General features: G+C 33.7%; 2 protein-coding genes across 2 annotated transcripts; both read right to left on the bottom strand.

Annotated features, from left to right (window-relative positions):
* Positions 1 to 14,778: 14,778 nt before the first annotated feature.
* Positions 14,779 to 30,099, bottom strand: LOC116115881 (GDSL esterase/lipase 1-like). Its single transcript, XM_031402003.1, has 8 exons — positions 30,022 to 30,099; positions 29,896 to 29,925; positions 26,735 to 26,823; positions 17,354 to 17,538; positions 16,871 to 16,986; positions 16,447 to 16,707; positions 16,086 to 16,344; positions 14,779 to 15,065 (listed from the first exon to the last, which is right to left on the bottom strand). The coding sequence occupies exons 1-8, from the start codon at positions 30,097 to 30,099 to the stop codon at positions 14,779 to 14,781; spliced, it is 1,305 nt and encodes a 434-aa protein (XP_031257863.1).
* A 14,000-nt stretch (positions 30,100 to 44,099) lies between these two features.
* Positions 44,100 to 44,858, bottom strand: LOC116115880 (mitogen-activated protein kinase kinase 5-like). Its single transcript, XM_031402002.1, has one exon. It carries the CDS (start codon positions 44,856 to 44,858, stop codon positions 44,100 to 44,102), a length of 759 nt encoding a protein of 252 aa, XP_031257862.1.
* Positions 44,859 to 72,089: the final 27,231 nt, after the last annotated feature.

The following is a 72,089-nucleotide window of genomic DNA, read 5'->3' as shown; positions in this document are numbered from 1 at the left end:
TGACGGTGGCAAACAGTTTAAATAGTTTTTTAAGGCAACTTATTAGTTTATAGTAATTTTGCTTTAGGTATTTCATTTTTTTTCAATATCAAACTGCATGAAATGAACCTTTTAGGTAGGGTGAGCATGGGTAGCCGGTAGAATCAGAACCGGCAGGTAGAATTGGAAATAAGGGGTAGAATCGAAAGCAGAACCGGAATTTACACGAAACTAGCCTTTAAAGGGTCCGGTTCCTACATGTGTAGGAATCAGAATCAAACCCGGAACCTGGAATGGGTACTCGATATGGAACCTGTCTTGGAACTAGGAGTGAAACGAAGTATTAGTAAAGAATGGAGGGTCCATTGTAATTGAAAGTTTTAAATATACCAAGTAATTTAAAACTTAAGCGGAGATGGTTGCCATGTTGATTAAAAGAGTCAATTAAACATAAACATAAATCAATAAACATAAACCAAAAGTAAAACACACAAGAGTTTTACATGGTTCGGCAAAATGCCTACATCCATGGGACCAAGTCCAGAATGAAGTCAATCCACTAGGTTTACTTTACAGTTCAATTACAAAGTCAGAGATTAAGCCTCAGTTGCCAAAATACCCCTGTTTTGCAACGCTTCAATCTCTACCCTCTGGATAAACAACGTATAACCATAATGAGCTTACAAGAACCAACACGGTTAGCCTTGAGCTTCTCTCAAGGACTAGAAATGAAAACGCACTGCAGTGGAGGAAGCTCAACACGCTTCAACATCTCATAGTGAGCAGGGATGTATTTGGGTACTTTGAAGGAGGTATTTTAAAGTTTTACCTAAGCATAGAAACCTGACACAAAACAAAGTAAAAATCAGAGAATTTTCAGTGTATTATTCAGAGAAAATATCAAGCTTGAGAAAAAGTGCAAAGGAGAGGGGTTTATATAGGAAAACAGTCGGCCAATGCATGGGCAGATGGCAAGCATCTCTTTATTGAATTTACCTTTATAAAAATTAAATCTAATATCAAGATGCCACTTATCAAAGAGAATAACAACTTTCTAGCACATTGAATATAAATTTGATAGGTGTTAAAGACCACACAAATATTATAAAAAAGAATAAAATAGTTCATGCATTCTAGAAACTCAATACATGTAACTCAAATAAAACTGGTAGATACGAGGTGATCACCTGACTCAGAGGTGCTCACCTGATACTGCAAGTAACCAACATAAGAGAAGGCGGTCACCTTTAACACGAGGTGGTCATACTGGAAGTTACAATATAAATGATTGTGCAAAGACAAGGTAAGGTGATCATACTAGGATTGAGAGTTACCACTCTAGGTTCATAAGTTGACAAAAACTTACAATAATTTTACATATAAAAAATTTAAAATGGGATGAAGACACATATGGTGTGTGGACTATGGAGGCCTTGACTTGGTTGGTGTTAGTTAATTAATAATAAACTATGGAGTGATATAGATTTACCTCAACCGCTTGAACCCAAAAAAGTTACTGAAACAATACCACCAAAGACAGATTAGGATGAAGCACGTTACAGATGTTGTTCTCTTAAGACGATTCCATGCCTCTGCAGTTGAAATTTCAGTGCAGCAGACTCCCCAGCACGCGTCTTATGGATACAACAGCTCAAACTATCTTTGGACTCTTTTTACGTCTGCATAACGCAAGAAGATAGAACTTCACACTACCTTAGTAATACCCAATAATCAATAATAAACACAGAGAGAACTTTTTGTTTCTACTAAAACTTGTTCTCTTAAGAAGAGAATTTTTTCTCTTATTTATCCCTCTAAAAAAATCAAATATATCCCATAAAAATCTACTAGTGGATAAGAGAATAAAAGTTAACGTTGGTTTTTTCAAGTCTAAAAATACGCTCACGTAGTCTTCATGATTTGAGGAGTAAGAAGTGGTCAAAACAATTTTTCTAATAAAATCTTCTTTATTAAAAAATAAACCAACAATCCCCTACTTATTATTGAATAAAGACAAATTAAAAAAAAAAAAAAAACATTATAGATTAATCGGGTATAAACAGAAATGTTATGAATAACAATGGTGCCAATGGCTTGAACCATTGCTTAGTCCATAAGAAATTATTGCACTAGTGCCAAAGTGATCCGTCTTGAGCCAAGACAACTTGAGGGTACAACAACTACTTAGAACACATAAAATTTTAGGTATCATAGGAGTTCTTTAAGCTAGCACATTTACGGCCATGTGCTTTATCCAATTCATTAATGTCTTAGAGAATTAGCCCAATTCTCAGGGAAAGCGACCTCACTTTCATCATTCATATAGGTAGTTGTCTATCAAGGATTCTCCTGTAATCCAACATCCTACTCTAATGAGCTATAGACACTATTAAGAGATTATACTCAACCTTTCACTACCATTACAGGATCCAATGCACCACACCATAGGGATGGACAAATAAAAAAGTTGTATGCGCATAGTATTCCAAATTACTCTATGATTCGTTTTTCCCTTTGAACCTAGTTTTTGGGATCTCTAGTCACTAGGTTGGGTATCCTCATAGGTAATTTAATCTTTAACAGGCTTAAGTCCCATCCCCCTCAATGTATTCCAAACCTTATCTCTAGATAGAGCTTTGGTTAATGGATCAGCCAAATTTTCATTCAATCTTACATAATTTACATTTATGGTACCATTCATTAGGTAAGATGTCACAGTACTGTGTTTTCTCCTAATGGATCTCTATTTTCCATTATAATATTTATTTCGTGTTCTTCCTATACAGGCAGTGTTGTCACAATGAATTAAAATAGATGGAATTGGTTTTTCCCACATAGGCATCTCAGATAAGAGATCTCTAGGCCTAGCTTCTTCACTAGTAGAAGCAAAAGAGATTAACTCTGCTTCCATAGTCGACTATGAAATAATATGTTGCTTCTTGGATTTCCAAGTTACAGCCCCACCACCCATGGTAAAGATATAACCGATGGTTGATGTTGAATCACCCGATAAAGCGTTCCAGTCAACATCATTATACCCTTCAAGTACAGCGAGATACTACTTATAATTCAAACAATAATTCATAGTCTTTTTCAAATATTTCATCACTCGATTAACAACATTCGAATGACTCAAATTAGGCTTAGAAGTAAATCTACCAAGCATAACCACAACATAAGCAATGTAGGTCTAGTACAATCTGCAGCATATCTAGGACTACAAACAATGCTAGCATATCCATTTTGATCAACAATTTCATATTCATGCTCAGTAGGAAAAAGTCGAATATTAGGGCCTGAAAGATTAGAAGAAAATCAAGAGAAGATGCAAGAAAAACCAATTAGAAATTGAGACTCTGTTTGAAGAGAAAACTTTACTAACTGAATTTGTTACAAAAGTGTACAGTATTCATACACATTATTAAGCCAAAACGCACCGCATTACATAAGTCTGATATTTTGCAAACACACCCCAAATATATTCTATATCCTCTCTTAAACCAAACTACTATACTGCCTTTATTTTTCATATCTTCCCTTAAACCAAACTACTCAAGAATCTTCTCAGCATTCTATACTACCTTTATATTTCACATCTTCCCTTAAACCAAATTGCTCAACAACCCTCACAGCATTCTCACAATGGCAATATTTTTCTGCTTAGAAAACACACAACACATCCACTTAACAATTCAACAGAACAATCAAGCAAAGCTACTGTATCTGCATCTTCAAATCAAGCAAAGCTACTCTGCAAATCTGCTCAACAAGAAAAAATCTGCAGCATAAAATTCTCTGCAAATCTGCTCAATAAGAAAAATTCTGCAGCATAACATACTCACAACTTCAAACCTTACAAAAATTCTATCAACACAATACAACTCCCCTTACAGAAATCCTATCAACACAATTCTGTATCTCCATCTTCAAATCAAGTAAAGCTATTATATCTGCATCTTCAAATCTGCTGAACAAGAATAATTCTGCAGCATATTATATATCAACACAACACATCACAACTCCCTTGCAGACACCTGATTTAGCATAACAAATTCAAACCTTGCAACTTCAAATTTTCCAAAGCAACAATATTTATCATACCTGAAACAAAACAAAAAATTGCAGCAAACCACAACCTCACATTCTAATTACTACAAACCATTTCGAATCACTGCAGGTTACTTTGAACCAGAAATCATTTTTCTCAACTTTCAGTACTGCTGGGCAAAGAAGAGCTGACTTTTAGTTTGTCCCTTAACATTGCAAATCTTGCACTTGCTAGAGCCTTTGTTAAAATATCTGCTATTTGATATTCGGAAGCAATATACTGAACATTCAGCAATTTTTTGGTGACCAGCTCTCGTACAAAATGCACATCAATCTCGATGTATTTTGTGTGGGCATGAAAAACAGGGTTAGATGACAATGCTCTAGCATCATATTGTCACACCAAACCACTAGAGTATTACTTATAGGAACCCCAAGTTCAGTAAACAAATGCTGCACCCATACCAATTCAGTAGCGGCTTGATTGAGTGACCTATACTCCGCCTCAGTAGAAGATAATGACACTACTTTCTGTTTTCTAGAAGACCATTGAATCAAGTTTCCACCAAGAAATAAACTGTAGCCACTGGTTGACCTACAATCAGTCACATCTCCAGCCTAATCTGCATCCAAAAATGCTTCCAAAGTAAAAGGTTTATCTCTTGTAAATAGAATACCATACTCCAAAGTAGGCTTAACATACCTTAGAACTCTTTTACATGCTGTCCAGTGAACTGCTATAGGATGCTGCAAAAACTGACTTAATTTATTGACAGAAAACGCTAGATCTGGTATGGACATAATGAGGTATTGCAGCCCTCCAATAATGCTTCTATAAAGTGTTGGTTGATCAAAAACTTCACCATCTTCCTTACCAAGTTTCAGACTTGTAGCCATAGGTGTTGAGCAAGGTTTACAATCTTGCATACCAGCTTTGTGTAACAAATCCTAGGCATACTTAGTTTGGGTCAGTAATAATCCTAAACTACTTCTCTTAACTTCAAAACCGAGAAAATATTGAACTTCACCAAGAGTTTTTAGTGCAAACTTGTTGTTCAAATCAGTCACCACTTGAGAAATAAGTTGAGAATCATTCCCTGTCACAAGAATATCATCAACGCATACTAAGAGATATAGTACAGTAGACTCCTTCTTGTAAAAAAATAGACTAACATCAGAAATGGAATTAACAAAACCCCAGTCTAGCAAAGCATTTTTCAGCTTTTCAAACCATGCTCTGGGAGCTTGCTTTAGACCATATAAGGCCTTATGAAGTTTGCAAACCAGTCTGGTGTGAGAAGAATCTGCATCAGAAAAACCTTCTAGAGGTGACATAAAAACTTGTTCTGTCAAATCCCTATTCAGAAACGCATTATTAACATCCAACTATTGTATAGGCCAATTATTGTGGACTACTAATGACAATACGATCCTAATCATGGCAGCCTTGATAACAGAGCAGAAAGTGTCAAAATAATCCAAACCTGGAGTTTGTTGGAAGCCTTTAGGAACCAACCTAGCTTTACATTTCTGTAATGTACCATCTGAATTAACTTTGGTCTTAAAAACCCATTTACTTCCAGCTGCATTCATGCCTACTTCATACGGAACCAATTCCCATGTCTTATTTTCCAATGAGGCTTGATACTCACTCACCATGGCATGTTTCCACTCAAGAGTTTGTAAAGCTTCAGTTACAAATTTGGGCTTTGAAAGTATGGTGGATGATTACACTAAAGCTTGATACTTAGATGTAGTAATGTGAATCTTGGACCTAGTAACCATAAGATGAACATTAAGTGCTGAATTAGAGGAGCAAGGTAGCACTACCTCTAGGTTTATGCCAGAACATGGTACTAGATCAGAAGCTGGACATACTGTATCAACACCAGGAAATTCATTCACTGACTCAAACTGAACATTTAAGTGGTCTAAAGAAGAATAGGGCACTGAAGCAGCTGATGGATAATCTGTATTAGAAACAGTAGCTGGATTTGAAGGAATAGTAGAACCCCCGAGAGTGGAATTTGGTGAGTTAGAGTTAGAGTCAGAATTAAGAGTAGCTGAAGGAAGACCAGATTTATCAAGGTTTCTTAAAATATGCTAAGGGATAGCCCAAAGTTGAATTGTGTTGTTCTTAGGTACTGAATTTGGAGTAAGAGCACCAGTATAACCATTCAGCTTAAAATCAATCTTGAAAGGAAATTCAACTTCATTGAATTTCACTTGTTTGACAACATATATTCTACCAGCAGGAGATAGACACAAATAACCCTTGTGAGACAGACTATACCCAGGGAAAACACATTTTTCTGTGTGATAAGATAGCTTATGTTTATTGTAGGGTCTAAGATATGGATAACAACTACAACCAAAGACCTTAAACTCATCATAAATGGGTTCCTAGTTGAATAAAGTATAGTAGGGGGAGACAAACTCAAGAGCTGAAGTAGGTAATATGTTAAGGATGTAGGTAGCTGTACTAAAGGCTGACCACCAAAATTTCAGGGGCATACCAGCATGTGCCAGAATAGACAGGCCATACTCCGTAATAGACCTATGTTTTCTCTCTACTCTCCCATTTTACTGATGTAGATAAGGGCAAGGGTGCCTAAACATGATTCCATTTTGTTGTAAGTAGCCAGAAAAACTCCTAAACTTTCCACCCCAATCTATTTGTAAGCATTTCAATTTCCCATTCAATTGTTTCTCAACAAACAAGTGAAACTGAACAAACACAACACAAGCCTCAGATTTTAGTTTTAGAGGATAAATCCAAGTAAACCTACTAAAATCATCTACAAAAATGACATAATATCTATAGCCTCCCTAGATAGTACAGGTGCTGGGCCCCATAAATCAGAATAAACTAGCTCTAAGGGGGCCTTTGCTCTAGATCTAGATGTTGGAAAATGAAACTATTGTAGTTTCCCATACTGACAGGCTTCACAAAAGGCAGCATTTTTATTACTCACATTATGCTTTACATTTAATTTTTCCAACACAACATAAAGAGTTCTCATATTTGGATGCCCCAATCTGACATGCCATAACAAGGGCAAATCTACACTTGTATCTTTATTAAAATTAAAGCTACAGATGATAGAATTAACAACACTCTCTAATCCTAAACTAGAGGGTTGAATAGCTTCAGAGCTCAAGCCAACACCAGCCATGGGGGGTCCAGCATTGGAATAACACTCTGGTTTTATTGGTAAAGAAGAAACTGCATTGCTGTAGACTTGTACAGAAGGGCTAACATGAGTGGACAGTTCCAGTTAGTAAAGGCCATTCTTCACAGTCCCTTGAAGTAGCACAGTCCCACTATCCTTATCCTTTACCAAGCAAACATCAGTGTGGAACTCTACTATAACAGGATTATCCCTAGTAATCTGTGAGATACTTAACAGGTTCTTTGCAATCTTTGGAACACACAGTATATTCTTAAGTTTGACAACTTTATGAGTATCAAAAGAGGGCACCAAAAGCATACTTGTATGGGTAATGGGAATAGATTCTCCATTCCCAACTTGAACTTTAGAACATCCTGGATAGTTGGCTTTAAACATCAGGTTAGAGCCATCTGCTGTCATGTGATGAGAAGCTCCTGAATCCATATACCAGGATTGATCATTCACTATCTAAGCAGTTGCTATTGCTTGATAATTGTTTCCTGCAGGTACTGATGACTCAAGAGCAGCTTTAGGAAATGCAGCATTTGAGGTATTGCTACTTGTGTTCTAATACTAAGGTGTGCTTTGATATGAAGAGTGAGCAGCAGGTACAGCAGGTGCTATGTAATTCTGAGTTGTATTAATTAGTGCAGGAGCAGAGTGATCATGAAAACCAGTAAAAGAGTTATTGAAAGAGTTATGTTGAGGACAACTTGTAGCTAGTAACCCCTAGATAGACTCATTAGAAACACCAGAAAAATTATCTTGGACAGGAGCTGCTGCATTATAGGGAGACCCTGCTGCACTATATTGAGGAACCTACACTGGTGGACCATAAGAGGTGTGACAAAGCTTTGATACTCTTGATCAAACCTATGGTAACACTGCAAAGCCGAATGCCCAGATTTGCCATATACTTGGCAAATTAACCTTGGCTTAAAGTATCCTCGACCTCTGTCTCTTCCTTTCATCACATTACCATGAAACTAAGTAACACCAGGCACAAAGGGCTATGGAGCAAAGGATTGTGATGGTACAACTGAGTAAAAGGTTCAATTAAATCCACCTCCTTGATAACTTGTATTCACAGAATTGATGCTGGCATCTACAGGATGAGAGATCTTATTCCCATGAACCCCAGGTGAGTAACCATGCTAATATCCTAGTCTCGACATAGAGGAATAGTTTGATACTCCAGATTGTGCCATATGTGAACTATTCTGAATTGCAGTCCTTGTCACATTAGAATTCACTGGCATTCTTATGGGAGAATCTACCGATCCTTGCTTGGAAGCTGTCAGTGCAGATGATAAATGCTCATGAAAATTTGTTAAAGCCCTATTCTGTTGTTCCAGCCTTATCTCGTGCTTGTGAAGCAAAAATTGAGCTTCCTATATACTGGTTGTACTGCTATTTTGTGTTAAACTAGCTACTACAGCATCATATTCTGGTCCAAGACCATCCAAAATATACAAAAGCAATTCCTCATCTCCAAAATTCACTCCACTTGCTTCTAACTCATCACCTAACTCCTTCATCTTTAAGACATACTCATTTATACTCAAAGAGTCCTTTGTTGTGGTTTGTAACATATTTCTTAGGTGTAAAGTCCTGGCCTTTGAAAACGACTGGAAATGTAATTCTGGGTATTCCAAATTTCATACGAACTAACACATTTAGCTACATGTCTGAACATAGACTCATATATGGACGAAAACAACCAGCTAACTAAGAATTGATCTGTGCGTTTCCAATTGAAGTACTTAGGGTTTGATCTTTTAACAAATTCTTCACATGCAGTAGATTTTTCAAGTAAAAACATGGGAGGACATGTATTCTCACCGGTAATAAAGCCATCAAGGTCGTGTGTCGCAAGAGCAGGGAAGACTTGGGACCTCCAGTACCCATAATTCTTCTCCATTAGCTTCACTGAGAGTGTAGGTAGTGTTGTATGAGTAGCTAAATTACCAGCTCCAGAGCTAGCAACTTGCTCAGATTCTGATTTCGCACCAAAATTGGAAAACTTAGGATTAGAATTAGCCATTGACGCTTGTCTATAGCTCTGATACCATGAAAGATTAGAAGAAAATCAAGAATAGATGCAAGAAAAACCAGAGAGAAACTGAGACTCTGTTTGAAGAGAAAACTTTACTAACTGAATTTTGTTACAAAAGTGTACAGTATTCATACACATTATTAAGCCAAAACGCATCGCATTACATAAGTCAGATATTTTACAGACACACCCCCAAGATTACATAAGTCTGATTTTTTGCAAACACACCCCAAATATATTCTATAGGGTCAAAAGGAGTGCTTGCTCCATTACAATCAAAATATCTATATTTCTTCAAAATCTTTTCTATGCAATGAGATTGATCTAGACAAATTTTCTTATCATCTCTAATTATTTTAATACTTAGAATGACATTAGCCTCACCTAAATCTTTCATATCAAATTCATTACTCAACAAGCTTTTTGTTTCTAACACAATATTTTCATTAGAGTCAAAAATCAATAAATCATCAACATACAAACATATAATGACATGCAAATCATTTATGGATTTATAATAAATGCACTTCTCGTGAAACCATTATTCAATACAAAACTATCAAATTTACCATGCCACTGCTTTGGAGCTTGTTTCAAACTATAAAGAGATTTCATTAACTTACACACTTTTTTCTCATTACCAGAGGTTATGAAACCTTTTCGTTGATCCATATAAATTTTTTCATCTAAATCACCATTAAGAAATGCAGTTTTAACATCCATTTGATGGATCACTAGTTTATGTATTGTTGCAATAAAAAACAAAACTCTAATGGATGTTAATCTACTAACTGGGAATAGGTATCAAAAAAGTCAATGTCTTCCCTTTGTTTGAGACCTTTTACTACAAGTCTGGCTTTGTATTCATCAACAGAGCCATCAGGGTTGAGTTTCTTTTTCAAAACCCATTTACAACCAATACTTTTACAGCCAAGAGGTAACTCCACTAATTTCCATGTATTATTGGAAATTAAAGAACCCATCTCATTGTTAATGGCTTCTCTCCAAAGGTCAGAGTCGGGAGCTGCTAGGGCCTCTTCTACCATAGTAGGATCACTCTCAATATTATAAATATAATAATTAGGCCCATAGCCTTTCTCTACTCTTGCCCTTTTACTTCTCCATGGTTCAACACTAATGTCAAGATCGTTGACATTCTTTGGTATAGATATACCAGTATCATAAGTTATTGGTCCCCCACTATTTCTTAATTTATAAGGAAATTTATCCTCATAAAATTCAGCATCCACAGACTCACTAATCACATTATTTTTCAGGTCAAAAAATTTGTAGGCTTTGCTAGTTAAAGCATAACCTACATAAACACATTCAATTGCACGAGAGCCTAATTTATGACATCAAACAATCTAACATAAGCAAACCAACCCTAAACTTTAAGGTAATTCAAACTAGGTTTCCTTTTCTTCCACAATTTAATAGGAGTAGTATTATTAGCCTTATGAGGTATTCTATTTAAATAATAGCAAGCAGTTAAAATTGTTTTACCCCAAAAATTAACAGGAGCACCAGAACTAATTAACATCACATTTGTCAATTCAATTAAAGTTCTAGTTTTACGTTCAACTACTCCATTAGATTCTGGTGAGTAAGGTGTAACTTCATGAATTATGCACATAGATTCAATATAAGAGTCAAAACTAGTGGAATTATACTCTTTACCATTATCACTCCTTAGTCTTTTTATCTTCCTTTCAAATTGATTTTCAACTTCATTCACATATGTTTAAAAGCATCACTTTTATTTTTAATCAAATAAACATATGTAAATTTGGAGAGATCGTCAATGAAAGTAATAAAGTATCTTTTGCCACCACCAGTTAAAATTCCTTCCATTTCACAAATATCTGAATTTATTAATCTAATAACTCAGAATTTCTCTCAATAGATCGATGTGGTCTTTTAGTTATTTTAGCCATACTACAAGATTCACACTTATCAAAAATCTCACTTTGCAATTTAGGAATTAATCCTAATCTACTCATGTTTGTGACTTATATACCATTAATATTACAAAGTCTGGCATGCCAAGCATTCGTAGCATATAAACAGAAGAAGTAGTTGCATTGATTTCAACATTAAGTCTAAACATACCATCAAGGGCATACCCTTTTCCAACAAAAGTACCATTTTTGGTAATAACATACTGATCAGACTCAATAACCTGCCTAAAGCCAGCTTTATTCAACAGAGAACCAGAAACTAAATTTTTTTCTCATATCAGAAGTATGCAAGACATCTTTTAGCAACAAAGTGCGACCAGATGTGAAGTGCAGCTCTACTTCGCCAGTACCCATAACTCTAGCAGTATGTGAATCGCCAAGTAACACTATTCTTTCATTCTCCTGTGGGACATACACTTTGAACCAGTCTCGATCAAAGCACGCATGCTTAGAAGCACCAGTATCTGCCCACCATCCCTCTGAACCACTAACAGAATTTACCTCTGTTAACACAGCCACAAAAGGCTCTTTCGTCACGTTGGCCTTATCAATAGAACCACGTTTCCGAAATCTACAATTACGAGCTGAATGCCCAGCAATGCCGCACACAAAGTAAGCACCAAGTTTATGATTCTGTGGTTTAGAGGGGTTATCTCTATTCATTTGGCCACTTTGAGTCGGGTTAGACTTTTGTTTCATATTTTGTCGATGTGGTTTTCAAACAGCTTGATTCTTCTGAAAATTCCTCTTATTAGACTTAAACTTAGGAGTAGAAGTTGTGCGTACCTTGGAAATATCACTTTCGTTCGTCTCATCCTTCTTGTCAGATAACCTTGCTTCCTACTCAATTCGAAGTTTGGTTATAAGACTTTCCAAAGAAAATTCCTTAGTCTTGTGTTGTAGTGTACCTTTGAATTCTTTCCATGAAGGAGGGAGTCTATCAATAATAGCTGCCACCTGAAATTGCTCACTAATATCCATACCATCAACATAATTTCATGCACAATCAATTGAAGATCATGAGTTTGGATCACGACTGATTTATCGTCTACCATCTGAAATTTAAAATACCTTGATACAATATATTTTTTACTACCAGCATCTTCTAAATCATATTTCTTTTGCAGAGCTTCCCAAATAGATTTAGCAAAAGTAAAAGTTCGACTATAATAATCATATAAATCATTAGTATCATTAGTCAAACAATTGAGAATATAATTTTTGCACAAGTAATCATTATCTTTCCATTTTACCATCATCAGCAAAGCTTGTGGACGCAGGAGTCACGGTGGTAGTTTCAATGTCTGATGCACTAGCAACAATTGGTGTAAGCTTTGCTTTTGGTTTCTCCCCTTCCAACACATAAGCAACTTTCATCAATGTTAAATAAAAGACCATTTTTAATTTCCAACGTTTGAAGTTTGCTCCAGAAAACTTAAAAGGTTTATTTTGATCATTGGATGTGGTCATGTTTGCAGAAGAATTCTCCATAGCAATCTCGAAATCGTCTTAAATTATTAGTTAAATAATAATAAACTATGGAGTGATATAAATTTACCTCAACGGCTTGAACCCAAAAAAGTTACAGAAATAATACCACCAAAGACAGATTAGGATGAGACATGTTATAGATATCGCTCTCTTAAGACGATTGTGTGCTTCTGCGGTTGAAATTTCAGTGCAACAGACTCCCCGACATGCATTTTATAGATACAAGAGCCCAAATTATCTTTGTACTCTTTTGACGTCTACACAATGCAAGAAGATAGAACTTCACACTACTTTGTTAATACCCGATAATCAATATAATAAACACAAAGAAAACCTTTTGTTTTTACTAAAACTTGTTCTCTTAGGAAGATAATTTTTTCTCTTATTTATCCCTCTAAAAAAATCAAATATATCCCATAAAAATCTACTAGTGGATAAGAGAATGAAAGTTAACGTTAATTTTTTCAAGTCAAAAAATAAGCTCACGTAGTCTGAGGAGTAAGAAGTGGTCAAAATAGTTTTTCTAATAATATCTTCTTTATTAAAAAATAAACTAACAGTTGGTGTAGATTATATTAAATAATAAATATTATATATATTTTAAAATATTGTTTTATAAAAAAATATATTATAATATTAAAGTTTTGTTTAATTATTTGATTAATTAAGTGTATAATTGGAATTATGATCCAATTAAAAGTGTTTTAATGTTATTAAAAGAATTATTTTTTAATAGAATAATATATTTGATTGAATAATATTTACTTCAATTATCAAGTTCTAAGCATATCTATAGACTACAGTAAATTAGTAATTATAAATTAATGAACATTAATACATTACTTAATTAAATTATCAGATATTTAATTAATTATAACATTATAGTATGACAACTCATGTTATATTAAGAAAAGTAAATGTTTTGTAATCAAACTTAAATTAATGACATAAAACAAACTTACAGTCATGCTAATTATTTAACTAAAGATTCATAAATTATATTTATATTAATATTTAATTTGATTCTGTTGTCACAATTAATGTTAATTTAACTCATGGTTAAATTCAAAAACTTTATTTTCACTCTAGTGATTATAATATTTGTATTTTTGGAAAATAAAGTTCAGTAAAATTTTATTTCCAAAATTAATTCCCCGACTATACTAAAATTTAAATCCCCAACTTAATTCCATGACTATACTTTGATTTAAATATATAATATATATATATATATATAATATATATATATAATATATTATATTATATATAATTAATGATTTTGGATAATAAAGTTAATGTTTTGGTTTTGATTGATAAATTTTGTGTGAATTGTGGAATTGATTGAATTCATATGTTCCTAGAGATTAGAGGATTTGTGACTTTGATTAGACACAAATGAATAAGAATGAAAAGTTTAAAACTACTAAATACAAGTATTCTTAATTCTCATGGGTATATTGGTAAAACTTTAAAGAGTATTTCTCATTTTAAAATTAATTGGAGGGTACTTGATTTTTTACAAGGTACCTAGCTAAGGAATGAAACCTGCATTTTAGGTTCTAGTTCCCTGAATTAAGAACCGAACGATTGATTCTGGTTTCGATTCCTTTTGTCAGGAACCAACAGGTTCTGGTTCCTTTTGCAAGGTACTGAAACATCTCCCCCTACTGGAATGTATAGTTAAAGCATACAGTAATCCCCTAGTCTTAATATTTAAGCAGGTGATCATAGTAATGGGATATCATATTAGTCACCTATATAGATTAGTCGAGTGTACGCAGTTGGCCGGACACTAATATACATGAACGATCGAACTCCCATTTACACACTAGTATATATGCATGATTTATTCAAATTCTATTAAGCATAATAATTAATATAACATGATCATCAAACACGAGAAGCAAATTGAAATATAGATTCAAGACTATCAAATACAAAAACGTCCACGAACAAGAATGAGAGACGGTATTTTATTTAATTGCAGATAACTTAGACAACCCACCAGACTTTAGCTGCTGGATTAAGTTTTATTATAATTTATTTTCATACATAAATATTAAGGTGAAATCTATAGCTCAGAATAATCGTAAGGTCCCCAGACCGTTGGTTTTGCTTGAGCTTTAATTTTAACCTCGTGTTCAAATAAATAGGAGAGGGGCAAATGAAGAACCTCTGGTCCTCCACTCCACATAATGTCAGCCAATTGAGAGTAGACAGCTTCAGTGTTATGGGCACCATCAAAGTACACATATTCACTCGGGTTAAAGCACAATTCATAAGACTGGGTTAATGATCCACACTCAAGTCCACGATAAGATCCCACACCACAGCATGCCACGTCCCCAAATTTGAACCCTTCATTTGTAACATCAAAAACCCTAGTCACCATTAAATGACTGTGTGTAGTAGAGACTAGAGCTGGGCATTTGGGACCAGGCCCAAAAGCCCAGCTCTAAAACCCGATCCTAGGACTGGACCTAGGAGGCCTGGTCCCAAAACGGGACCAGGCTTAAGGAGGAGGGCCCGGCCCCTCTACTGGGCCCTCCTCTGGTCCCAGGCCCAGGCCCAAAAAAATTTATATTTTTTCAATATAGTCCCCTGTCAAATTACATAAAACCTCCTATTAATTTTAAAATAAATATAAATTATGAGGGCTAAAATAAAATTTTACAAAATTTATAAAAAAGAAAATCTTCCAGGTCTAAAAAATTTATAAAATTTATAAATTTTACCCCTAAAAAATACTAAAAACCCCCTATAAAATTTTGTTTTGTCCCTAAAATATAAAAAAAAATTGAGGGAGAAAATGAAATTATCCAAGGCCCGTGGGACCAGTCCCGACCAGGCCTAGGGCCTAGTCCGGGTCCTGGTTTTTCTCATGGGCCTGGGACCGATCCCAGGTCATGAGTGACTGGTCCCATTTGGGACCAATCCCAAACAGGCCCAGGCCTGGGCCCGCAAGGGACCGTCCCTTGCCCACCTCTAGTAGAGACAAAAGCTGAGTAGAACTAGAATGCCTGCATGAATGGAAGAAGCTAGAAAGTGTTGGTTGAGATCAAGGAATCAACGTATCATATTATCTGTTTGTATTCATCTAATAAAACCTTACTATATACAAATATATGACGGTATACTTGAGTTTAAAGTCTTATCATATAGGTATATTAGGTAAAGATCATATCAGAAGAGGATTCTAATTAGATGAACTTACAGAATATATAATAGGTCTATTTTAATAAGAATATTACTGATTCTAATTTGAATAAGAATTGGTCTAATTATGATTAGATGAACTTACCGATGACGCGATAGCTTTATTGTAATAAGAACTAATTTTTTGATGCAAAATGGATAGGGTGATTATAGTTAGCCAACCGTATGTTGTGGGATCTTTGATCCTGTCCCCAACTGCAGTGAAGTAATCAAAGACTGAGAATACAAATCCTGGCCAAGAATTTTTGCTAGTTAGTTTTCTGAGTTTCTTGACTAAAGCATTGTTGTGTAGAATCGCCAATGTTATTTGTAACCCGACGCATGCTTCATCACTCATATCTGACATCTGTTTCGACATTGGCACACAACCTAGTGGTCCAACATTTTGAAACATAAATTTCCTCCCTCCATTATATATTTCCTGCAACCAAACAAAATAATAATAATAATAATAATTTAATATCAGCCAAAAATTTGATAATCATTCAACAAAACACTGCACCAGTATAATATATAATCTTACCTGGACATCCTGGAAGATCGTTTCAATCACTTTGTCTACGTATTCTTGTTGTTCTGGTATGGTATCATCAGAGTTTGAACTGGACTGTCTGAAGTAATCGTTGCCACCAATTGAAATCAAATAAACCGCACTTCCAAGTCTCCTCTTGGCTTCAGATCTGTGCCAAGTTCTTTCGTCCAGTTTGCTGCTAACTCCTTGAACAGTTGGACCTGTTTCCCAAAAATCATCTGAAAGGCAAAGGCTCCATAACCAAGTCATCAACTTAAACCATGAGTTTCATTGCAATGAAAACTTATTGAATTTGCTGTTCAGTGTTTAATTACTATCGCTTGGCGGTTTGTAGCTAAACATTTTCGTGTATATAACTATATATATATATACAGAATGATGAGAATTTTTTTAGCGAAGACAATATTTTGCGTACCGCATTTGTGACATTAAGGGTAGCAGCTGCTCCAGCGGAAGCAAAATTTGCGCCATGAGTGAAATTTGCTCCAGGTTTCAGAATTGGTGGCATGAACGGTAAGTTCAACTTCGATGCTGCATTCAAATGAAACACGGAGAGTTCGTTAAGCCTATCAGTTATAGAACATATTATTAGACTCTTGCACATTAATATCGATGAGACGTATAGTTGTTTTTTTTTTTTTTTTTTTTTTTTACTAACATTCAATTATACATGCACCAAATTTCTCATGTCCGAGCATTCACCACGGGAAGAATTGTCTTTTCCGGCGGAAAACAGCATCGGTAAATAAATTTTATTTCTTGATTCTTGATTTCCGACGCAGAATTTTATGAAGAGTTTGTAAAATTTTATATATATTTCAGCGTACTCCTCAGAAGTATTGATGTGAACGTTGGTTTAAAAAAAAAAAGACTATATACATGCCTACAATATTCTTACCAATAAAATCAGGAGCCAAACGGCCATCAGAATATCTCCCAGTTGGATGAAGAGGGAAATAGGTCTTGCCATAGGGGAGGTGATAACCAGGAATATAACTATATGGTGAACTGTATTGATTATTTCCGGCATCAAAAAGTGAATCCCCTAAGATGAAGAAGTAACTCTCAGCACCACCATTGCAGCTAAATGGAAACACAAAGGCGAAACTGACACACAAACTTACCATCACACAAAGCAAATTAGAACTTGGACATGCCATAGTTTCAATAGTATTATATCTTATCAAGCTACCTAGTATTGTGCTCTGTCAAGCTCCTCTCTCTTGTTATATATGCTAAAGTAAAAGGGTTGGGAAAAATCAGGCACCAATGCAGATGCATGATGATCGTGAATAAAACGGAAGTAGAATGTAGAAGTGACAAGTGAGAGTGATTAATATGTTTTTGTGCTTATTGGTTGCTATTGAGTTTGTTAGTAGTTGGACATCGATACAACCGATTAAATATCATCGACAAATAAAGGAAAATGGATTAGTGTTATGAGACCGTTTGAAAGCTCGGGAAAACAGAATTCAAGAGAGGATCCTAATTATATCTTTATTCAGACCATAATTTTTTTTTTAAAAAAAAATTTGAGGTTGTTCAAACTATTAATATATTCAATGGTCGTGGTCTGATGGTAAAATAGCAAAAGAAGATTTAAGTTTATATAGTCTCTCGAATTCGAGTTCCCAAGACTACTAATAGGAGTAACCACTAGAACTCTTATCCGACCGATAGTTTCAGGTCCCGAAGAATTAGTTGAAATACGCACAAGCTAGCCCGAACATTCCCGGTCATTTAAAAGAAAAAACACATATTCAATGAATATCAATGTAAATTAGTTATGTAGAGTAATAATTTTTCTTTTCTTTCTTTTAACGAGGTTATAATTAACTCATATAATTAAAAAGAAAATAGTAAGTTTGATAAACAAATAATAGAGTCTACAGAATTTTCAATCAACAAACTATAAAAAGTTAAGTTAGTTGCATTGTAAATTCTCCTCATACATTTATGGAATATACATTTTGTTCATATTATTGAACAAGGAATGATAAATTGATCCATCATAAATGCTTTCTTTTTTTTTTCCCCCCCTTTTAACACAAAAATGGTCCAAATTATACGCCTAATTTGTTTTCAATCAAATGTCTAAAATACTATTGTTATCTTATTCACGTGTTATTAGAAATTATTATAATTATAAATACAAAAATTTATCAAAGCAAAAACCAAAATGAATAACATAAAAAATTTAAATATTGAACTTTATACATTTTTAGTATACATTCATACATACAAACCCCACAAATTCCAGCAGATTAGATCCAAACAATGGGATGTCTAAACTTTCGTAACGAAAAATCGTGGTACCATACAAATTTAGAAGAAGACTGATCACCAAGAATTTGTCACTTTTCCTACAAAGTCAACAATTGTGTGTCATGTGTTTTATTGTGTCATAAAGTCAATTTATAGATATATATTATTTATTTATTTCTAATAAAGTTTAGGTATGTTGACATAACTTTGTGACTCTTACTTATCATCTTAAAACTAAAGGGGAAGTAACTGAGACCCTATTTGGTTAATTATTTAGAATAGCATTCTATGCTAAATAGTTTTTTGGAAAATAAGATAAGATTCCTGAGAAGTTTTTTAAGCAATTATGAATAGCATTTTCTAAAAATATTTAGATTATTTTTAACTCCTAGGTTTGTTAATTTAACTGAACACCACCAACAATAAAAGTTTATAAATTAACAAAAAAAACCACCACCCATCCACCCAAATATTGCTGGTAGTCAACCACCACCGTCGAAAGGTGGCTAGAATCTGTCGAAATGACGCACGATTGATTGGATTTTACAGATTGTGCACCAATCTGACCTTTTTTGGCCAGATCCACTATAAATCTGGCTGGAAAATGCCAGATTTATAGCCACAAATATGGTCGTTGATGGCCAGATTTGGCTAGATCTGGTCGTCATTGATGGCTAGATCTTTGGTCGTAGATCTAGCTGTTTCTAGCAGATCCACCATGGATCTGGCTGAAAACGGCCTGATCTGCACACAACCAGCTAGATTCAACCAGTCGTGCATCTTTACGGTGCTGGCAGCCAGCAGTGGCAGCGGTTGCTGGCTTTTGATAGTGGCTTGAGTGGGTAGGGGTGTTTTTTTTTAATTTTAAAACTTTTATTGAGAAAGTTAATTGTTAATGATTTAAGTTGAATTGAATAGGATTGGATTTTAAAGAATATTAAAATAAATGCATTTTTGGATTTTTAGGATAAGATAATGGAATATAATAGAGTCTACTGAATTTTCAAATCAACAAACTATAAAAAGTTAAGTTAGTTGCATTGTCAATTCTCCTCATACATTAAACTATAAAAAGTTAAGTTAGTTGCATTGTCAATTCTCCTCATACATTAAACTATAAAAAGTTAAGTTAGTTGCATTGTCAATTCTCCTCATACATTTATGGAATATACATTTTGTTCACATTATTCAACAAGGAATGATAAATTGAAGCATCATAAATGCCTTTTTTTTTTTAACACAAAAATAGTCCAAATTATACGCTTAATTTGTTTTCAATCAAATGTCTAAAATACCATTTTCGTCTTATTCACATGTTGTGAATTGTACCGAATGTTGTATCATCTGAATAATGATTGGCTTGATCTCAAAGGTATTTGCTTGAATTGGTGGTCTCCTAATACTAGAAGCATATCCCTCAATTTTAGGTCTTGAGTAATCCTTAAGTGGCCTTTGAACTTCTTCTCTTCCCATATCTATCATTGAACCTAACTCCTCTGTACAGTCCAACACTAAAAATATAGAACTAAAAATTAAAGCACTAAAAGCAAAAGTAATAGATTTTTTTAAAAATTAATACAAACCAAATTAGCAACTAGACAACTTGTATTGATATTGACAATATAAAAGCAATACCCTAGCAACGGCGTCAAAAACTTGTTGTGATTTTCGCAAGTGTACAAAATTGTGCAAATAATAAAGTGTATGAATATGGATATCAAACCCAAGGGAATTACTATTATCAATTACCAAATTAAACTATCATATTACTATTTGATTAATCCAAATTTTATCAAGAAAAATCTAAATTAAAAATAAACAATTGAAATTAAAAGAAAACAACTAAATAAATATTTGGTTTTAATGCAAGATGACTAGACCTAGGGCATAGATTTCATACCAACTCTTATTCATATGTATTGATAACTTATGCTAATTTCATTAAGCTCTTCCTAAAGGTCAAACTCTCTAAATTTCTAATAATTTTTTCTCGAACAGTTATTAAATTAACTCCTAATTACTAACTCGAATAATCTCTAATCAAATTTAAGCAATTGGAGATCATTACGTTCTATAAGTATTACCAAAACTGCACAAATCACGATAATCTATCTCTAGTGTTCGTTTAACCTATTGTTATGAAATTAACTCATAAGCGCGATAATCTATCTCTAGCGTTCACTCAACCTATGGTTTTACTACCGTAGACCCACTAAGTATCATCTCTTGATTTCAACCTAGTCCATTAATGCATTCAATTCTAGGATACTTAAGAATGAAAAGCATTACGCATAATCATAAAACTTCGGAAGAAATCTCAATAAAATTTAACATAAATAGATCAACACATAATCAAGAGATTAGGCTACATCTTAGCCCTTGAAAATAAAATTAGTTCATAGCAAATATATAAGAAGCAATCATCTTTATTAAAACAAAAATCATGAGTTTAAGGAAGAACAAAGAAAAACTTCTCTATGATTTTGCTCCAAAAGCTCCAAAAATTCTGATGCTTTTCCCTTTTCTCCTGATAGTTTTCCTTTTGATCTCTCCAAAAATCTCAAAAAATAATGTTAAAAGACTTCTATTTATATCCCACAAAGGTTAGGCTTTTGTTTTCCTTAAATCTACTCAGTTTAAGGCTTAAACCCCTTTTTTCATAGTCAAAAACAAAAAATAAATTTCCAGCTATTGTGACTGTGCCTCGGCACTATGTTGTGGCATTGTTGATTCTAGACTAACTGTGTTGTAGCATAGTGTTGCGACATGATGATAAATTCCTCTTCTTCAGTTCAAGCCTTGTATCATTCTTTAGCACTCCAAAGATAGTGATGTTTGAGCACAATAAAGATGGAATCTGAAAAAATGGTAAACATATGAAATATAGCCCTCTGAATTAGCTTTCCAACAGTCTAATAGTCATCTTAATCTGAATCTACAGCTCGAGTTATTGTTGAAATACCGAAGCATCTTCAAACTAGAGCGTAATCTAGAATCTCCTCTTTAACTTTAATACTCCATAACTTCTTCGATTCAACTCCGATTTTTGATCCGTTTGGTTCTCCTCATCACTCATTCCATTGCTAACATGATATTTCATCCAAGCATAAAATTTAGTATTAATAACCTAAAAACACTTAAACAAACCTGTGATCCCATAAAAGACATTTATGAAAACATTAAGCAAATTTACCAATATAAGCCTAATTTCTCCCAAATAGTCTCCATAAACCACTAAGTAATTGTGTATTTTCAAGCTCTTATCAATAGTGGCTTGGGTGGGTGGGGTTGTTTTTGGTTAATTTTAAAATTTTTATTGAGAAAGTTAATTGTTAATGTTTTGAGTTGAATATAGTATGACTGGATTTTGAAGAATATTAAAACAAATGCATTTTTGGGTTTTTAGGATAAGATAGTGGAATATAATAGAGTCTATCAAATTTTCAAATCAACAAACTATAGAAAGTTAAGTTAGTTGCGTTGTAAATTCTCCTCATACATTTATGGAATATACATTTTGTTCATATTATTCAACAAGCATAAATGCCTGTTTTTTTATTTTTACACAAAAATTGTCCAAATTATACACTTAATTTGTTTTCAATCTAATGTCTAAAATACCATTATTGTCTTATTCATGTGTTATTATAAATTATCACAACTATAAATACAAAAATTTACGAAAGCAAAAACCAAAATGAATAACATAAAAAATTTAAAATATCATACTTTTTTACATTTTTAATAAATATACATACATAATATATATGGCACCACGCAAATTTAGAAGAAGACTGATCACCAAGAATTTGTCATGTTTCCTACAAAGAGTCAACAATTGTGTGTCATGTGTTTTATTGTGTCATACAGTTAGTATATATATATATATAGTCATAAAAAAAAAGTTGGGATAGTTATACTTTATATATAAATAAACTCTACATAGTCATAAAAAATCAATTCTCAATTTGGTATAGTTATAAATAAGAATAAACTCTACATTGTAATAAGTTATAATTTTTCTAATTCCAGTCTTAAGAAAAGTTGCCTCTACATAGTAATAATTATCTGTATATTGAAAAAAAAAATATATGCTATATTACATTAAAGGCTTAAGATGAAATAAAATATTTATCTAAAGTTGTTTGAAATAATGATTTATGCTTTAGAGTTGTTATTACACCTTTTAACTTGTGGGTAGATTACTAGCTAGCATGAACATCTTCTTGTTGAAGTCAAATATTTCTAGTTTCTCAAGTATGTTTAGAGCTTCTTGGCACAAAACTTTTTGTATTTCCATACTATCATTCTTATAATTATTTTCTTTATCTTCTTGTCTAATTGTAGTAATGATTTCTTCTTTAGTTAAAGTATACATGACTTATTGCTCATTTGGATGATTAAGAAATACATTAATATCCATTCGATTAGTGTAATAAAGTTGTCGAATCTGATCACTATATGCTACAATGACTCTTTGATTCTCCTCATTCACTTCATTTGTAACTTGCAGTTCATTGACATCGGGGATCCTAATTTGGTAATGATTAAAATAATTGGCAATAGTATGTGGCTTCACATCAATTTGCTGTATAATTTTATAATGATTAAAACAATTGACAATAATATGTGGTTTTACACCAATTTGCCGCATAATTTTGTAATGATTAAAACAATTGGCAATAGTTTGTAGCTTCACATCAATTTGGCTATGCAGCAACTGCATTTATAATTCCATCAAGGACACTTATCTTTGCTGGTTTTAAGACACAATCTCCTATCAATTTCAAAAGTAGGCAATTGAAGCGCTGAATTGAAATCTTAATAGCATTAAAACATCAATTGAAATCCTTGTACTGTACTACTAAAACATAAATTATAAATAAATTTTTGTTACCACACCTCTATTAAATTATAACCTCTTTATAATAATAAAATTAATTAATCTCATCATTATGACTATAGAGAGGTTTTCTGCTTATAATTTTCTGCTGTCAAATTCTCTTATTTTTTCTTTTCTTTCTTCGTTTTCTTCCCGTTTTGCGTCTTTTACGACATGGGTTCGGCTTCTTTTTCGTTTCTTCTAATCTGGATTTCGTTTCCTCTGTTTGGTCTTTTAAAGTAACTCGAATGCTGGTTGACGCTTAAACAATCTCACCTTTGGAAAGCAACGTATCCAAGAATTTCAGAGTTATGTTATTTTTACTTATGACTTTGTGATTTTGAATGTATGGCTCACGATGATTTTGCGCATTTATTCGAAAACTTATTTTTTTGGTCATGGATGAAAACAAAACAGCAGCTATTGCGAGCTTTGAGCTTTAATTAAACGAGTCATGATTGCGGTCAAACTTTCGTTAGTTCAGATAATGTGTGTTTGAGTCAAATAAATCATTACATGTGAATTATATTAACATTGGAGTCTGTGTTTCATGGTACATAATTTTGACATTTTTTTTTATTTTTTTTGTCTTTGGTATGGATATTTGCTGTGTATTTAACATGCATAATTTTTTCTAGGTTCTCTTTAAGGTATTGGATTAATTGAGAATTTCTGAAAGATTTAATTTTTGGAGTTCTTTTTGCCATTTGCAGAAAGTGCATAAATAAAAAATTTATGGATGAGGAGTTGGAACGCTGTCCAGTATGTGATATCCCTCTGAGTTCCTTCTGAGAAATTGAGGTGAGAGCAGAAGAAGAAGAAGGTTGGAAAGAAGGTGAAGGTAGGAGCCAGAGCTGGGCCAAAAGGGTTTGGGCAAAAGACTGATGATTTTGATGATGATTGATCAGGAATGCAGATTGATGATCATGTAAACTTCTCATCGACTTTGTAACTCATATTAGCTATACATTAACATGATTCAATTTTAAGTCATTATTGTGACATCTTTGGCTGTATAAAATGTATTTTATTTGTGTCTGTTGTGAGGAAATGTCTCTTAGTTAATCCATCATGCCTAGGATGAATTATTTTACTTCTTCACCTGTACTTGGTTTCAACTTGGATAATTATCATATTAAGATGTAAGGGAGTTGGTCTTAATTAACAGCTTTCTTTTGTCAAAAATCAATTGTTTACATTGAGTTTGAAGATCAATGAAGGTCTTGGTGGATTTATTGCAAGACAGATCATATGATGCTATGCATCTTGATGCCAATATGAATATACGTTAGATGGAGGTTCCGTCTTCCATTGTTAGATTTATTTCTTGTATACATCACTACAACATTATGTATTTCTAGCCATAACATTCATTGTAGTTAAAAGTATGAATTTATATAGCTAAATGGTTTAACTATAAATGCAATGTTTTATAGTTTATCGTAGTTAGAAGTGACATAGTTAAGATTTAGCCATGTAACTTTTTGCTTACGTAACTAACAATTTATATTTTTTGCTATAAATGAGATTAATATGTAACTAAAAACTTAAATGTTTTTGTCATAGCAATAATAAGCTTGTAGCAAAAACTTTGCCTTTATAGCCACGGAGAATAGTCATTTTAGCTACAAAAATATAAATTTATAACTAAATCTTGAAAATTTCTGCTACAAAAATAATATTCATAACAAATATATTAACCTTTTGGCTACGTGACAGCTAAAATCATAACTAAATAAAAAATATCATTTGCCACATATATAGTGAATTCATAGCTAAATTTTAATTTTTTGCTACAAACATATGAAAGTCATATCTGTATATGAAAAGATATTGGATGGACATAGTGTGTAATAGCTAAATATTGAAATTACTTGCTATGAATACTTTTGATTTGTAGCTAAATATTATAAATTATTTGGCATATATGAGTCATATATATGTGAAATTCAGTTGCTATGGACAGAGTTTGTTAATAGCTAAATATTGAAATAACTTGCTATAACAATTTTAATTTGTAGCAAATATAAATTATTGCTATGGAACAAATAATTTAATAAAAAATTTATAAATTATTGCTTCAATTAAATTAATTGTACAAAATATTGCTATAATTAACAAATTTAATAAAATTACAAATTTATGCAATTCTTTTATTTATTATATAGATATATGACGTCATATGAAAATTTATAACATAAAAAGTTATACATTAACAAAGTCATTTCCAACCAAATAATTGTCTACTCATTAAATCCTTCATTCTAGTAAATTAAAATGTTAGCAACTAATTTTTTTTAGAAATTATGAATCTTCAATGTTATAGCAATCTTTCCTGACCATTTAAGAATTTCCCAACCTGCAATATCAAATTTGAAAAAAAAAAAACTTAGATTAATCATATAGATTAATGTAATCATCGCATATCACTTTATGATTAATGTAAAAGAAAAATGGTTTTCATAGTATATATGCAATTTTCAAATAACTTACAATTTCATCCAAAGGGATTTGGTTATTTATGAAGATTGTTGACCTTGGGAGGTAACCATCATCATGAACTTCTCTTCCCATCGTCTATTCATCTATTCCATTTGCTTTTTCACTTCTTCTAATTTTCATTGCTTCCTCTTTGCCTCCTCCACCCTTTCATTTGCTTCCTTCCTAGTTGTTTGTACTTGTTTCATAAGTTGTGCTTTAGTTGGTCTACTTCAAAAATATCGGTAATACTTTTTCCGGACCATAAGCACGCAAATAGCCATTCTTCTCTAGACCAAGGACCTCTTCAAATATTTCATCATCATTCAATAAGATTTGTCCTTCTATTGTTGCTTTTTTAATCGATCAAACTGTGACTAAAAAAACAAATTTATGGTATTAGCTTAGATGTGTGGTGCATAATAAAAATAAAAGAAGTAGTTAAAGAGAATACAAAGCTATTACAATAACGTTTTCATAATGGATTCAACTTGCTTATCTTTTTCTTTTGCGAGATTCTATCCAAACTTCAACAAGAGAATGAGTATATCCATTTTCTTTTGCTGTCATAATAAAAGTTATGAACATATTGATTAAAAAAATAATGAATGTGAATTATTAAACTTAATCTCATATTTGAAAGCAAATTCATACCATTTGACGTCTAAGTGAGCATAACTTTTAGTTCCTGTGTAAGGAGGCATAGACCGCTTTGATCTATTGTTATTCTTGTTACTCCTTTCCTGTGTAATGATAAAATAAGCAATAATATTATATCTTATAATTACATAGAGTATTATGCTAAAATGTAACTTAAATAGCTAGCTTACTTGAAAGGTTGCCTCACTCCATAATTAACCAAATACTTCAATGTCCATATGAACAAGTTTAGGCTTGTTTTCAGACGACTTTGGTGGAGTTGGTTTCGAATCAAAATATCTTTTTTTCATTTATATCGTAATCCCTATATAAGGCATTCATGTGAACAAAAATGGCTTCTTTCCTTCCTTCTACTTCTTCAAATACAAACTATCCTAAAAAGCATATAAGATAAATAAGTTTCAAATTCCACACTTTAATATATTAAACAAAATACAAATATATAATATTTATTCTTATATGTCTTACCTTGATAATGGTCACATATGGTCAATTTCATCTTTGAGTTCTTTCCACTCCTTTATTTGTAAATGACAAAAATGACTTATCCGAACTGTTTGTCCTAAAAACCAAACAAAATCTGTTGAGTTTTCATTAACAGCCTGATGATCCTCATCAAATTCTATAGGCAATTTTTCTCATTTTCTAATGTAATGTTTTTATGCAACAGTAGGACCTCTTGTTTTCCTTTTTTTGATGTTTAGACCTAAAAATCACATGAATAATTATTAATTAGCAAATTAAGAACTGCACGACATTTAGAATGAAAATGCATGAAAGTAAAATGAAAAAAATTAAAATAAAAACCTGATGTCCATGCCTCAATTCCAACATCTGTGTGTGTTCCTCAGAAAATGTCTGGTTGACTTCTCTCGAAACATTTCCAAGATTATGTCTTCGGGATAGCAAGGCACTATATCATCCTTTTCTAAGATAGTAAACATGTTAACATGCATTCCCTTAGTATTCTGGAACTGCAAGCATGTTTCTCACGTCATCATCATCAACAATTTGGACTAGCCATCAAAGAACTAAGGATACTCGTTGGCTTCAGGAAAACAATTTGTCTCCACGGAGTATATCAAAGTCACAATTTCTTATAGTAACCAACAAAGCAAAGTATGTGAGAAACTCGAACTCCAAATCAAAAATAGTAATTATCTCACTCTACATTGACATCGTTCGTGTAGGTGAAAAGACAAATTATCCCCATAATGAAATCTTATTGTCTATGTCCGGTATGCCCATTTCTTCCTATTATAAAAAAAGTAAATTCAGTTACATGAATATTAAAAAACTAACAAACAATATTATAAGGGTGGCTGTAGATATAACAATGAATTGATTTGGTGATCAAGAAAATATTAAAAAAATAATGACTAAATGATGTTTAAAATAGAATCAGTTGCTTTTTCTGGCTGTATACGAGAATGGTGATTAAGACATGACTTTTCAATGCTATTTGTAGTAGATTGACCCTTATTGAGTTGTGCTTTGATGAGTTTTTTGCAATCTTGAGGATACTATCGGCAGATCACTCTTTTTGTTAGTGGGCTTAGCTTTTCTTTTGCCTTTAACTAAACCTCCATGCCCTCATGTTGTTGGTATTCTAAAAAAGTATTATTACAATAAAAAAATCATTGAGTCATAAATAAATAAATGAAAGAAAAAGAAATTATTGAGTTATGACCATAAAACGGAAAATTCCTTACCCCAATGTCAATTAATCCATTCATCCATTTTCCAAAACCTTAAGTTATGAATGAAGACAGACTGCGCATAAAAAAGCAAAGTGGGTCATGAAAAGAATACGTTGTGAATGTATTTATGTAATGGTATTTTACGCAGAGTGGGTCATGAAAATAATATATTGTGAATGTATTTATGTAATGGTTTGATGCCTCAGGAATCTGCCTTAAGATTGGTTTCTTGGTTGCAAAATACTAATTAAATAATCTGTTCAACTCCCCCAACCAAAACAAACCGTGAGTGTACAAATAAAAATAACTCTACTAAATCAAAGAAACCTAACAGATGTGAACAAACCATACACGTACCACATAAAACCTGGAGAGATTACTAGCATTGGTCAAAAAAGTAAATATGATCATTATTAAGAGAATTGAGATGTCAAAAGTTTTTTATTTATTTACTTTTTTTTAATTTTAAATCAAAGAAGGTTATTCAATAAACTTTTCTCTGTATAAACTCTACTCATATAAACCGTATCAAATAGAACGGAAGTGAAATAGAATATAAGCATTTGTATTGAAAATTAACATTAGAATAGATAACATGTTTGAGTAGTCAAATTTGGCAAGGCAAGGCAAGTTTCATAAATAATAATAATAATAATAATAATAATAATAATAATAATAATAATAATAATAAAAACCATAAACAAAGGTGACAATTTCATAAATATAAAACCATAAACAAAGGTGACAATTTCATACATAACATCTGATACAAACCATCCAATACAAAATTAAATAGCTGACAGTATTTATTGACTTCACATTACATCAACGAAGAAACTTATTGAAAATTAAAAATTCAACTAGCATTGCTGACAGAGCAGACATGGAAAGACTCAAAAGCTAAAGTAGCAAGCTAAGATCGAAAATGTCGAAACAAATATATATATATATATAAATTAGCAAACTTTGATGACACTATTTATTGCAGCAGACATGGAAAGTCTCGAAAGCTAAAGTAGCAAGATATCAGGTTAATAAAGAGCAGAGGCACTGTAGAGGATATTAGACATGTAATCAAAGGTAATTATTGTCATGAGTTTTTTATGAGTTTTTTCTTAACTTCTTTTATATCCACCTATTGGTTTGACGCATGGCCAATTTAATATTATATTATAAATAAAATTTTTCTCAAAATTTGGCATTATGTGATTGATGTGTGATGCATGGCGAAGTTTAATATTATAGTATAATATTATTTTTTTCTCAAAATTTGACATTATATGCTTGATGTGTGTTTGATTACTGTTTTTATCAATAATTGTGTCATTAAAAAATTTTTAATAAATATCAAATAAGTGTATTTTTTGAAAACCCTAGAAAGTTGTGAGATTTCGTCCTCAATATAAACACATAATGCACGGAAGAAAATAAAGCAAGTTGCAGAAGAAAACTTACCTTTAAAGAAAACTGATTCTTGAAAGAAAACTGCAAGTACAACAATTTGCAAAAGAAAAAAATGCACAGAACATTAGAAAATAAAAACCTCAATGACGTTGTATTGGTTCCAAAAAGAAAACTAACCTTTGAAGCCTGAATATTGTCTAGGAATTCTTCTAATGATTGTAATCGTTTGCCGCGCCTTGTTCTTGATTTCCCCATGTTTATGACAAAATAAAAAACTTCAAATAAAACCCTAATAAAAAAAAGCGCAATTGAAAAAATAAGGAGGGATAAAAGTACCGCCACTTTTATAATTTGGGAAAACATTTACTCTTTATCCTATTTAATTGTAAATATATTTTATTTATTTTAATTATTTTATATAACTGTGTTTTTGCGTGCGTCTCCTGTCAAATAAAAAATAATAAAAACTTTATATTTATTTAATTAAATTCTTATACAGTTGCCTCTACACCGGCTATACTCTCAATTAAACAATAATGCTACGGACACCGGTATTTTTACATCGAAATCTTGTACCGGCCTACGTGTCCCGTGATTCACACCAGCAAACCAGACTCGTTCACGTTATTAAATTTTTTTCTAGTGAACGGTCGTTCATCAAATATGGACGGTCGTTCATCAAATATGGACGGTCGTTCATCAAAAATGGACGGTCGTTCATCAAATATGGACGTTCATTCACTTATATGGACTCCTGTCCATATTATATGGACGGGGGTCCATTTACTACGGACGAGCGTCCCCATTTAAAGGACGGGCATCCATCAGTAAAATGGAATAAAATTTTTTTTATAATAAATTATAACATAATAATTTTTTAAAAAGAATTGTTAATGGACCGGCATCCATTAAAATATGAACGCCCGTCCAATATTTAAGGACAGCCATCCATAACTTGTGAATGGCCGTCCCTAATTTTTATAAAAAAAAAAAAAAAAATTATTCTATTTTACTGATTGATGGGTGTCCTTTAAATGGGGATGCTCGTCCGTAGTAAATGGACCCCCTTCCATATAATATGAATGGGAGTCCATGTAAGTGAACGGTCATCCATATTTGATGAACGGTCGTTCACTAGAAAAAAAAATTAATAACGTAAAACGTGTCTGGTTTGCTGGTGTAAATCAGGGGACACACAATGTCCGCAGCATTATTGCTCAATTAAATCACAAAAGTTAAGCATTACACATGGGAGTCTGTATCAGCAAAAGGTCAAGACGGTGCCGTTTCTGCTTGGCACTTTACTAAATGCAAAGTGACGTCGTTTTCAATTCCAATTTACTTTACTCTTCTCTTTACTTTCTCACTTTACTCTTTCTCTCAGTCAGTCAATTGTATGCCTTTCTCTTTCTCAATTGTATAAGAACAAATCTCATATGTAATCTCATTTCATTCAGTTAGAAAATAAAGCTACTGAAATTGTGCTTTTCTCTAGAAACTTCAGTTTATCTTTCTCAAGTTAACAGTCTGTGCCAGTTTTTGCTTCCAACTTACACATAATTTAATAAAAAAAGATAAATGATGATGAAGATTCATATACTTGTCAAATATATATATATTATGGTTTGATTATTAACATTAATTTGATAGTGCATGGTTGTTAATTAAAATATTTGTCATTTTTTGAATTGCATGATATTTTTGGGAAGAAGATCATTAATCTATGGTCTTAAATTTGTCCAAGTGGTTAGGCATTTTTCCATTAGTGATTAATATTTGTTGTAAAGTTTTGAGGAGTGGACTTTCTAAATGGGAATTTGTTCTTATTTCATTTTCATTGTACTTATGAAAATTTAACTTCCTTGGGAATACCCCTTCTTTTGTGCTATTTATATTTATTGCCTTGGTTGTTTCACTAAATGGAAGGAAAACAAATTACTGTACTTGTAAATTGGAATTTGGTAGAGTTTTGTTTAAGGAGAATATGCATCAAAATTAAATGTATATAATAAGTTGGGTTTACGAGGATTAGATGTTTGATTACTTACCCTAATATGTATTATAACTAAAATTAAACAAATTATTTTATTAATTAATCTTATAATTATTAATATATATAAATAATTTATTTAATTTTTCACATTTAAAAGATAAATTACATATATTATGATGAAGAAAATTAAATTCTACATATTTAAGATAAATAATTTGAATTATAAATGATGAATAAGATAAATAATCTTTACATAGTGGGATTATCACACAAGCTAATCATAGTCTCATGTGATTCACTAAGTTCAATTTTTATAAGTAAACTTATATTCTTATTATAAAAAATACGAAAAGATTGTGAATTAAATCACAAGTAGTTTGAATTAATTGCAATTGACACCTTGAGAAAAATTTATTAAATCACAAGGAGATGAAACCAACTTAAATCCTACCATTTCTAAGCTCCGTAATGAATTATTTATTTCTTGTTCACAGAATAAACTTGCAAATTGATCTCCAACTTATTGATTAATGACGTATGCGAGGGTCCCGTTTCTTGGTGAGTGGGCAACCGTCCCACTCATTGGTGAGAGGGCGGGGATGAGGGGGCAACGCGCCCTTCACGGTAAGTTCAATTAGTAATTGGACTTGTTATTAGATTACTAATATTTGAGCTTGGGTTGGGTTAGATTCAGGTTAACACAAATAAATAGGGTTTTCTATTATATATATACTTAAAAGCAATTATTATTAATTAAAGTGGTCTAAACATTTGATTTAGTTATGCATGCCCAAAGTGATAATTACTATTGTTTATAATTACTATAGCTTATATATATATATATATATATAATTTCATCCCAATTCCACTAGACATCTAGATCCAATAAACTATTATTATTAAATAAAATATTATATAAATACTTAAAAGAAATTATTATTAATTAAAATTGTCTAAATATTATATTTATATATATTTCATGCCAATTCCACTAGAACATCTAGATCCAATAAAGTATTATTATTAAATAAAATATTATATAAATACTTAAAAGAAATTATTATTAATTAAAATTGTCTAAATATTATATTTATATATATTTCATGCCAATTCCACTAGAACATCTAGATCCAATAAAGTATTATTATTAAATAAAATATTATATAAATACTTAAAAGAAATTATTATTAATTAAAATTGTCTAAATATTATATTTATATATATTTCATGCCAATTCCACTAGAACATCTAGATCCAATAAAGTATTATTATTAAATAAAATATTATATAAATACTTAAAAGAAATTATTATTAATTAAAATTATCTAAATATTTTATTTAGTTATGCCCAACGGCCAAAGTGATAACTACTATAGTTTATATATATGTATTTTATACATAAATATTTCATCCCAATTCCACTAGCCGTCTAGACTCTAGACCCAATAAAGTATTATTATTAAATAAAATATTATAAATTTAATAACTTGAAATAAAATATAGCATAAATGTAAGATTGGCAGCAGGAGGTCGACAGGTGAGATTAGACAAAACTTTCACCCTATTCCACTAGACGTCTAGACCCAATAAATATTATTAATTTAATAGTTTAAAATAAAATATAACATAAAAGACGGTGGACAAGTGAGAGTTGTACCATTAGATTAGACAAAATGAAATTGATTTGGCAGCTCAAGATCAATATCAAAGATTAGGATTAGGATCTCCTCCATCTCGTGTTTATTAGGACCTTGTTATACTTACTGATTAAATTACCGATTTTGACAAATCGACCCATTGCCCAATTATCCAAATCTCAAAATTTAACTCAATTCACTAAGAGTCAATATGTCAAATCGGTAGTTTAATCGGTAGCTTTAGCATTATTGTGTTTATTAACGTTTATTTTCTTTTTTTAATTCCCAAAGGCCTCAGTTTTCACTCACAGTCGTCACTGTCAGATTGGGTTCTCGTCACTATCAGATTGGGTTTGAATCCGTTTGTTGAGTCCTCAATTAGCCAAATTGAATTGAATTGGGTGAACGTATTACTTATCTGAATGGTTGATTTCAAGAAAAAAGGTTAGTTAATAACAATCTCTACATCTTTTTGCATTATCTTTATATTGATGTATTTTGTTTTGTTTTTTGATTTTGGAATTTTGCTTTTAATAACAAGCTCATCATCTGTTTGTAAAACATCTTCAATGAAATTTTGTGTGTATCTATCTTTGATAAAAGAATGAAAAAGATCAATTCAATCGCTGTAAATTGATTTTTTATTTTTTATTTTTTGCATTACCATAGCTGATGTTTTAACCTCATCTTTTTGTCTATTTGGAAATTTTTAGAACAAATTCATACAGAGGAGCTTAATGTTTTGAGGGTTTGCCCAGCCTACAAACATGAAACAAAAATAAAACGATATGCAATAATTAAGGAAATCTAGCTATTTCTTCAAATTTCAACCGAGAAAAATTTACCAGTGTGGACCATGGGCATTATAATGGCTAGGGGCAGGTGGAAGATAGACATGAGTGTTACTTATATGTTGACTAACTCTCTGGTTTTTGGATGATAAAACATTGGTTTGACTGACCTAACTTGTATAGCATAAGTAGAATATGTTTTGTAGCATTTATGAATTTCGTAAAAAGCTTCTGGAGGTAATTTCAGTTGTAGAAATCTGTTAGTTTTATTATTATTATTATTTTTTTTTTTTTTTTTTTACTTTTATTGTAATTACTCATCTCTTAGGGGATACGATGTTTGTTTGTTTGTGTTAAAACAATAATTAATCGCCAATTTGCTTAGCAACAATATGGTTTGTGTAATGAGCTTCAAGGTATCCAACTATTTTCATAAAGAATCGGTGTTTTATGTAGTTCAACTCTGACGAGGAAAGCTGGGATTCAACAGGGTTTTTACAATTACGGTAAAAATATTTGCAAAATGTCCACAGAAGCAAGACAATATTAGGGATGTGTAGGCTATCATTTTGACAGCAGCACTATTGATTAAAACAATCGTCCTAATATTACAATGACACATTTATTAGGATCCCACATGGGGTTTGTAAAGGCTTGATAAAGGCTTGGTAAGTCAATTTTTCAAAGAGAACCCAGCCATGAAAGACCTATTGTCCAACCCAATTATTATCAAAGCCACATACCTAGCCTATTTTCTATCCGTTCCTATCACACATCAAATAAATTTTGAAGATGAACACAACATTCTGAGAAACTACTTGATGTTAATAAGAATGAGTCATAAATAAAAATCTGCATATCATCATCATGAACCTATATTGAAATTCTAGATCTGAATCACTAGGTAAGAGTAGCAGACTTATGAGCAGCAACATCATTAAACACAAGCAAGACTTTCTCTGTTTTTTTTTTTTTTTTTTTTTTTTTTTTTTTTTTTTTTAATTTATAAGAAGGAAGAAACTAACATTATCAAAGATAGGAGAAAATAACTTTGTTTTTTTATAAGATAATTGTATTAAAATACAAAATAAAAACAGAGAAGTTAGTTAACTTGTATTTTGATTTTAGAAAATGTAGGAGCTTCATTCTGACACCTTATTTATTCACTGTTCATGGTTGTGGATCATTTGGTAATTTTGATAATCTTCTTTGTGGAACGTAGTGATTGAGTGGATGACTTCTAAATTATGTCTTGTTTCACATTAGTTATTTTTCATTTAGTTTATTTTGGATCAAGCAGTTATTTCATTTTTAATTATTATAATTAATACTTAAACAGGATTGCATGGACAAACAATGGATCCAATATCAGATATTGTGTAATAAGTATAGGACAGGAGTTCAGAATTTTTTGACTTTGCTTTTAGTCACAAAAATTAGGGGGTGTGCCCATCCTTGTATGAAGTGTAACAATGTTTTGCACAAAACAAAAGAGAAGTACTGGTCATTGTTAATGCATGGAATCGTCAAAGGATATACCGTTGGTTATATCTGGTGAATTCATCGCCTAAAAGAAACATGTCCCTAATGACTTAAAACAAATGAAAAAGATGATATATTGGGAGAATGATGCAGCTGGACCTAACCTAATGGATGCTATAATGCAAGATGTTTGTGTGCAAGACATATCAAGTCTCACAATCCTAATGATGTTGAACCTGATGCTTCACCATTGGTTCCAAATAAAGAAGCCTTAAATTCTTAAGCTATTAGAAGATGCCCAACAACAACTTTATCTGGCTGTGATGAGTTCTCAAAGTTGTCATTCATTGTGGAATTATTTCAGATTAAAGTCTTTATGGCAAAGTGATAAAGCAGTTGACTGCATAATGCAATTGCTTAAAAAGGCACTTCCGTGTGGTGAAAAATTACCAAATCTTTTTGTGACGCAAGAAAGTTATAAGAGATCTGGGTCTTCACTATGAAAAAATAGATGCTTGTGAGAATGATTGTGTTCTTTTCTGGAGGACAACGCAAATGATGAAAATTGTTTGATTTTGGTGAATCTAAATGGAAATCAATTGAGAAGAATGCGATTAATCCTAAAAGAGTGGCAAGAAGATTCCTAGGAAAGTCTTACGCTATTTTCACTAAAACAAAGATTGCAAAGACTATTTATCATAAAAAACGCTTTAGATATGAGATGGCATCATGAGGAGCGTCCCCAAGATGGCATTCTAAGACATCCAGTTGACTCTGATGATGGAAATCTTTTGATATTTTACATCCAGGATTTTTAGAGAGCCTCGTAATGTTAGACTGGGCTAGCATTGATTGATGGAATCAACCCTTTTGGTAATATGGTGTTTTCGTATAGCACTTGGCCAGTAATTGTTAATGATATAATTTACCTCCTTGGATGTGGATGAAGCAACCCTATTGTTTGCTATCATTGTTAATACATGGGCCTAAAGCTCCTGGGAATGACATTGATTTGTATTGCACCTTTAAACATGAGTTACAGGAATTATGGCATTATGGAGTTGAGACTTTTGATGCTTCAAAAAAGGAAAATTTTTGCATGCGTGCTGCAATTTATGGACAATTAATGATTTTCCTGATATGTATTTGTCTGGGTGCAGTACTAAAGGAGCAATGGCTTGTCCTCATGCAATGAGGAGACCCCATCTACTCGACTTAAATATGGTCGTAGTTCTTATATGAGGGCTCGTCGATTTTTACCTATGAATCTAAATGGCGAGAGAACAAGTCTTCCTTTGATGGAAAATTGGAGAAAAGGTCTACTCCCAAGAAGATGTCGGGAGATGATGTGTTGAACCAATTACAAATGTTCAACCTGTTACATTGGTAAGGCTAAAAAGAAGCAAATAATGATAAAAATCAAAACAAGCTAAATTGGAGGAAGAAAAGCATTTTTTTTAAATTGCATATTGGAAAAAGAACTTATTACGTCACAATTTGGATGTCATGCACATTGAAAAAAAATATGTGACAATATCATAGTACATTGTTAGATATTGATAGGAAAACGAAGACAACTCGAATGCTCGTCGTGATTTGAAGGAAATGGGTATAAGGAAGGATTGCATCCAACTCAAAAGGATGGGAAGTGGTTTATTCAGCAGCATGTTACACTTTATCTTCAGAGGAAAAGAACAAATATGCAAGTTTTTTAAAGTGTAAAGGTTCCTGTGGATATTCATCTAATATCTCACGATGTGTAAGTGTTAAAGAGGTGCAAGATAAATGGTTCAAAAGCCATGATTCCATATCTTTTAGAAACAACTCTTCCTATGGCAATGCGTGGATTGTACCTAATAATGTGTATGATGCTATAACTGGTTGGCATTTTTTTAGAGGTTATGCTCAAAAGTGTTGAAAAAAAAAGCATTGGAACACCTTGAATCTCAAATTGTAATAACCTGTACAAATTAGAAAGAATCTTTCCACTAGCATTTTTTGATGTTATGGTGCACTATGTTCAGCTTGCAACTGAAGCAAAAATTGCAGGACCTGTACAATATCGATGGATGTATCCTATGAGAGGTAATATTTTGTTTTCATTATTTCGTATCTATCTATTAGTTTTAGATGTGTGTGTTTAATGATTATTAATTAGCTGAAGAAACATTTGTATAGGTTTTAGGAAAATTGAAGCGTATGTTCGTAATAAAAGTCGATCAGAAGGTTTTATGCAGAGGGGTACATTGTGGAAGAAAGTCTAATATTTTGCTCGAGATATTTAAATTGTATTGAAACTAAGCTGATAAGTTGGGAAGAAATTTTGAAGGTAGTAATGTTGCTTCAGGCAAAGGGTTATCTATATTTCATCAGTGTGGATATCTTGAACAAGGGATAAGTGTAGGTCGATTAAAAATAATGAATGAAACAAGCCCATCCTATGTGTTGAAAAATTGTGAAGTGCAACCTTTTTTACGGTATGATAGTTTCCTTGTTCATTTTTTATTGGTGCTTAGTTTTTTTTTTTTTCTTTTCTTTTTTTAATGTACGTTTTTTGTTGTTGGTTCTTACTTTATTTTTTCAAATTGTTTGCAGTGAACATGAGCAAGGCATGTATCAAGAGGATTTTCATGAATGGTTTCATCATCAAGTAGGTTTCCTTTTGTGAATTTTTTTCTATGCATTTTGACATTTAATTCTTACTATTTCTTTTGTCTTCTTTTTAATAGGTTGTACAATTGTATAAAGAAGAGAGTACATCTGTAAATGAAGATTTATTATCTTTGTCTCGTGGTCTTTTTATGGTATACAAAGGTTTTCAGCTATATCATAAATGGTTTTAGGTTTCACACAAGCAACTTGAAGGAAAAAGGGTAAAGCAAAATAGTGGTGTTTGGTAAAAGGAATGGTGGAGGATAAAATATAGATTATTATGGAGTTCTTAAGAAATAATTGAACTTCAATATTTGAATGAAAACGGATTGTGTTATTTAAATGTGATTGGTGGGATGTTCATTTGATTGGAAGAGGGGTGAAGAATGATAAGTATGGTTTTGTTAGTGTTAATACAGCTCGAAATTATACGGATGAACCATTTGTGCTTGCATCTCAAGCACAACAAATATTTTATGTTAATGATGGTTCCAATATATTGGTTTGTTGCTTTAAAAGGTGCTCCGGATAGCTTTTATGACCTACCATGGTGAAAAATCATCTATTGTGAAGAAGCTTTCCAACAAGATAGCTCTGAAATAGATCATCAAATTACAAATATGTTGAAGATGATGGTGACTTATCAATTGGAAGAGACATGAGATATCTGCTTCTAATAGTGCGATTGTTGATGATGATCATAGTGTTGATGAAGAGATTAGGTGAAGACATGATGATAGTGACATTGATGATAGTGACATTGATGATAGTGACATTGATGATGAAGATTTGCTCATATAGATTATAGATGTTTGTTACATTTTTTTTAATCTTCATATTATATTTGTTTGAAAGCTTCGAGATTTTTGATACAGTTTTTATTGTTTAGATGAGTTGTACGACTTGAGTTCAATCCCTTTATTTACAAATTATGCTTTCAATTTTATAAAGTTTTATGGTTATACAATTCAATTAATTTGCTTTCATATTAATACTTTGTGAAGTGGACAGGGTTTGATAAATATATTATGGGGTTTTGGTTATTTTGACATATACACAGTTTATTAAAACTTATCTTCCATACAACTAAATATTCTTTTTATTAAACGTATTAATAATTAAATAGTTTTATAACGCTCTTGTCATAATCGTCATCTAAAACATACATACAAGTTCATATATAAAAATATGTAACATTATCAATTTTTATAATATCTTATATCTCATACCTAAAATCACTTACATTTTATAAAGTGTTAGTTTTAAATCATCATAGAAAAGACAAAAACCTTAGAGATCCTTTAAAATACAATTTTTATTTTACAAAAGCTCACATTCTTAGCTCGTAGAAGAGTTCTTTTAAGTTAGCTATTGGTTTAAGGTTCCATTTACTATTGACCTTAGTGGTGTGATTAACACTATATTTGACTATAACTATTTAATTCATAAGTAATAAAAATATAATTACTTATAAGATAAATTTTAATATCTATAGCTGCATACTATAAGGATTGTAGCAAATTAATTTTCACATTCTTTATTTGCTACAATTTCAAATAATTTATAGCTAATACACACATACTAGCTATATATTGAAACTAGTAGCTAACAATGATACTAAAATGTTGTCACTACCATGAAAATAAAATTTGTATAGCTAGATACCTTAATGAGCTAAAAATTTTAATATTTTATAGCTAATGTACAAATATAGCTATATAATTAAACTCGTGGCTAATAATGATACTATATGCCACGTACATAAAATGTTTATAGCTAAATACATTAATTAGCTACAAATCTCAATATTTTATAGCTAATGCACAAATATAGTTATATAGTTAAAACTCATAGCAAATAATGATACTATATGCCATGTAAATGAAATATTTATAGCTAAATACATTAATTAGCTACAAATCTCAATATTTTATAGCTAATGCACAAATAATAGCTATATAGTTAAACCTCATAGCAAATAATGATACTATATGCCATGTAAATGAAATATTTATAGCTAAATACATTAATTAGCTACAATGTTTTATCATAGCTAATACATTGTAGCTAAATGAATAGCTATTGCTACAATTTTAATAAGTTAAAGCAATAGATGAATATTAGCTTCAAGGGAGAAATTCTTATCACTAAAATTATTTCAATTAGCTATAAATGTTGACTTTTATAGCTATAAATATGTATTTGCTACAGTTTTTCTTCTCGTAGCTATATGTGTATATTGATAGAGAAATTTGATAAAAAATTATATTATATCAACTTATTATGTATAAAAAAAAATTAGTACAAGTGCTAGGGATTTTGGAAGTTGTAATGGAAAAGACAATTGCAAGAAGGGGCAAAAAGGGATATTTATGTCAAATGACCTGCAGTGAATATAGTTAGACATGGTTAATTATGTTTAACCCCTAAAATTTAAAAAAAAAAAAAAATCCCTTGTACATAACAGCAGAGAATGAGATGAAGAGAAGTCTGTTTTGAGGGAAGATATTGTGCAGAAGAGGAGCTAAAAGTACTAACTTGTTATTGTTCTTATGTTTGTAATACACAGCGTTTTTAGGCAAAGTCTTAAAACACGATGTTTTGTATTACTTTGTATTACACAGCAACTATAAAAGCATATGTGTACAGTTTTGTTAGTCAATGAAAAACATAATGAAATTCACTCAATACAGTCGCATATTCTATCTTCTTTTCTCTTGAATTTTTCTTCAATACACAAATCTCTTCATGGTATCAGAGCCTTAGACACGCGTCTATGGTGAATCCAAACTCTGATTTAGCTAATTCATCCTCAGTTTTAAGAGCGATGGACTCCATTTTTACGAGTTGTGTAGCTACAGCTGCTACTCCTACTTTACCTTCAATCTCGGTCAAGTTGTTAGAGAGGAATTATACATTTTAGAGGTCGCAAATTCTACCCGCTTTAACTTCTTATGGATTGGACGGCTTTGTTACAAGAGAGAAAGCTTGTCCTTCAATGTTTCTGATAGAGAAGTCAGATGAATCAGGGGAGACGGTAAAGAAACCAAACCTTAACTACTTTACTTGGAAGAAATTTGATCAATTTCTTGTTGGTTGGTTATTTTCCACTATCTCTGAGTTAATGTTTAGACACGTAGCTAAATGCAATATTGCTTATGAAATTTGGAACATTTTGGAATTGCACTTTCAATCAGTTTCTAAGCTAGGACACTACATTTAAGAAACTTACTACAAACCACTAAGAAAGATTCATGTAATATTAGTGAATATGTACTAAAGAAGAAAGAATTGGTAGATGAATTGGTTGCTAGTGGAGTGAATATAAATGATGAGGAGTTGTTGTTGTACATTCTTGACGGGTTAGGACCAGAATATGATGTTGTGGTAGCTAACCTTACTTCCAATAGTAGTAGCACTACGTTACAAGAGGCTCAGTTCCTAATTCATAAGCACGAAATGCGACTTAAGAGACAACATAATGCCTACAATAGTCTTCATGATCAGCTCGGTTCAACTTTTGTAGTTTCTAAACAAGGATTCAGTCAAGGAAGCAATGATGTGTCCTTAGTATCTCAGAACAAAAACACCTCTATATCAGATATGAATGGAGGTGTGAATTTGTCAAATTAGACCTTCATGCCATCTAATGTACTGTCTCCTAACATGTCGATGCACTCCTTTGCACCAATGGTTTCTAATGTGCCTAATATGCCTCAGCTTGTTGGAAATCCCATGAGTCAAGGAAATCCCAAACCTGAATTTCCTTTACCTTACCAATCTCAGTTTGTACCATCAAATAACTCATTCAGTAACTTTGACTTTGGCATGTTTCCATATAATCCATATATGATGAGAAGTAGGGGTCGAGGCAAAGGCTATGTTAGGTCTAATGATTTGTAGAGGAGCCCTACCTTCTCTTATCCATGCGACACGTGCAATTTCTTTTCTGTCGATACGCCCTGCAATTTGCACTTGAATTCCTTTTGGATCCGCCTATTCTGTTAATTCAATAGCTTTTTTCATTGCTTTGCCTTTGCGAAGAGAAACTTTATTATTTAATTGTGCCACTATAAATTCTGTAAGAATATTAGTAAATATTGAGAAACAAAGATCAAAGAGGAATTAATCAAAAGGGAAAAAAGGAATAAAGTAGAAAAAAACCTAGTCTGCGAAACCTATAAGTCAAGTTTGGGGAGAAGAGCTCGAAACTTAAAAGCAATCGCAAAAATAAAAGGAAATTAAATTCAAATTTGAGTTTTTTCTTTATCATGCACACAATTTACATACAAATTAAATATAAATCAAATACAATCCAATCATACATGACAACAATTCTCCATCTTATTTTACTGCAATCAAGTTAAGTTTACATGACTTAAGAATTGAAGAAGAGTAATACTACGCTCATAACTCAATCTCACAACCTTCTCTTACAAGCCCAACGTAACAACTAAGTTGGCAACTGTCACATTAGCTCCCACTACACCCAAGGCACTAAATGATTTTGATTAGACCATACAAACGATTGTTCCTTCATAAGGAATGACAACCATTTCTTATGAATGAACGATCATTCGTCCCTAAAGAGTGGTCGTTCATATTTAGTCGAAGTCTGCTGCCACGTTAGGGTTTATGTTTAATCAAAGTCTATTGTCACGTTAGGGGTTGTTTCTTCATAAGGAATAGCAACCATTTCTTATGAAACCATTCCTTATGAATGAACAGTCGTTTGTCCCTAAAGAGCAGTCGTTCATGTTTAGTCAAAGTCTACTGCCACGTTAGGGTTCATGTTTAGTCAAAGTCCACTGTCAAGTTAGGGTTATAAGTCAAGGAGGAACTTTCCAAAGTCAGTTTGACGAAACAGTTGTCAATTTATAAAATAAAATAATAACTTACTGTTAGCCATTGGATTTTGAATCATGTTAACTTCATCATTCTCATCATCGTCAAGGACGTAGCCAGGATTCTGAGTCAGTGGGTTCAAAACATCAAAATTGATACATTTACAATAAAATATATACTGAAATAATGAGCATGAAAAATGTACTTTTAAAAGTTATACATACCAAATTATCAATTCTACAATTGTCCTCGACGTTTTTTCATATTCTGAAAACGTTATATAATCCCCAAATCTCTACAACTTAGGGTTTCATTAATTCTTTAAACCATTCAAAATTAACTCAATAACTAGCCAAAATTTATCAAACTCAACTTAAAACAACAACTAATTAACTCATACCTCAACATAAACAAGATTAAATCAAAACTCACGTTAAAATCTAGTAATTTAATCTTCCGATTTCAAACTCATTTATTAAACTCAGTAAAAACTCATAGCTCATGATCTTTCATCAATTAAGAAAGCTAAAAGAAAAGAAGTTTAAGTAAAAAAATAATAAAAATAAAATGAGCATCATCTTACCTTGTAATACAAAGGAGTGGTCTTTCTTGAGTATTTAATCAAAGGAAAAATATAATATGATAGAAAATGAGAGGAAATGAAGGAGAGAGAAAAGTTAAAAAATAGTTAATTAATAATACATTAGGTTAATATGAAATTAAGTTGGATTAAAATTATAAAATTTATAAAATATTAATACGTTTTTTGAAATTTTTAAAAAGTTGAGTGGGTTCAATTGAACCCACAACTATGTATGTGGCTACATGCTTGGTCATCGTCATTGGTTTCACTTCTCAGTATAAACGGATGCTGCAACAACTGTTCCGCCGCCACCTCCTAGTGGCTTCCTTCTGCAAACAACAACCAATGAAATCCCTAAACTCCCCGGACGCCGTAAGCGATGCCTCCGGTGGCGGTGACTTTAAAATTGCCAACATCAAACTTGCCCAATCCCTTTCCTTCAAAGAATGTGAAAGCTTTCCCATATAAATCGCCAACATAGTTATACCAAAACCCCATACATCTCCACTACACTCATCAATCAAATCATCGTTAAGTCTCCACTTCCCAAAAAGGTAATCGAGACTCATATAAGCTACACTTCCTTCGATATTACTCGCAACAAAGTCTGTAATCTTCACCTTGTGTCTTGAATCCATAAACAAACTCAAAGGCTTAATACCCTTATGAGCAATGCGACATTTATGTAAATAAGAAAGCCCTCTTAAGTTTTGTTTCGCCATTTTGGAAAGTATCTGTTTGTCGGTAATACAAGATTGGTCAAGCGGCTTACCATCGAAGAACTCTAAGAGGAGTTCAATATGATCGTAGCCAAGATCGAAGCTGTCGACGAATTTCATCACATTGGGGCGGTCCACGTGGCGGAAGATCTCGATCTGTTGGCGGATTTCAGGGCCGTTGCCGGATATGCATTCGCTTATAAAGCTTTCGAGAACGTAAACTTGGTTGGTTGGCCAGTGGAAGGCTTTGTGATAAACAAAGCCGTACTCGAGGCCGAGTCGCCTGAATGATTGGAGGTCTGAATAGTTCATGGAGATTTTGATTTGGAAAATTACAAATCCAATGAAATTAAAGGAACTGATATGAAGATTTTATCACCTTTATCGTTTGAACTAAGTTTTGTAAACTTACCTAACGTTTGCCTAAATGTCGCGCGGTCAACCTTACTGTTTGACCTTGCCAAATAGGTTAAATTAATTAATTTAAATGTAAAAACAGGTATTAATAGATTAATAGAACATAAAGGGACTTGAACAAAATTAACAAAAACCTTAAATATATTAATCAAGCTAACCTTTAACTCACTTTTGTTTTTCTTATTTTCTCTTATATTTTGAAATTTGATTTTGAGCTATTTCAAATTCTTCATAAATTGAAGCGTTAATTTCAGCATTAATTGGTTGTTTTCATAAGATTAAAACCGAAAAATTGATTGAGAAGTTTGATTAAAATTTATGATTATATCAGCTTATTATATATTGTTATCATGTTAAAATGATATATATATAAAAAAAAAAAAAAAGTTATTATGTATTTCATTCAAAGCAGAAGAATTAGTTATTAACCACCACTGGGTGGCCTGATGGTATGAGAGCAAAAGAAGATCTAATAGGAGAGACCATTAAAGCTCGTGTCCGACCGATAGTTCTAATGTTTTAGAGTCCCGAAAGAATAATCAAGGTATACACAAACTGATCTTGACACCTCGGATCATAAAAAAAATAAATAAATAAATAACTATTCTCATAAAACACTCAGCGTACACAAACGCAAGTTAGTACAAAACGCTTGAGATTTCGAAAAGTTGTAATGGAAAAGACAGTAGTAAGAAGGGGCAAAAAGGGGTATTTATGTCTAATGACGCATCTACGGTTAATATAGTTAGACATGGTTAATTTTATTTAACCCCTAAAATTTTGAAAAAATCACCTTGTAGTTGACAAACAACTGAACAAGTCATCCCACACTAACCTCACCACAAACCCAGAGGGCAATTGCATTTGGGGGGAAATGACTAAAAGGTCATATTGGCTTTGAATTTAACTAAAAGGTCATATTGGCTTTGAATTTAACTAAAAGGCCATCTAGTTTTTTAGTCTTTACTAAATGGCCTTCCAAAAACCTGAAATTCTTGCAAACAAACCCAAACATAATATCTTCTTCTTCTTCCTTCCGCCATTAACGCATCTCTCCCCTGGTTGATGTTTATTCTAAGCTTCGTCTACATCTTCTTCTTCCTTTGCATCTTCTTCTTCCTCTGTCATTAACATCTTCTCTGCCACAGATCCTCCTCCTTTTGACATTTCGTCCAGGTATGTGTATTTCCCCTATCCATTTTATATTTCGATTTACAAATATTTAATTATGGATTGGGTTTGGGTTATGATTTTGATTTAGTTGTTTAGGTGGTTAGGTTGTGTTTGATGTAATGCAAGTTGAAAAGAGTGAAATTTGTTGAATATTTTCCTGCATTGTGGGTAGCTGGGAGTGGTAACACCGATTGTAAGTGGAGATGACTGAAAATGTGTTCAGGATATGATGGATCGCTTAAACGATCTGGTATGTCTAGTATAATGCAACAAATCGTAGATCGCTTAAGCGATCAGGTATATGGCAGAAGATCGCTTAAGCAATCTGTTATAAGTCAGGTATATGGCAGCAGATCGCTTAAGCAATCTGTTATAAGTCTGGTATATGGCAGCAGATCGCTTAAGCGATCAAGTAAATGGCAAAAGATCGCTTAAGCAATTTGCTATAAGTCTGGTTTATGGCAACAGATCGCTTAAGTGATCAGGTAAATGGCAGAAGATCACTTAAGCGATCAGACTGATTTATATCAGATCACTTAAGCGATCCAATAACCATATCGCTTAAGTAATACACTAGATCGATCAAGCAACTCTGCAAATGCTTCTTAAAATCTTTCAACCCTTAATACATCAGTTAATAATATTTTTTTTCTTACATTATAGGTACTTGGCTATTATTAGACATGGGACAAATTATTTTGGGTGTTGGATATTTTGGTGAGTGGGTGGAGGAAGAAAGTTGCTGAAAGTGGATTGGGAAGAGCAAAGAAGTTATACCAATTGTTGTGAGCATAAAGGTTAGTTTTGATGAGTTGATTAATGAAATAATTAGAAGAGGTGATTTGATTTTCTCACGTAGTGATATAGTTGTAAAGTATGTTTTAAGCAGAGTTCCTAAATATTATAAGGTACCTTCTGCTATATTAAAGTCGAATGAAGGTGTGAAGTTATATATGATTGATGTGGGCGATAATGGTTCGAGGCTGATTTTAAGGATTTCTTTTGTAGATAAACCGTTGGAAGTTGGTTTAAAGGAAGGGGATAATGAGGAAGTTGGTGGAGAGAATGCTGGTTTTAATTTGAACTATGAGGGCATTGATTTCTTAGTTGAAAAATCTAGAGTAGAAGGTGATTTGGGTGGTAAGGAGGACACTGTAGAAGAGGTTGGTCATATGGGGCAAAATGAAAATGTTGAGGAGGAGGACCCCGTACATGTTCCCGCAGATGTAGAGATTCCTTTAAATACATATTATGTAGAATGTGTAATTTGTGAGGAAAAAAACGCTATGGTCTTTTATGCAAGTTCAAAGGTGGCAATTGCATATAGTAGTGAATCAGCTCATATTTTTACTGATTGATCGGACTTGCGCATAGGGTATTTATTTGACAATAAAGAGGAAGTGGTGAGGAAGCTAAAACTTGTTACCATGAGAGGTAATTTTGAGTTCATCACAAAAAAGTCTAATTCATCGGTAGTGACGGTTGCATGTAGTGACCAAAAGTGCAAGTGGCGGGTTTATTGTAGAAGTTGGCAGAGTCCGAAAAATTTATTGTTAGCACATATACCAGTGAGCACACACATGGTTTGAGACATATTTCAAGTGAGCATCGATAGGCCTCCACTGATGTTATTGGACAATTTGTCAAAAGCTAGTTCGTTGAAGGGAAAAGTCCATCTCCTAAGGACATTCAGAGACTTGTGCGCACAGAGTTGGGATGCGCTATTAGTTACTGAAAATGTTGGAAAGGGAGATAACATACACAAGATTTTGTGAGGGGCATGTCGGAGCACAAGTACGTAGTATTAGAAGCGTGTCGTTATACGCTTGAGTTGACAAACCAAGGTAGCAAGACGACTTTGAAATGGGACAAGAATATGAGGTTTAAATATTTTTTTTGTTGCTTACAGTGCTGCTATAAGGGGTTTTGTAAACATGAGAAATGTGTTGGTTGTTGATGGTTGCTTTTGGATGGGAAAGTATGGAGGTACATTGTTGGTGGCCACTGCACAGGACAACGAGAATCACACATATCCTGTTGCATGGTGTGTGGTTAACTCTGAGAATGACAAGTCGTGGACTTGGTTTTTTTAGCAATTACGTATAATAGTACCTGACAATGACGAGTTGTGCATAATATCCGATAGGCACAACTCTATAAAGAAGGGGATTGCCACTATTTACCCTCAAGCACATCACGGATTCTGTATGAGGCACCTTGGTGAGAACATAAAACAAAAGTTTAAGTGTCTTGGCCTCCTTCAGACATATACTGAAAGATAGAATACATGGAGAATGATGCATGTGATACTATAACATGTATATTCATATTTTCCCAAAAAAAAAAAAAAAAAATCAATTGAAAACAAGTAAGGTATAACTTGTTACCTCAAGTCTTTAGCAACCTTGAAGACTTTTAATTTCAAGAGAAATTAAACAAAAGAGTATCCACACTAAGGTGAAAGAAGAATTAGGCCAAAAGAGACATTTCGGGTTCTTAGATATTTTGATCTCTACCTTAAAATTGATATATAATTTTCTTTATATATGTAGCCTTGTAAACAATTCAATAATTGTTTTGGACTTCCTTAAACAATTACATAATTGTTTTTTGAAGTTGTAAATAATTCCATAATTATTATAAAGTTGTTAAACTTCTTTAAATAATAACATTGGATTAACATTTAATCACAATTAATAATTTAATTCTTAAATTATTTACATAATAATTTAACCCTTAAATTGTTCATATGTTTATAATTACAACCCATTACTAAATCCAATTTAATATAAATAAAATGATTAGTTATGAATTGAAATTTTATTTAATTCCAATTAGCAATTTAACTCTTAAATTATTCATAATAACTAATATAACCCTCCCTTGAATCTAATTCAATAATAATAATGAAAATAACTTTATTACCCTTGGTATGTGCTAGCCAACCTTGGATAATCAACTCTCTTTGGCTATTTCTCCATTCTCTTTAGTTTTTATGTGTGACCTCTTAGGTTCACTATGGCCTAGCCGTGGGCCCAATATCATAATCTATTTCAATATGTTTTGTCATAAATCTTTATGAATAAAACTCCCACCGGTTATGGTAGGCATCTAACAATGCTCCATAACCCCTAAGTCACAATGAAGATATACTCCAACGAACCCTTTTTTAATCATACTTGTTGTATAATCAAATCCTTCCATTATCTAATCCCAATTAAGAATGGATTCATGGTATATCAAAATCATTTTCTTATATTTATATCAAATTGACAATCAATACATATGGAACGTGTCACCATGAAACAATCTTTCAAGTAACATTTTATACACCCCGGCCAAAGATTTTCCTTTTCCAATGTATCTTGACATTTGTCTAGGAACTTGATATCAATCTATACTAAGTCAACGGATCTCATCTTGATTATCACTTGTCCTCACACATAAACAACACATGGCCAAATCAGCTTAAACACATGACATGATTAGCCTCGTGTTTATACACCATATGAACCATATGCGTTTATGCAAAATCCAACCGTGATCTTAGGTCTAAGGATTAATAATACACTAGTACGATCTTATGATAAATCATTGACTATATTTTAATGTCCATGATTCATCATAAATGGTCATATTCGATAAACATTTCACTAACCACTTATCCATACTAATGCCCTAGTGATATAACTTTTATAATCACCCACACTAATACCATCACATGATATTCTACAAAGGCATTCAGCATGCCTACTATGTAATATTATTGCCTAATTAATATTACCTATGTAGGGAATACTTTAATGATTTTGATCTTCTAAAGATTTGTATCATCTGAACATTTCACATGTAATACATATATATAAATGAAGCAATAAACCATATGTGAAATAAGAACACTTTCTTCTATTGATAAGATAAAATGTATATACAAAATATATACATTAACATATATATACAAAACATAATGCCTTGGAATTGACGACACGATTAGTTCTTAAGGCATACACTAACAACTACATGGCAGCAAAAGCTTATCGAGTTGATGAGTTCGAGGAGCACTTCTGACAAATCTGAATCAATGATGATAGAATTGCTAAGTATCTTGAGCATGATGTTGGTTTTGAGCGATGGAGTAGAGCTTACTTTCCTGGAAGAAGGTTTGATGTCATGACCACGAACATAGTCGAGTCCATGAATTCGAAGTTGTTAATAGAAAGAGAGTTTCCAATAGTTACCCTTTTTTATGCAATCTAGAGGACATTGTCGCGGTGGTTCCATGAGCATCGTACGGAGTCAGATAATTTTACCACAACCCTTGTTCCATCAGCTGAAAAATTATTATAAGAACGTATGGAACTGTCAAATGCATTGTTTGCCTATCTTTTTAATGATCAAAAGTTCACCATGGGCAGCTACGGTCCGGGCGCCCTAGTTAACCTTCTTAGTAAAACTTGTAGCTGCAAAGTGCTTGACATTCAACGTTTACCTTGTCCTCATGCACTAGCAGCACCAAAACACCAGCGGAAGTCGAATTTTGGTTCAAGAATTTACATGGAACTTTGCTCCCCTCTCTATGTGGCAAATCACTGCATGTTAGCTTATTCGGAAATGATATATCCAGTTCCTCTAGAAGAGTAGTGGGTGGTACCACTAGAGTTGGTTCACATTATCATCCATTCACCGTTCAAGAAGATCGTAAAAAGGAGAAAAAAAGTTAAGCGTATTCCATCAGCCTGTGTTCCCTAGAGGATGAATAAGTGCTCAATTTGCAAGCAACTCGGCCATAAGAGAAGCAGCTGCCAGAATCGATCACATGCAAATCCAGAAAATTAGGTTCAAATTGATCAGTAGCAAGAAAGCAAGCAATCTGCATATAAGATTGGATCGCTTAAGTGACATAAGATTGCTTAAGCGATCAATTGTTATCTGTAGATCTAAATAGCAGATCGTTTAAGCGATCTTCGGTTGCTTAAGCAATCTGATGTTCAGATCTGCAGATAACAGTCAATCGCTTAAGCGTTCCTTGGTCGCTTAAGCGATCTACTCTTATCTGCAGATCTGAACATCAGATCGCTTAAGCGACCTTAGATCGCTTAAACGATCTACTGCTCAGATTAGATCTGAACACTAGATCGCTTAAGTGATCTACTGGTCAGATCAGATTGGTGGCCACTAGATCGCTTAAGCGACATAAGGTCGCTTAAGCAATCTTTTCTAGTGATGGCAATGGGTCGGGCTGGGCCGGGACTGGGTACCCCTTGGCCCAAGCCCAAGCCCGACCTCATAACAAAGGCCCAAGCCCGGCCCATTCCCGTCACGGGTATGACAGGTAAAGCCCAAGCCCGACCTAACAGGCATTTTGTGACCTCAGGCCCGGCCCAAGCCCGCCCTTTTTTATAATGTGAATTTTTAAATATTAATAAAATGTAATTTTTTTTTATATTTTTAATTCTAGAAACAATTTTTAAATATTAATTTATTTTTGAATACTCACAAAATATATAAATAACTTTCCACAAAGTACATCCATCCATCCATGTAGGGTTTGGGAAAAATAAGTATATATATGTAGGATAATCTTGTAATTAAATAAAATTGTCGGGCCGAGCCGAGCCTGAAGACATACCCAGGCCCAGCCTTTACCTGAGGTCGGGCCTTAAAATCAGGCCCAAGCCCAAGCCCAAGCCTGCGAACATCGAGTAAATCCCGACATTTTCGGGTCGGGTCAGGTCGGGCTGGGTACCTGGAAATATCGAGTCCATTGTCATCTCTAATCTTTTCTTATATGCAGATCTGACAAGCAAATCGCTTAAGCGATCTGATGAAGTTATTATGTTTCTCTTTTGTGGTGCATTAAACCGATTTTATGTCCTTGTATTTCTAGCTATGTCATCAAGAAGAAGGATGAAATTGAGAGAGTTGCCAAGGCCAATCGTTGAAGAGTTGTTGTTTTCAATTTTTTATGTTTTAAATTTTATTATTACCTTGAATAAATCATCCTTTATAACGTATTAAATCAAATTAATTATTTTCATTTTAATCAATTTTAAAAAGGGTTTAAGTTAGTAAAATTTCGCATATTACCTTTGTACAGCACTGATTGCTACCCAAAGAAGTAAGATAAACAAAATAAATATTATCAACATCATTGTCATATCAAGACAATCAATCAATCAATCAATCAATCAATCAATTTGCTGAATTAGTCACGAGTGTATCAATAGAAACTTACCTCATTTCACAAATATGGATGGTTATGATTGAATATAGAGCTCACCCACAATGCGGAATTTAATTTCTCAGTCAAACATGCACAATATCAAAAGATCGGCGAGATAAGAAGCAAAATGGTCTTGGTCGCTTAAGCGATCATGAATTGCTTAAGCGACCAAGGTCAAAAGTAAAGAATCGCTTAAGTGATATTGATTCTACCTTGGACATGATTACTTAAGCGATCTACGATCACTTAAGTGACCAAGGGTAAAAGTGAAGAATTGCTTAAACGATCGTGCACCTGGGGTGACTTGATTCTGCCTTGGACATGATCGCTTAAGCCAAGGGTAAAAGTGAAGTATCGCTTAAGTGAAGTTGATCCTCACTTGTACGTGATCACTTAAGCGACTAGACGTCATCGCTTAAGCAACTAAGGCTGAACATACTGGATCGCTTAAGAGAGACCTACGATCGCTTAAGTAATCTAGTATAGTTGAATGACCTTTATTCCGTCTTTGACAAGATCGCGTAAGCGATTTATTATCTCTTAAGCGACCTAGGCTAAATAGACAGGATCGCTTAAGTGAAACCATATATTGCTTAAGCGACCAAGGCTAAATAGAGATGATCACTTAAGCGACACCATATATCGCTTAAGTAATTTAGGGTAATTTACTTCGGTACTTTAAAAACATTAAAATTTGTATTATATAAAATCATTCTATACTTTAATATTTCTTTTCCATGTTTATATACAGACATAAAAGAATTAATTTAATTAAAATATAATTTTGAAAAAAAAATTGATTAAGTGATATAAGTTATCAAATCAATCGACACAAGACAGATCATGGTCCACTGAACTAATCGTATAGTCAAAATTGAAGCTTATTTCAATCTAATCATTCTCAAATACATCATCCATATTTATAAAATCAGGTACGTTTCTACTAACGTGTCACGCTAGTACGCTATGACATTCATCCATATATCTACGATTGTAACCTTAATATGTGTTGATAGAATTAGGTTACAAATAATCCTTCTTAATTGGCCTTAATAAGTGTCACTAACCGATGTCACTTAATATTAACGTTAATAATCATGTGATGTTGTGAACGTTCGAAGTTCACATTAATGTCACCTAATATGGGGTTGACAACCTATTCCAAAAAAAAAAAAAAAAAAAAGGAATCGGTTAAGCAATCTTATCATCACTTAAGCGATAGTGTTTATAAGCTTTCATCGCTTAAGCAATCTTGTGAAAGGCATAATAAAAATAATCTGAATACACAGGATCTCTTAAGAGATTTCATTTCTCTCTTAAGCGATGAAAGTTGTGTATTTAGCCTTAGTCGCTTAAACGATCTAGTACCATTGCTTAAGCGATCACGTACAAGCAAGAATCAAGATCACTTAAGTGATGCTTCACTTTTACCCTTGGTCGCTTAAGCGATCATGTACAAGGCAGAATCAATATCTGCCCAAATGCATGATCGCTTAAGCAATTTATTGTGTCGCTTAAGTGATTTTTCACTTTTACCCTTGGTCGCGTAAGCGATTTGGAATCCCTTAAGCGGTCAAGTCCGAGGCAGAATGAAAATCTTCCCAAATGCACGATTGCTTAAGCGATTTACTATCTCGCTTAAGCAATTTTTTGCTTTTACCCTTAGTCGCTTAAGCGATCAAGTCCGAGGTAGAATGAAGATCTGCCCAGATGCACGATCGCTTAAGCGATTTATGATCTCACTTAAGCGATTCTTCGCTTTTACCCTTGGTCGCTTAAGCGATTTGGGATCACTTAAGCGATCAAGTCCGAGGCAGAATGAAGATCTGCCCAAATGCACGATCGCTTAAGCGATTTATGGTCTCGCTTAAGCGATTTATGGTCTCGCTTAAGCGATTCTTTGCTTTTACCCTTGGTCGCTTAAGCAATTTGGTATCGCTTAAGCGATCAAGTCTAAGGCAGAATCAAGATCTGCTCAGATGCATGATCGCTTAAGCGATTTATGGTCTCGCTTAAGCGATTCTTTGCTTTTACCTTTGGTCACTTAAGCGATCAAGTCTAAGGTAGAATCAAGATCCGCCCAGATCCACGATCGCTTAAGCAATCTATGATCTCGCTTAAGCGATTCTTCGCTTTTACCCTTAGTTACTTAAGTGATTTGGTATCGCTTAAGCGATCAAGTCCGAGGCAGAATCAAGATCTGCCCAGATGCACGATCGCTTAAGTGATTTATGGTCTCACTTAAGCAATTCTTCGCTTTTACCCTTGGTCGCTTAAGTGATTTTGGATCACTTAAGCAATCAAGTCCATGGCAGAATAAAGATATGCCCATATGCATGATCGCTTAAGCGATCCTTTATAGAAAACCCTTGGTCGCTTAAGCGATATATGTAGTCGCCTATATATCGCTTAAGCGATCATGGGCAATACATATTTTTTCCATCTTTTCTCCTGAATTTTGACAAACTAAAATCACCAACACATATTAATTCCATATTTTCTCTTGAATTTGACAACCTAATTGCATCAACACATCAATGCCATGTAACAAGAATACTAAATAAACTCAAACTGAAACTCAAAAGAGGAAAAGAAATACTGAATTACTTTTGTACAAATCTGAAATGTGTCAATTACATTAAATTACAACATTATATACAACAAATAAATGTCCTATATACACCTAAAACAAAAGCAAGGTTGGCAGCCTCCATCCCCCCTCTTCATCATTCTCTTCAGCCACTTCCCCATCCTCCAAAATTATCCAGCACACCTTCAGCATCAGCATCAGCATCAGCATTAGCAGTAGCACTACAACCCAAGTATCAATAGCATGATGCCTAACAACACCAGCTGATCTAATTCAAGACAATCCAATTATTCAAGACAACCCAATAAGACAGCATCACATAAACTACAAAATTCTAAGTCCAACTTCCATACCTTCTGATGACAGCATCAACAATGACTTGGATTGGGTTCTGGTCAGTCAAAAGGGATCCATATGCCCATGGAAGCACTCAACAGCCCAACGCTCCCGATAGTTGCTCATTGTTTCGTCATTCAAGTCGTCCATCGGGGTGTTGGTCATGTCAAATTTAATAAATTTTAGTGCATATGCCCTGCAATTAGCACTATAATAAGAGGAAGACATTAGCATCAAAATCAGCTTATAGAACAATTGTATTATGTAAGTTTTATACAAAATTTACCTTGAGTCATTTGTCAGGACAGAAAGGCGCTTGAGTGGCCACTTTCCCATCAGTAGTTCATCACCCAAGTGTTGAAATATCCTGTTGTCGCGCAACAACTGCGGGAACAATACACACAGTGGCTGCTGCCTACCTTGACAAATACTTAGGTTGCAGTCAAGGATCTACAACAAGCCCTCCTTTAGTAGCGCGATGATAGTTATCCAATGCATATCCTTGATGCTCATGACGTAGTATACTCTTTTAACGTTTGCCTAACTGGTGCCATATTTGGGCCTTTCCACCCGTGCATATTGCATCATCCTGTCATCAAACTGAAAATCATCAGGGACACCGTCAAAGTCATCTGTGGCCAATCTTTCCGCTTACCTCCCCTTGTTGCACCTCTACCAATGGCCTTTTTCATTAAAGTGTCATATGTAGTTACTAGCATTTGGCCAAAGGCCACATCAGTGATGGCACAGTGCGGATACAAAATATCATCATTACTGCTCTATCATAGCCTCATAAGTGCTAATACCTCATCGATGTGCTGTATCAAATAAAAACAACATGATAAGTATAAAATACCTCATGGAAAACATAAGGGAAAATAACTCATCGAATCATCGAGCCACCTACCCATCGTCAACATCTTTTCAAACCACTCCCGGGGATAATCTCCGATCTTGCACTTCACATGTCCATCACTTTCAAAATCATTGTAATAGGCATAGAAGAGTTTTTTCTTTTCCTCATCTATTGGCCTTTAACTCCTCCATTTTCACTTGCCCACTTCCTCCGCCTTCCTCCTCCATTTTCACTTCCCCATTTCCTCCGCTTTCCTCCTTACCCTCCTCCTCCATTTTTGCTTCTCCACTTTCACGGACTTCCTCATTTTTTTTCTTCGTTTTCCTCTTCTTTCCATACGTTACTGCCGTGTAAGGAGAAATTACATGCTTACTCTTTCGGCTCTCTCTTTTATGCTCAGGTTACACTTCAACCACTTTCAATACCCCACCAACTTCCTCATCCACCCTACCAACTTTCTCCGCCACCCTATCAACTTTCTCCTCCACCTTTTTCATCCGCTCTTCCATCTTCTCAAACCTCTCATAAACGGCCATTGTAAAACTCTCAAACAAACCGTTTATGAGGTCAACCACCCCATTCTCCCGACCCCGATGCCTCGACAAAGTAGTACTTGCTGTACCAGTTTGCCAATTGGGTGGAGGCGTATGAACCTTTTCACCATTCTCTTCCTCTTCCCTCCCGCCGATTGGAGCTTCATCATCCTCGACGTCAACAACATTCTCAAGCAGTGGCCCTGCAACTGCACTAACATGAGTGACCCCTTTTAGGTCACGCATTAGGCAGTCTATCCCTTCATCTGTTACATCCTCCAGTACTTTGAACGATGTAACATACTCCTCTCCCGCTTCACCCCTAGCAGCAATGAGGAAGGGACGGACGACTCCCTGCAATAAGAAAAAAAATCAATCAAATTTAAGCCACATTTAAAAACAAGTGCATATTCAAATGATTAATCCTTTAATCTTACCTAAGCCGCTTGAATTTCCATGTCTATTTTGTCGTAATCCTAATAGGTACACTTCTCGATGTGCCACCGCAACATTTTAAGAAATTGTGGTCACTCATCCGAAGTCTTCATCCCCCCCCCCCCCCCCCAAAAAAAAAAAAAAAAAAACCTTGGCCAAGACAGGGACGACCTTATACATCCAAGCCTACATTGTAAAAAAACAATCCATATCATAATTAAAACACATATAATACAAAAAATATAATAAAAAACTATTAATATTTACTTGCATTACCCATGGGAAGTCAAACAAATTGTACCTGCATGGTCTATTCTTCTCGACAGATTGACACTGCTTTAACGCCATGTCTTTTCCTTGTAGGGAGTCCATGGTTAGCTGAAATGATACCCGTCCCCATAGATAAGCATTAAAGAAGTCCATGTTACTTGCAAACTTCACCCAATCCATATTAACGGCTTTTGTTGAGTCAGAAGCCATTAGGATCGAATGCACAAACCATACCAAACACATCTTGAACCTCTCTGAAGAGGTATACCCACCTTCTCCTAACCTCTCCTCTAAATCACGTCCTGTAATAGACACCTTCCCCCCCAAAACCTTTTTAGCCAAGTTATCAGCTGCCCTACTCTTCTTTATTCTCTTTTCCTCTTTCGTATCTGGAAATGCCCCACATCTTAAGCCTGTCATCAAGGCATATTCCATCATCCCAAAACATAGTGGCTTCCCATCCACCACGAATCACATTTCATTTTTTTTTTTTTTTTTTTTTTTTTGCCTTTTAACTAAGTGCAGCAACATATAATGCACTCCCTGCCCCCAGAACGCCTTTTTCTAATTTTCTCCGATGTTCACAAAATGACGGAAACAACTCTCTTTGAATCGATCCATACCCTTATTATGTTCCTATAAAATCTCCATTATTCTCGTAAAAACTTGCCAACTTGACCAAACTGTCACCCTTACAGGGAAGTACAGTACCTTATCGCTTACAACCTCTAACCCATAGTCTTTATAATTTACGCTTCGACAAATCTGTACAATCGATATAAACTAAATATCAGCCCAAAAAAGAAACCAAAACAACCATTAGGTTGCTAATTTGGGGGATATGAGCTTCGAGGGCATTGGAGAGTGGGTGTTTTTAGCCTCGAGAGGACCAGGGAAGCCAATGCAAGCCCTACAGAGGCTGTTGTGGCAGGTTCCATAAGGTTGGAGGGTTGAGGATGGCAAGAGCTGGCGGAATAGGGGGGCTGGAGGGCTGCCCTGCATATTCCGCCACCTCTTGCCATCCGCAGCCCTCTAACCTCTCGTAAACAACCTCCCTACGGCCTCCCTTGCCTTCCCCCATCCTCTGGAACCAAACAAAGCCACTCCCCCAATGCCCACCAACTGTTCGACAAAACGCCACAACCACCATAACAATAAAACCAACTACATATCCCCCAAATTCGCACAAATCAATCCAATTTCTCATAAAATTCAAAACAACAAGTAAAAAACACACCCTTTCTTCACTGGCGTCCTCCTTCTTGCTTGAATTCTCACCGGCATTTTCCTCTTCAGAACCGTTTTCTGATTCTTCTCTCTGTTCTTGTGTCGTCGTTGTCTCCTCTACCTCTGGACCACCTTCACTCATCGGATGATCCACCAAAGTGTCTTCTTCGACATCCTTTAAACTACCGTCTAGGATTTGGAGTGGGGTTGGGTTTTCGTCCTTTTTGTGAATATCAGCCATGATTTTGTGTGAAGAAGCTTTAAGATAGAATATTTGCTAGAATATGGCACTTTTGTCGCCGAAAATGGCGAAGAAATCAAAGGTGTTCATCGGTCCTTTTTTGGGTATCTGGCTCGATTAAGCGATTTTGAAAGGTGGGGTCGTTTTTAATTTTCAAAATTTAAACAAATTTTCGTTAATTATAATATTACCTACATATGTTTAAATCTTTTATGTTTAACTCATTTTACATGTTTAGTGAACCTAAAGCGTATCACATTAGTTTTTCTAAATAAATAAATAAAAAAAAAAAAAAAACTTGTAAAATTTTTTCAGAGTATCTTTTTAAATGCAAACTTGGGAGGGCTGGCGGTTAGATTTTCTCTTGCATTTGTTTGAACATTTAATTATTCAATTTTAATGGCGAAGCCGCTTCTTCGAGGAACTTTCCTCCTGTCGTCCCCTCAAAGCCGGACGCTTCAAATCACTAAGTCAGTCGCTTCATATAATAATTTCCCAATCACGCTAGGCGGGACCCTCACTCTACAACTGATCACAACCAGACAAACTCGTCACTCACTGAAGTGGATCCGAGTGCACTCTCTTTTAGATCAAATCTTTCGCTTTCTCACTTAAAGGTGACTCTTTTTCCTCTTGTTATTTCAGTTTCAGTTTCTGCTTTTATGATCTCTGTTTAGTTGCTTCTGTTAATGGATTTGTGATCAAATGAGTTTGTGCTTTCTGGGTTTGTTAGTGTTTTGTATAGTTGGCTATTTTTTCTTTTCTGGTTTTTTTCTTTTTTGTTATTATTTTGGGAAATGACTGATTTGTTGATCTTTTTAAGCATGTTACTTAAGCTTAAAGTTAAGTTAGTGGGGAAGCTTCAGCCATACTATTTAAGCTCTAATAGGCTCTTGTGCAGCGTGATCGGAACTCGGAGGTAGAGAGAATAGAATAGATAGAAATGTAGATCCGATTTTGATAATAACTTCATCCAAATGTTTAATGTGTTGCCAGAAATTTAATTTTAGGATGGATCAGACTGTTTATCTTGTAAAGCTTAGTTATAGTTCTTGATGATAAAAAGAGAATGTTATTAATATGTGTTCTATGTGAAAAAGAAACTAAAACAGGACGGCAATATAGTAGAGAAGAGGCGTGCAATGGTGATAAAGTAGAACGGTATGGAAGTTGTGTTTTATGATGCTTTAAACATTAACCTTTTGCACTCAATTTGGTTTGTTAACAACAATTAGGGAAAAAGAGTTTCTAAATTGCACAGTAAGAGTGAAAATGCATAGTCCTATAAAAAATCAAAGCTAGTAGAAAGTAAATTTGAATCTTTCTCCTATATGCAATTTAGTTTTGAACCTGTATGATATATTAAATAGAGGGTTAATTGCATGAGTCTGGTATAAGTTTGATAAAGTTTCCACAGGTTGATTTGAACTTGTTTTGGTTCTTTTGAGTATAGAAATAAAGATGAATGACAGAACTGAAAAATTCTTAAACTGTTTAATAAGGTTGGAATTGGGAGTTTTAGACAAATTAAAATAGATTGTGGTTAACTTTTTATATGTGAGCTTTACTCTTTCAAAAATCTGAGCTAGGCTAAATCCTAACCAAGCCTTACTCTGGTTACACTATTGCTTAAGTTAGTAGTTATCAACCTCATAATAGTATTTAAAATTTAACAATGGAAAAAAAATCCAACCACAATGCCTTTTTGTCATAAAGTTTATATGTTGGATGTGTGGACTTAAAATTGAGGAGTTTGGTTCGAAAAAAAATGATCAAAGGGGTGTTCATCTACGAGTTAGACATTGAAAAACTACTTATTGTGATTATATCAAAGAGAACAACGTTAATGGAAAAGCATGGTGCAAAAGATCAACCTTGTTTTTGAGTTTCTAATTAGTTCGAGACGGTTGATTTCCTTTCTCTCTTTCTTTCATTTTTTTTCATTTTTTTAATCTTAAAAAACACTTGAGTTACTTTTGATTTAAAAAATTAGAAAAACAAAAAAACTTCTAGTTTCCAATGCTACAATGAATTGGTTCCAGTCTAGTGAAGTGAATCATTTTATTTTGTGAGGAAATATAGCTTTTGAATATAGATTGCTTGTTGAAATACATTAAAATTATTTCAAGTCGATGGTGAATTTTCTTTATTTTGCAGTTCTGTTTTATTAATTGAATTTTAATGCATGCAGATAATGGGACCCATAGAGGAGAAGGTAGACCTTGAATCTGATGAGGAAATCCCATTCAGCTCAACACCAGTTGCAAGGAAAGTGCATGCTTTTGGTTGTGATACAACTCAAATGTACCCAAGGGGAAATTTCGCCAACTCATGGATTCTTAAGCAAATACGAATGGGGCCTCTGACTAGTGTTTACATTTTCATACTTAAAGCAAAGATTAATGTGTTATTACCTTTTGGTCCCTTAGCAATATTGCTTCATTATCTTACTAGAAAGCATGTAAGGCCTTGTCAAACTGCTAATTCTCTCTTTTAGTGTTTGCTTAATTTAAAAAATATGGTGGTGACAATTAATAGTAAGTAGAAGAAAGAACCAACGTTTCCTTGCATTTATCAAGCTACAGATGTCCAAACATCATTTATCTTTAAAACTCAATATCCTCACTAGTTTACTATGACTTTCTTCATCTTTATCACTGTTTGATTGTTATTATTTTTTAGGGGTGGGTCTTCTTCTTCAGCTTATTGGGCATAACACCTTTGGCAGAACGTTTGGGTTACGTGACTGAGTAAGCATTAGTTTGTCAATAATCTATATTGTTTGAGGTTTTTTATCTCCTATTTGGTTTAGGATAATGCTTAGACAGTAATTTGCTTACTGTGATGCTGCAGGCAACTTGCTTTCTACACTGGACCAACAGGTATAATAGTAACCTTTACTGTATCTTTTGGTTAAGTAGTACATAAAGATAAAATGGATGCCATTTACTTTTTTAAGTTTAATAACCAAATTGTGCATACAAATTACATAACATTAACAGCATGTATGGTGATTTAAGTCATGAGGTAAGAGAAGTAAAGCAAAGTGTGAGGAGTTCTAGGAAGAGTTATACAAGAACTATAAATGGCATGATATTTTTTTTAATTTATTTATTTTGAAATCGAAACTAATATTGTTTTCTCCAAATCTAGAGTTGTGTAAAGTTTTGTAAAAGGGGTCTAAAAAAAATGCTAGTTTTATTTCTCTTGTTATAGATATCCAAATGAGAGAAATTTTCCATTTATATTTCACTTCTCTCCATTCCTCACAATCCAATGGACACATAGAAGTCAATTCTCATGAAATATTTTGGTGATCAATTTATTGTATAATATTTTCTAGTTCTTCTGATATGATGTTTCACCACAGAATAAATAAACCTTTCTCTAATATCTGTTGGTAGCTCTGTATCCAATCGAATTTTATTTCTTTAATAAATTTCAATGCAAGTCTTTGATGATGGTAGCTCAATTATATAATAAATTCAATATAGGTAACCACCAAATAAGTAATTTCAGTTTTCTACCAAAAGCTATTGTTAATTTCTTTTCTTTTAAAGTTGTTGGGTATCAACCAAATAAGCTAAGCCCTTTTGTGGTCCATCAAATAAATTTTTTGTATCTCCTTCTTGACCCCTTATAGGTTTACGTTCGTAGATCCCTGTGCCTTAAATTTTTTAACAAACTGGAAAGTTTTTTTGTTTGGATATGCAGTTGGGGGGCTTTTGAATGCCACATTTGGCAATGCAACGGAAATGATTATATCAATTTTTGCATTGAAGAATGGGATGATACGGGTTGTTCAGCAATCATTGTTGGGATCCATCTTGTCAAATATGTTGTTAGTTCTTGGATGTGCCTTCTTCATCGGGGGAATTATTCACCGCCAGAAGGTTCAGGTTTTCAATAAGGTATGAAGTATTTCCTACAAAATAAAGTTCTGTTTTGCATTCATATCTTCCTGATGCAGTGTGATTGACATTAAATTGGAATTACCCTGGTGACAGGCTGCTGCTGTAGTGAACTCTGGATTGCTTTTGATGGCTGTAATGGGGATTATGTTCCCAGCTGTGCTTCATTTCACACATACAGAGGTGCATTTTGGCAAGTCAGAGCTCTCACTTTCAAGATTTAGCAGCTGCATAATGCTAGTTACCTTTTCTTTCAACTAAAAAGTCAACCTAATCTCTATAATCCTATTGAAGAGGTTAGCCTCCTCCCCACCCTCAACTTTGGGAGTACAAGCATGTCTATTATTGAATGGAGTTTCCATTTGATAATGTTTTAATTCTTTTTTCAATCATAATGTAAATTTAAATTTCAACTTCGATGTTTCCTTCAAGATTTTGACATCGCAAAGAGTGAATTTACTTAGTTGAAAGTGAAGTTCAAACTATTAAATCCACTGTTTGATTACATCTTTTTTTTTTCCTTTTTGTTCCTTTCTTTTGTTCTATACAATGTTTTACTTTCCATTGGAGGTGAGGGAAGGTGCTACATATAATACGATGGCTGCTGTGCTGTTAAGAAATTAGAATAGTAAATAGTTGGGGTCCTTTAACATGTGTTCAAATTCAGCTATATCATTGACACCAATAGTGTCCAAGGACATTCTGTATGGAACTATAACCAGATTTTTGTTGATTTTATTATCATTTACCTCAGTTTTCCCATTGATTTCATTTTTTACATTTCAATCTATTCTTTGATGTCATTCTGTTATGTATCAGAAATTTGAGCCTAAGATATATCAAATTGCTAAATTATCAACCTTTGCAATTGTTGTAGGGGAGAGACAATGATGGAGGAGATTCTGATGAGGATGAGGTTCCTGAAATAACACAATGGGAAGCAATTGGCTGGCTTGCCATTTTGACTATTTGGGTGTCTGTATTATCTGGGTACCTTGTCGATGCTATCTAGGTAATGTGTATCTCAAATCGTGTTTGCAATATATTGATAGCAAATCTGCCCTTCTATTATTGTTTCCCTTTTTTACCCCTCGGAAGATTGACTTAGAAACAGTTTCATTACCTTCACTAAGTTGAAAAGTTTATTTGAACTGCCAGTAAAAAAATATTTCTACTACTAAAAGATTGTTGTAATCTTTTGTTTTAATGTCTTTCCAATATTTCAAGTGGAAATGTTGGTTGTGGTTGTATTCTATGAGAGTGATATTTTGTTCCAAGTTTTTTAAGTCAAGGCTTCTATTTGGTAGAATAGATGAAGAATGAATAAAGTTTGAGGACATTTGGAAAAGTTTTACCACAGTGCTGCCCGCCTTGTGAGCTTTTTTGTTTTTATTCTCCTTTCTTTATGTAACTATCTCTTTTTCTCTCTCTCTTTACTTTCACATTTTATCTAATCTATGTTATTCTTTTCCCTATTCCTGCCATTCTAATCATATATTTTCTGTTATATCTTTTTCTCCTTGCAAGTATTATGCCTCAAAAGAGCAGTCAAAGGATTAGTAAAGTTGGATTCTAGAATGACATTGTTATAGAACTTTCGATAATAACTTCTCTAGTAGTTACTGTATTTGAAAAGTCTATATTCAAGAAGTTCTACTATTTTTGTATGTCTATCGACTATTATTATATATTTTGGGAAAGTTACAGATTGAGAAATTAAACACCATATAATCTTTAATGTCACATTTTTACAAAAAGAATAAGCAATTTATATCTTTATTTTATTATTACTTTGACATGAATAAATGAATTTATTATCGAATAGAAAGAAAGGGATACATGGTAATGCATATGAGAAAAGTCCACCAGAATCACTGAAGATAGTCAAAAACAAAAGGAAAATACCCAGAGTCCAAATCACCCAAGAAAAAAAATCCTTGTCTGAAGAAATAAGAAAAAGGAAGTTTAAAAAATTTATCTGGTTGCTTTCCAACTTTATGCGATAGCCCAACTTCCATACCACTATCTCATCCCTTTGACCAAATCTGTTATGCTTAGTAAGCATTTTGTTACTTTAACTAGGATTTTGACCAAAATGTAATAGGAATTTTTCTCTGTTATTCAACTATTTAAATTCAAAAGGAAAAGTTTTCTCTGCTCAGAGGGATTTTGTGACCTGGTCTTTTTACATTGCATTGAATTAGTATTTAGTCAAAAGCGATGGGATTTAGAAAGTGTTACAGATGTATATTTGGTAGTTATAGGTTGCATATATTTAGAAGTTAATTTCCAGGATTATAGGGATCACATTGATATTGTATCCTAATTTAGATTGATCACATACCTAGTTTAGAACACTGCAAGTGTATATATATATGTATTCTTTTTCTCTATGAATAAGACAAGTAGAATATTCATTCTTAATACTTGTTACATGGTATCAGAGCCAATAAAAGGTGATTAGAGTTTGGGTTTCAAATTGAGAACACCATCCTAGGAAGATTCAGAAGCCGTTGATCGGCAAAACCTCGAGTTCTGGCAATCAGAATCTCCACGCGTGAGCCCCATGAGCCACCCGAAGCTCCTGTCACCAGTACCACGCGCCGGCGCGTGAGTGCTCGTCCACCGTTGACATCTCCTCCGGTTCTCTTCGTCTGCTTCGCCGGCACTTGTACAACACATTTTCGTGTTGGGCTTTGGTAATATCTTACTGGTTACTGCTGTTCTTCATTTGTTTATTGGACTTTTGCTGTGCTTTGGTCTCTGGTTGGTTGTGGCTGTTGATTGATTTGGTGTGTAGCTGAAGTTTGGTTAATTTGCTTTGTTTTAACCGTTTGTTGGTGTGCATTGGGATTATTGTTTCTTTAAGACGTGTGATACAAAGCCAGTGGTAGAAATAATACCGATAATGTCGAAAATTACAGAACATAAGCTCATTGGTATAACTAATTACCATGATTAGCGTAAAACTGTTAGATTGTATTTGCGGAGTATTGATAAAGATGATCATATGACTGATGATCCACCTAAGGATTATTCGAAAAAGATATGGCTCCAGGATGATGCTCAATTGATTCTACAAATACCGAACTCTATTGACGGTGAGGTACTTGGCCTAATTAATCATTGTGAGTTTATTAAAGAACTGATGGATTATTTGGAGTTTCTGTATTCTGGAAAAGTGAATGTTTCTCATATTTATGAAGTGTGTAAGGTATTCTACGGTGCAGAGAAACAAGATAAGTCCCTTACAACTTATTTTATGGAGTTTAAGAAGACTTATGAAGTGTTGAACGTGTTGACCCTTCAGTGCTGATGTAAAGGTTCAACAAAAACAACAGGAGCAAATGGCAGTCATGAGTTTTCTTGCAGGTCTTCCTTCTGAATTTGAGATAAGTCTCAGGTTCTAGCCAGTCCAGAGATCTCTTTGTTACAGGATGTCTTTAGTAGGGTACTTCGCACAGAAGGTACCCCACCGATTCAGTTCAATGGTGCTCTCGTCAGTCAAAAGAATGACTATGAATCTGTGCGATCACAATTTAGAAGTGACAACAAAAGAGGGGGGTCAAATAGTAATATGGGCGGAATTGTGTCACTATTGCCATAAGCCAGGACACATGAAGCGTGATTGTAGAAAGCTTCAGAACAGAACTAAAAGAAATCTCTCTGCCCATGTTGCATCCACCAATGATACTTCTAATCAGTCAGTTCTCATCTCTGCAGATGAATTTGCCAAGTTTTCATTATACCAGGAATCATTAAAAGCTTCATCTACTCTTGTCACAGCTATGGCTGACTCAGGTAAGCCAAATACATGTCTCCTTTCCTCACCCTCCAAATTTGTCAGACTCTGGTGCAATAGATCACATGTTAGGTAATCCCAGTCTCTTTGCTACTTATCAATCAAAAACCCTTTCGAATGTGACTTTAGCAGATGGGTCACCATCCTACGTTCTTGGGTCTTGCACAGTTACCCCTACCCCATAGCTTCCCTTGTCAAATGTCTTACATTTATCAGATTTTTCTTTCAATTTGATTTATGTTAGCCAACTTACTTGTGCTCTTAACTATTGTGTTTTATTCTTTCTCGATTATTGCTTGTTTTAGGATCTTACGACGAAGAAGATTATTGGTAAAGGACATGAATCTGGAGGTTTATATATTCTTGACAGACCAAAATCTACACCTGTCGCTTGTTCTAGTGTTGTATCTCGGTTTCAAGCACATTGTCGTTTGGGCCATCCAACTCTTCCTTCACAGAAAAAATTGTGTCCTCAGTTTAATAAAGTATCTACATTAGAGTGTGAGTCATGTCGGTTTGCTAAACATCATTGTGTCAGTTCTAGTCCTAGAGTCAATAACCTTTTGAATTAGTTCACTCTGATGTTTGAGGTCCCTGTCCAGTTCTGTCTAAAACTGGTTTTAGATATTTTGTTATATTTGTGGACGATTACTCTTGTATGACTTGGTTATTCTTAATGAAAAATCGTTCTAATTTGTTTTCTTATTTCTGTGCTTTTTGTGTTGAGATTAAAACTCAATTCAATGTTTCTGTTCATACGTTATGCAGTGATAATGCAAAAGAATATCTGTCAGTTTCTTTTCAAAATTACATGACTCAAAATGACATTTTTCATCAAACTTCATGTGTTGATACTCCATCCCAAAACGGAATAGCAGAACGGAAAAACAGACATCTTCTTGAAACTGCCAGAGCCTTATTATTCCAAATGAATGTTCCTAAACTATTCTGGGTTGATGCAGTTTCCACCGCCTGCTTTTTGATTAACCGCATGCCGTCTTCTATCCTTCATGGTGAGACCCCGTACAGTATTTTTTTTCCTAACAAAGCATTATTTCCTCTTGAACCTAGGATATTTGGTAGCACTTGCTTTGTTCGGGATGTTCGACAGTCAGTCACTAGATTAGGTCCCAAGTCATTAAAATGTGTCTTTTTTGGTTATTCTCGACTTCAGAAAAAATATCGGTGCTATTGTCCAAGTCTTAATAAGTATCTTGTTTCCATTGATGTTGTCTTTCTAGAAGAAACACTATACTTTCCATCTTCTCCTACAGATCGTCAGAAGGATGATAATGATGATGATGATGATGATTTGTTAGTTTATACCTTCACCACCTCTGCACCTATATCTAAATCAGCTCATGCCTTTGACCTTGTCATTATTCTTGCGCTTCCTGCATCTGCTCCTATCTCTAATCTTGCTCCTATCAAAGTCTACTCTTGTCATCCACCTCTTCCTGCTTCATGTCCGGCACCAACTTCTTCGTCATCAGATCCAGTTTCAAGTGATGATCTTCCTATTGCATTGCGAAAAGGTAAACGCCAATGTACTTATCATGTTTCTTCTCTTGTTTCTTATGATCATTTGTCACCTTCATCATGCTCTTTTATTGCTTCTCTTGATTCTATTACTATCCCTAAAACTGTTCATGAAGCCCTTTCTCATCCTGGTTGGCGTAATGCAATGATAGAGGAGATGAATGCCTTAGATGACAATGGTACTTAGGAATTGGTAGATTTACCTTCAGGGAAACAGGCTATTGGATGCAAATGGATGTTCCAAATAGGTCAGTTGCTCGTCTAAAAGCTCGTCTGGTTGCTAAAGGATATGCTCAAACCTACGGAGTTGATTATTCTGATACTTTTTCCCCTTTTGCTAAGTTAACCTCTATTTGGCTGTTTATCTCTATGGCAGCTACTTATGATTGGCCTTTGCATCAGCTAGACATCAGGAATGTTTTTCTTCACGGAGATCTTCAGGAAGAGGTATATATGGAGCAACCTCCTGGGTTTATTGCTCAAGGGGAGTATGGAAAGTATGTTATCTTCGCAAATCTCTGTATGGTTTAAAACAGAGTCCTCGTGCTTGGTTTGGAAAGTTTAGTTAGGCTGTTGAGAGATTTGGTATGTTGAAATGTAAAACTGACCATTCTGTTTTCTACAAACGGTCTGAAACTGACATCATTCTTCTAGTTGTGTATGTAGATGATATTGTTATTACTGGGAGTGATAGTGTGGGCATCACATCTCTTAAGTCTTTTCTCCATACACAGTTCCACACAAAAGACTTAGGAATGTTGAAGTATTTCTTAGGGGTTGAAGTTACAAGGAGTAAACGAGGTATATTCCTCTCTCAAAGGAAATATGTGCTCGACTTATTAACTGAGATAGGGAAATTGGGTGCAAAGCCATGTAGTGCTCCAATGGTTCCTAATGTGCAGCTTACGAAAGATGGTGAACTATTTGGAGATCCTGAGAAATATAGAAGATTGGTCGGGAAGTTGAACTATCTTACGGTGACTCGTCGAGATATTGCATATTCAGTACGTGTTGTCAATCAGCTTATGGCCTCCCCAACAGTTCATTATTGGGCAACTTTGGAGCAGATCTTGTGTTATTTGAAAAGAGCCCCTGGACGTGGTATATTATATGTCAATCATAGTCACTCTCATATTGAATGTTTCTCAGATGCAGATTGGGCAGGTTCTAAGGTAGATAGAAGATCCACATCAGGCTATTGTGTCTTTGTCGGTGGAAATTTAATATCATGGAAGAGCAAGAAGTAGAATATCGTATCACGATCAAGTGCAGAGTCGAAATATAGGGCTATGACACAAGCTGTTTGTGAAATAATGTAGATATATCAGCTCCTAACTGAAATAGGTCTTAAAACTTCAGTACCAGCAAAATTATGGTGTGATAACCAAGCGGCTCTTCATATTGCATCTAATCCAGTGTTCCATGAACAAACGAAACACATTGAGATCGATTGTCATTTCGTCCGTGAGAAACTACAACAAGGTCTAATTTCCATTGGGTATGTGAAGACTAGAGAACAATTGGGAGATATCTTCAAGAAGGCTCTGATTGGGATTCGAGTTGATTATCTTTGTAACAAACTGGGTATGATTAATATCTATAATCCAGCTTGAGGGGAAGTGTTACAGATGTATATTTGGTAGTTATAGGTTGCATATATTTAGAAGTTAATTTCCAGGATTATAGAGATCACATTGATATTGTATCCTAATATATATTGATCACATACCTAGTTTAGAACACTATAAGTGTGTATATATATATATATATATATATATATTCTTTTTCTCTATGAATAAGACAAGAAGAATATTCATTCTTAATACTTGTTACAGAAAGAATGACTTGAAAAAGAGAATGAAGAAAGAAGACAATGGTGGAAGATATGCAAGACTTCATTTCCTTCTTGAACTTCATTTAAGGATGCTCTGTCTAACTTTTACCTTTTATATCTTCATATTGAAAATTTGGGTAGAAATTATTCATGGATATCAGCTAATTATTATGCATTTAAAATTTTGGTCTTACAATGATTGGAGGTCAAGCTAGGGTTCTTTTGTGTTTAGGGTCTTAATCTATTGCAGAGCCTTTTACCCTCCCCCTCCTTTCTTCGTTTTCTATATATTCTAAATTTTAGTTTTCTTTTGATCTGTTATATCCTTTTCTTGTAACAGCCAGCTCATGTTTCCTACAAAAAAATTCCTTCCTCTGCAGAAATTTGTATCTCATATTATATATGGATGTTTTTCTCTGCCTTGTTAGAAAGAAATGCCATGTAGACAAAACAATGAGTTTAGGTGTGATGCAAAGATAACTGGTTTAGTGTATTATATTGGCTGAAGTAACAAAACTAGCTCGAGAAGTCGAAGTTTGAGCTTGTTTCTATTTTTACAGTTCTAGCTTTCGTCCTATCTCGCCTTTCCCTTTTTCTTATCTTCTTCCTCATCTTTCTCTGCCTTTCTATGTCTGTTTTCATTGAATCATCATCAACAAATAGACTAGAAAACACTGATTTAACTGCATTCGTGGTTCTCTGCAGGGAGCATCTGACTCTTGGAACATGCCTGTGGCATTTATTAGTGTCATCCTCCTTCCAATTGTGGGAAATGCTGCTGAGCATGGAAGTGCAATTATGTTTGCCATGAAGGATAAGCTTGTGAGTGTTAGACAGTTTACACTACTTAATGCATATTTACTGTTTTTCTTTTTTCTTTTTCTTTTTTAAAAAAAAATAATCGATTAAACTTGATGTTTCTACAGGACATCACACTTGGAGTTGCAATAGGATCATCTACTCAGATATCAATGTTTGTGGTGAGATACTAAAATTGTTAATGAATATTTGCTAATTGGAGATAATTTTACTGCCATAGAGTAACCATTACCAACCCAAATCCAATTTATTTACATTGATAAGATCTGCTGGAGCTTTTCACTAAACTTTATACAACAGGCTGTTGAAGATTTCTGAGTGTTGAGAATTGCAGAAGGTGAATTAATTTTGGTTAATTTAAAAGGCTAATAAATAGTGCTTCTGTTAATTGTAGATCCCCTTTGTGTAGTTGTTGGGTGGTTCATGGGACAACCAATGGACTTGAATTTTCAACTCTTTGAGACTGCTACTCTCTTTATCACGTGCTAGTGGTGGCATTTATGTGCGCAGGTTTGTCCATGTGATTTGACTTTCACCTCTCCAGTCTTCGAAATTCAGTTATAGATAATTTTTTTCTTTTACTTTCAATTTATTATAGTACAATGCATCAGAAGTTTTAACTTAAATATTTCATAATCAAGGAGAATCTGCTATAGTCATCTAAGCTCACATCTTTAATTATGCCTTTTTCATTGCAGGAAGGGACATCAAACTATTTTAAAGGTTTGATGCTCATTCTAGGCTACCTCATTGTGCAGCAAGTTTCTTTGTCCATGTTGACTCGAATGGTAAGTTATAAAAAAAATATATATATAATTTTCTCATACATGTCTTATAAAGGGACACGTTCCAGCATTACTCATTTATTCTTTTTCAGTCTCAGAAATTCTTCACTTTTCTTCCATGTTCACCAAATTCTGAGCTGGGACCTCCGTCCTACCCTACGGTCTTATAGTCAGAAAACTTTTAGGATATAGTCTCTCGTAGATGACCTCCACAGTAGTTGAATTTTTAACCTCTTTGATTAAATCAATGGCCTTAACTACTCAACCATCTTGGGAGGTCAAGATTTTCTTTCCATTATTGAGGTTGGGTTCTGATATCTGTACTTTGTATGGAATCTGTATGCATTCATTTATGTACTATCATGCAATATTCGACAGAAGAGGTTCTGGTTTGCAGTCAAATAAATTCTGTGATTCTACTCGATAATTATTATCTGTTGTGGACCTTTGTTGCAGATGATTAGCATCGACAGGGAATATAGATATCCCAACATAAGTCAATATATCACCTGTCTCTATACAGAGAAAGGTCATGGCTGGTAGTACCCCAGA

The sequence above is a fragment of the Pistacia vera genome, unplaced genomic scaffold (assembly GCF_008641045.1).
Source record: "Pistacia vera cultivar Batoury unplaced genomic scaffold, PisVer_v2 Contig755, whole genome shotgun sequence".
In the NCBI taxonomy this organism is placed as follows: domain Eukaryota; kingdom Viridiplantae; phylum Streptophyta; class Magnoliopsida; order Sapindales; family Anacardiaceae; genus Pistacia; species Pistacia vera.
Note: the sequence above shows the minus strand (reverse complement) of the source record. Positions and strands in the feature narration are given on the sequence as shown.

Coding starts and splice junctions, on each gene's coding strand:
- LOC116115881 (XM_031402003.1), bottom strand. CDS start 30,099: ATGGGGAAATCAAGAACAAGGCGCGGCAAACGATTACAATCATTAGAA. Junction 29,926..30,021: donor ACAATATTCAGGCTTCAAAG/GTTAGTTTTCTT, acceptor TTGTACTTGCAG/TTTTCTTTCAAGAATCAGTT. Junction 26,824..29,895: donor AGAATCAGTTTTCTTTAAAG/GTAAGTTTTCTT, acceptor ATCATTACACAG/GAAAGGAGTAACAAGAATAA.
- LOC116115880 (XM_031402002.1), bottom strand. CDS start 44,858: ATGAACTATTCAGACCTCCAATCATTCAGGCGACTCGGCCTCGAGTAC.